This window comes from the organism of the source record quoted next, unplaced genomic scaffold (genome assembly GCF_019419815.1).
Source record: "Pyrus x bretschneideri cultivar Hongxiangsu unplaced genomic scaffold, Pyrus_bretschneideri_v1 Contig41, whole genome shotgun sequence".
Classification (NCBI taxonomy): domain Eukaryota; kingdom Viridiplantae; phylum Streptophyta; class Magnoliopsida; order Rosales; family Rosaceae; genus Pyrus; species Pyrus x bretschneideri.
The window spans coordinates 3,838,298-3,910,386 of NW_025999735.1; the positions used below are offsets into that span (position 1 = coordinate 3,838,298).

Genomic DNA, 72,089 nt, shown 5'->3' on the forward strand with positions numbered 1-72,089 from the left:
CCTGGAAATCCAGTGATTGACGATCATCCGTTGATGATGGAGACCGGGAAGCCGAAGATAGAAGTTGTAGCACTGAAGCTTCCGTTGAGCGTTCGCGGCAACACCTGTAGCAATGTGATGACCAAAAACACCGAATTAAATGTCCACGAAGAATCTTCGCGTGAGGTACGTACGTGATTTGCTATAGAGAAAGTGTGCTGGTACCGTGATATATACTGAACGCGGTTCCATGCAATTCAATGATGTAAATTAGTCATAATTTCATGATGAAATAGTCTAGATGCTTTGTTGTTCAGCAAGCTGGGTACTTACTAATTCTTCTTTCACTTATAGGAGCCTGGGGGAACTCCAAAACTTTTATTGATGTTTGATTGCACCAAGTGCTCGGCCCGGATTGCGGTGAAAACTGACGAAGAACGCAGAACCTTTTGCGTTGCATCTGGTGCTACACGAGCTTTTTGAACCCGGAATGGCATGAATGAGGTACGTACGTAAATGAAAGAATAATGACTCTGCTAGCTATTCGTCATGTTTTTCTGTTTTTACATCGCCTTGTACTGTCCTGTTATCGCATTGCTTATTTACTCAATTCATGCATATATATTGCTTTTCCAGGAGGAATATATTGAGTCATTGTATAAAGAGGCTATGCAAAGGAGATCTCTAGACAACAGTGCTGGTGGCCGATACTTGGGTTTGGTACTGCAGAGGGACATATGGGTTAAAATACTTGTCGATTCTCATGAGGTAGAGGTCTCGGTGCACGGTTATTTTCTGGTTTTTAGATTCCCTTGTACTGCAATCACACTACTCAATGACTCAATTCATATGTATATATGCATACTCATTTCCTTTTACAGGAACAAGGAAAATGCACGGATGGTTTTGTACAGTGTTCAGGAAAGGATTGAAGGTATTGTAACTAGGATCTATGTGCATTTCATATGCGTGTACAAATCCAATAAATGCTTCTTGTATAGTTTTGTGTATATGTGTATCCGTTCACACTCTCCATAATTTAGCAAACAAATTTTGTATGGGAAGAAAGAGAAGCCCTCCTATTTTGAACAGTAGGTAATGCCATTTTTATCGAGGAAAGGAATTACCCTAAATATCTCGAGTAGAATCAATCAATCGACTACGTACTTGATGCAGTTATCTTAATATATCGGATGGTGAAAAGGGAAATTTGATGGAGTGAAGAGCTGTATAGTCTATCAATGTTTCTGCATTCACCTATTGCTTGAGCTTTGGTACCTGTTGAGTCTTAGTTCTCTCGTTTAATTTTGAGCCTACTAAAAATAAGGATAAATGGAATTGATAAAGCACTATTGTTGTATTGATATATGCTATTCGATGTGTTTTTTTATCGAACTGGATTCTCCTTGATCTTAGACCACAACAGAATGTCCCTGTTCTGATTCATTTTTCTTTACTTTGCAACTTTTCCTATTGTTTCTTCCTGGCATGTTTGTTACTGATGCCATTTGTTTCTTAAACACATTTTTGCAGAACTCGATGAAAAGATTCCTTTCGATCAGCTTCCACCTAAGAATAAGTGGGTAAGAGTTCGTCCTATTCTCGACATCCTATAGCTTCATTATACATATACGTATATCTTATTAGGAAAAGTAATTTCCATAGATTAAATGAATAAGATTATACTTAGAGTATTTATACAAGAGCTGCTAAAGCTAACAGAAATCAAAACTTCTAAAACTAAGATTCCTTATCCTCTAAGTAATATCTCTTGTAGGTGTAAGTATATTTTTATCCTTAATATCCCCCCTCAAACGAAACTGTGGAACTTGCAGTTGAAGTTTGTGTCTCAGAAGCAAGAACCTGGACTTAGATAGAGACTTGGTACAAATGTTAGCGATTTGATCCTATGTACAAATGAACTGCACAAAGACTTGATTAGACAGAACCTTTTCATGAATGTAGTGATAATCGATCTCAACATGCTTAGTCCGAGCATGAAAGATAGGATTCTTGGCTAAAGAGATTGCAGATATATTATCACACCATATATAGGGAGAACAATACAGAGTATAAGCAATGTCAACAAGCAGTTTACATAGCCAAGTAATTTCAGCAGCTGTGTTGGCAAGAGATTGATATTTAGCTTTAGTTGATGATCGAGCAACATTTGGTTGCTTCTTAACACTCCAACTAATGAGTGAATTCCCAAGAAATATGCAGTAACCACTAGTAGATCTTCTGTCCAAAGAACACCCTACCCAATAAGCATCTAAAAAAGCATGAAAATAATGAGGTTTGGAGCACTTGGAGAACCATAAACCCAGATCAAGAGAACCCTTAAGACATCGAAGGATGCGTTTAACAGCTTGCATATGTGAAACTCGAGGAGTGTGCATAAACTGGCACACCAAATTAACTACAAAACTGAGATCAGGCCTTGTCCAGGTTAGATATTGAAAAGCTCCAACTAATGATTGATATGCAGAAGGATTTTCAAGAAGATGGGATGAGTGATCAAGCTTGATTGTATTAAAAGGAGTGCTGCAAGGTTTAGCTCCTTCCATGTGTGCTTTTTTTAAGAGATCTAAGATGTATTTGGTTTGAGATATGAAGAAACCTGAGGAAGATCTTTTGACTTCAATGCCAAGAACATAATGAAGTGCCCCAAGATCCTTGATGGGAAAAAAACACTGAGTTGTGCTATTACTTATTGACAAGCTGCAGGAGATGGACCAGTAACCAAGATATCATCAACATACACAAGAATGAATACCAAGGTTGGAGATCTCTTCACAAATAAGGAATGATCATTTTGAGACCCTATGAACCCAAGAGAGTGCAAAACATGATGAAACTTGTCATACCAAGCTCGAGGAGCTTGTTTTAAACCATAAAGAGATCTGTGAAGTTGACAAACATGATGTGGTTTTGCTGGATCTTCAAAGTTAGGTGGCTATTGCATAAACACTGATTCAATAAATGTTCCATGTAAGAAAGCATTACTGACATCTAATTGATTGAGGAACCAATCAAATTGAGCTGCAAGACTAAGAAAGAGTCTAATGGTGACAGGTTTTGCCACTGGACTGAAGGTTTCAGTGTAGTCCAAGCCCTCTTGTTGGTGAAATCCTTTTGCAACCAACAAGGCTTTATACCTGTCAATGGAGCCATCCGGTGTTCTTTTAATCCGAAAAACCCACTTATATCCTACAAGATTGTGGGAGGAAGAAGGGGGTACAAGAGACCAAGTACTAGTATTAAGAAGTGCATTACACTTCTCTTACATTGTTATACGCCAATTAGAATGTTTTGAGGCTTGTAAATAGGTGGTAGGGATATAGTTAACTGCAAGATGAGAAGGAATATGATGTTTAGTTGCAGTTAGGGCTTTAGGTTTGAAAATGCCTGACTCGGATCGTGTCTGCATTGGGTGAATATTAATAGGTAAGGAAGCTTGTGAAGAGGGTGAATGGATTGCAGAAGTTGGCATGGATGAAGAAAGTGAAGAATCTGATGAGGGAATGGAAGCTGATGTAGAGACAGTATTTGAAGGAACTGGTGAAGGTATAGAATTTGAAGGCAAAGTATGAAATGTTAGGGAAGTTGGAATAGGTGAATGGGATAATGGTGAGTTAATAGATGATGATAGTGGAGATTGCAGAGTCTGAAAGGGAAAGGTCAATTCGTCAAAAAGCACATGCCTTAAGATATACAGTCTATGAGTGGCTGGATGTAGACACAAATAGCCTTTGTGATTGAGACTATAACCCAAGAAGACATTGATGCGAGAATTACTTGACACTCAAATTAAACCCTCGTTTGACAATTGTAGTAGAATGGATAAGTGAGGGATCGTTCTAGACCGGGGATTAGGAGGGCTTGCTAAAACCTTCTAAATTGACTTAAAAACATAAAACCACGATATAAAACACTATTTAATGCTCGAAGAAAGAAAAACTAAAAATAAGAAAGATTAAGACTAAGACTTCAACGAAATAGGGGGGAATTGGATTTGGACGAATTTAAACTAAAATGGATACTTGGAAACAAAACAAATTGTAAATATGGATTTGACGGAAATGAATGGATGGGAAGCTAGCTAAGGGTTCTTTCTCCACACATGATATTTATGCATATGAATTAATTTCCAGTTATTCCTTCATTGAATTATGAACGACAATGCCCCAAATTAACCGTGACATCACTAGTTAACCCTCAGATTTTCCTTATATTATTGGATTGGATGGCATCATTCGACAACCCAAAACATTCTCAAAAGTTCCCTACATGTCATCATAATAGAGATACAATCGAAGATCATTAAGAATAATGAAAACCATAAGCATTGACAAAGCATTTGCAACTATGACATCATGTTACTCATGCTAAGAATTAAACTTAACGCGATCGTGACAAGCGACCTTCACTACTTTCAAGTATAAGCTAGTAACGATTATGTGAAACCTTCTTAAACTTTAGCCACATATTCATGCATGCTAATTAAGTGTCGACCCTCAATCAACAAACATAAATAAGTTAATCATCAAATAGTTAAGCCAATTGCATTCACGAATCAAGAGTTCATAACCGGAATTCATCAATTCATATTACATAAATAATCATGGTATTGAAATCACCCCTAGCCAAAAAGGGTTTAGTTCCTCATAACTTTGAAATCAAAGAAACACCTAAACATTCCAACAACTCAAACTTGAATTGTATGAACGTTTAGGCACTCTTCTCTTCCATTCCTCATATTACAAAACAAAGAGAATTGAATTTAAACATTGAAATCAAAGAAACGCGTAAACATTCCAACAACTCAAACGTGAATTGTATGAACGTTTAGGCCCTCTTATCTTCCTCTTTATTGTGGCACAAGGACTAAGGGATGTTGTTGGTGTGTTGAATGGATTGGGGGATTATGGAAATGGAAGAAATGGAGGAGAAATGGAAGGGAAATGGAGAGAAACTCACGGCTAGGGAGAAGATGGAAGTGTTTGTGGTGTGTTGTGTATGAAATGAGATGATCAATGAATGAATGAATGCAAGGGTATTTATAGGAGTAGTGGAGGGAACATATAGGGAGAGAATGGATGGGAGAGCATGTGAATGATAGCTAGGAGAATGATTAAAGTGGTGTGAATGGTTGGAAATGCATGTGGGTGAATTGGTGGTGCAATGATGAAAGAATAAGTGCATGTGTGTGTTTTGTGTTGGAATGAATGTGGATGCATGATGAAAAGTTAATAAATAATGCATGTAGGGTTAGGAAATAAAATCATAATTTAAAGGGGGGATGATTAAAGGATGTGGCTAGGTTGGAAAGGTGTGGAAGATGGATGGAATTAGGGGGAATGTATGGCAATGATGGGGAGTTCTTTGGTGATGAATGCAATGATGAAGAGTGAATAAATAATGCATGTAGGGTTAGCTAGGTTGGCTTTGTTTGGGTGCATGTGAGTTAAAGAGGGAGAATGTGGTGAAATGATGAAGTAGGAAGGTGGAAATGCATGTGAATGCATGTGAGTGCATGTGTGTGTGAATAGGTGTTTCTTGATGGTTTTGGGGTTGTGATGCATGTGAATGCATGTGGCTAAGGCTTGTTGATTGGGCTAGAGGTTTTGCATGGCTCAAAGGATTGTTTGATTGGGCTAGGCCCTTTGTTTTATGTCCAAAGTGCATACAAGGCTTTCAAATTCGTCCAACACTTTGGCTCCAAAAATATGCTATCCATTCCAAGCCCAATTTTGCTCCAAAATGCTCCAAAATGCATCTTTTTGCTTCCTTAGCCATATGAACCTAAAAACACACGAAAATGGCTTAAACTACTAAAACAACTATGAATTAACAACATAGATGCACGAAAACAAGCTAAGTAAGTCGCCTAAATATGCTCCTATCAGACACAAGGCTTGCTTTTGGGATACAATTTTGAAGATGTGTATGGCTTTAACCAAGGGAAACAACTGTAGCCAAAAACTCTGAGAGATTTGTAATCTAGAACTTTCTTGAAAAAAGACTGCTAAGGAGAATATCTGGAAATGGTGGGTAATATGTTGATAAGATAAACTGAGGTGGCAAAAGCCTTAACCCAATAAGCATGAGGCACCTGAGATGCTGCCAAAAGTGTTCGAGCAGTCTCAACGATATGCTTATGCTTACACTCTGCACACCCATTTTGCTCTGGGGTTTGAGGGCAAGTGAGCTGCTGTTGAATTCCATGTGCAATTAAGAACTTAGAGCAAGCAAGATTCACAAATTCACCTCTAGAATCAGACCTTAGTGCAACAATTTTAGTACTCAGAGAATTTTCAACTAGAGATTTCCATTGCATAAAGGTGGAAAATACATCAAATTTACACTTTAAGGGATAAAAACAACAATGTCTGGTATGGTTATCTATGAAAATGACATAATACCGAAAACCATGATGAGAAACTACAGGTGATGGTCCCCAGACATCCGTATGGATAAGTTCTAAAGGCTTGCTTGTAGTACAAGTAGAACTAGAAAATGGAAGTTTAGAACATTTCCCTAGTGCACAATCTGAACAGAAGGTCATATTTGAACCATCAAAAACAGAAATACATGATTGACATGCCAACTTATTTATGATCTTAATAGAAGGGTGGCCCAGTCTTTGGTGCCAGAGATGTCTTGGTGCTTTGACAATGGCAGAGAATGCTAGATGAGACTTAGCATAAGAAGGTGATCAAGAAAAAGGATAGAAGCCATGTTTAACTGGACCTTTAAAAAGCATCATCCCCGAAGTAAGATCCTTCACAGTGAAGTAAAAAGGATAAAGATGCTTAGAACACCAATTGTCAAGGAGAAATTGATTGGCAAATAGAAGATTATGCTCTAAATCAGGGACATGTAAAACGTGTTTCAAATAGAATGTAGTATTAGAAGTATGTAAAGATGATGAACTAGAGTGGAAAATAGGCAAACCTTTGCCATCTCCAATATAAACTTGTTCAGGACCATTGTATGCTTCTGGATTCTGGAGATTTGAATAAGAATTGGTCATATGCGAGCTTGCACTATAATCAACAATCCAGGTGTGTGGAGTATTGGAATTGCTAGCAACCATAGCAGAATGAGATGATTTTCCACTGTAATTCTGGTCTATGCAATGAGAACAGTCACAAGCTTCATGATCGAATTGGCGACAGATCTAGCAAGAAACTTTCTGTTTGAAGTGTATGTATTGTGAGCTCCACGATTGAATCTTTGAGTGTTGTGACGAGAATAGTTGTTCCTGCCATCATTATTGTATCTGTAGTTGCCACGAGATTGAGAGTTACCTCGATTGTGACTCTGATAATTGCGGTTCATAGGACGACCTTGATTGTTGAAATGAAGAATCGGCTAAGCAACAAAGGCTTGAGGATGAAGATTTGCTGGCAAAAGAAGGATACCAACGGAGGAATTATACGCCTGAAAAGGAGCTGCTGAAGCAGTTTTCATACGATTTGTGAGTTGAATCTCTTTGCTGAGAAGCAAGCTGTGTAATTCATCAATAGTTGTGGATCTAATGCAAAACTGAATGGCATCCACAAAAGAGTCATATTTAGAGGGTAAACCATGAAGAGTGACTGAGATGAGTTCTGAATTTGCAACTGGAGCGCCAGCACTAGCAAGTGCATCTGCGATTTCTTCAATTTTCTGGAGATATTGAGCAACAGTTAAGTCACCTTTAACAAGATTACGAAGACTAGATCGAAGCTTATGAATATGAGATTAAGAAGCAGTCGTGAGGCGCGATTCTTGTTTTGCCTAAAGCTCGCTGGCAGATGTCACACCAACCGTGAAAGGGATGAGAGAATCAGAAAGTGTTAAATTTATCAAGATAAGAATGTTTTGATCATTCTCAAACCAAGTAACATAGGCTGGATTGAGAGTTGCAGTTCGATTTCCTAACGAATCAAGAAGAAATTTGGTCGGCACCGCCATAGTGCCGTCGATAAGTCCGGTGAGATTGTAACGCCAGAAGATCGAAGCAAACAAGGCACTCCATGTCAGGTAATCTGTAGTGGTGAGTTTGATTGGAACCATATATCCAATATTCTGGATTGTGATTGAAGCAGCAATTGCAGAATTAAGGTTAGAAATTACATCAGGAATTGGATAAATAGGAGAATCCAATCCCCAAGAAAGAGATGCAGAGGTTGCCATGGCTATAAGAAAAAGAAGGTCTCGCGATCAGGAGCTTGGAGGCGATCGATTGATCAGAGAAGATGAAGAGGTAAGGCGATGAAGCGGTGTAGAAAGGAAGCAGGAAAAGAAAATCGAAGAATTGTCGTGGGACTTTTAGGCGGTTGATACCATATTAGGAAAAGTTTTTTCCATTGATTAAATGAATAAGATTATACTTAGAGTATTTATACAAGAGCTAATAAAGCTAACAAAAATCAAAACTTCCAAAACTAAGATTCCTTATCCTCTAAGTAATATCTCTTGTAAGTGTAATTACATTTTTATCCTTAATATATCTGGTATACTGCAATGTGTATTTCTTTTCTCTGGCGTTGTGAGTGTCAAAGTCTCAATCTAAACATATATGCATTTCCTTTTCAGAGAAATGAGATAATTATGGAGAAGTTCATGTCCGAGCTTGAGGCTTTAGTCAAGGAAAATTACCCAGAGAAATTAAAGGTGACTAAGTATTAACAATGAAGATTTAAGAGGATGACGGAGAAGTGTCTGAGTGAAGACATAAATGCTCATTCTTATAGCAGGGAGTTCTTCAACTTGTGTTTTTATCGTATTTCATCGAGAGAGCAAGGGGATTGTTCTTTGTTTATGGTGACTCTTTTTCTGTAGATTTAGAATTTAGTAGTGGGATGAATATTTTAGGGCATGTGTCCGAGTATTATGCCTGGTATAATAATGACATAAGTTAGAAAATCCAAGAATGTAACATGAGTTAGCAGCAAGAACTCAAATTTAGAGACCAAATTTAATGGACTTTTAGTTCAGGAATCAAAATTTCAATTTGGTGATAATTCAGGAACTATTGCCAATTTCCTCTTTAGGTTAAGACTAGATATGTTGAAGCTTCTGCCTTTCTAGTTTCTACGATGATAAAAATTCCCTTCCTTCGCCCTTAACACGTGGGAGCACCTATGCCAAGAGGTAGTGAAAGGCAAATCCATCAATTTAGTGTTCGACAAAAAAAAAAAAAAAAAAAAAAAAAAAAAGAGAAAAGAAAAAGAGGATTAAGTAGAAAAATGAAGGGCCTTTCCATGAAATCAATGTTAATTAAAAGTGTTTTTAACTCAGTTTGGGTGCCACATCTATCTATAAATTAAGAGAGAAAACCTTGTAATGAAACCATAAATTTATAGAACTGTGTCATTTAAAAACTTTAGCTGCCTAGAGAGAAAAGCAAATAAAATCTTCCCCTGCCTTTTGTCTTGGGGTCTACAGCAACCATTCTTAGTGTCTTTTCTATTCCTACTTTTACTTTCGTGCAAATTGTTGCTGTAAAATGCCGTAGTCATCGAGATAGTAGTTATCTTTTGGCTCACACACACATTCCACACAAGATTTTGGCCCCAGTTGTCACTTTCGATGGAGTTGAAAAACTCATGGCACAATCTCTTGGTTAGTGTCTCACTAACACTCTAGAAGAGCTTAAGAAAACTGTCTCTTACTTGAAAACAGAATATGAGATGAAGGATCTTGGGAAAACCAGTTTATGCCTTGATTTGAAGTTCAAACATTTGTTATCATTAAAGAGGTTGTAGAACCCGAATTTCCATATCTAAGTTCAACTTTGCAGTTTGTTGTACTTACTTCATTGTATTAGACATGACTTATTTGTTGTTGATCGGTTGGTAAAGATACAACACTGTGTTTATACGTCACCACTAAATTGGCAATAAAGACTTTTTTTGTCTACCCTGAAGGTACTACAAATTTGCCCTACACATCCCTAGTGGACCTATTCCCTGATCCTCGGAGTGGTGCTTGCCTTGTTTATTATGTGAATGTATATTACTTATTAAACCCACACAAGGCACATTCTCATAAGGTTATGTCTTTCCTATTAGGGGTACAACAATATTTTTAAGGTCCACAAAATAAACCTTAATTGCAAAATCTTCAAACCATTCCAAGCTCACCACACCTCACTACGACACATGTGAGAGAAATGATGTTGAGATCTTGTTAAGCATATTCGAAGTATCTGTAGCTTTCATCCATCATTGAGTTCCAACGATGATCTATGAGGACAATGTCACATGTATTGACCAGATCAAGATATAATACATCAAAAAAGTTCACACCAAGCATATTGCGTCCTCATCACACCAGTAAAGTATCAGAAGACTAAAGTCAAGCAAACCTGATCCCAAGAGAACCTTGCCAACCTCTTCACGAAGTCATTGTCCAAATCAACCTTCCCGAAGTTTGTCCAAGGAATTGGTATGTGTAACTATCTCTTTTGCAACACTTGTAGTTTTTAAAGGGAGTTTTGTCAAGCACAGGAGAGTATAATGAAGTATATTGACTTGATCTTAATGTATTCTTTTCGTTTAGATCAAGAGCATTTTTCCCACTGAAATTTCGCTAATCTGACGAGGTTTTGACGAGGCCACCACATCAGGATAGTCAAACCCTTGTGTGCGTTTTCTACTACTTACTTCCTAGAGATGTTAAGTATCGACATGTTGCATTAACTCATATTTTCAGCTGAGAATATGAGTTTTTTTTTTTTTTTTTTTTTTTTGTTATTTTGCATTTTACCATAGCCAGGTTTTTGTGAGACTTACTCCTATATGCGATCCCTATTAGAGAATCATGTTTGCTACTTGTGCCAACTAAACAAGACAACTTCATCAACTGCTTCTACATTATCCATGAAGATCTGATGCGTTATCCACTTGTGTATTTACACACTCAAGGGAGATTGTTGTGATATTAATTATATCACATGTGTGACTGTGTAAATCATTAGTAGATTGTATTTAGGATACTAGAAGATCCTATTCATTTATGATTGTATTACTTGGCTGGCAAGAAATCGTATTTTGTTTACTATAAATAAAGGGACAATACATAAGGAATAATACACAAAATTCCTCGAACTTGTATCCATCTCTCTCTGTCTTACTATCTCTCCCTTTAGTAAAATAGGCCACAACAGCTTAATAACTGCTTTCAATTTTCAATCTTTATATTATATAATACATAGAGTTTTTATTTATTTATTATTTATTAAAATAGTGTTAGCTAATTAACCTAACTTGCTATTAAGCTAAATAAATCACTAAGGGCTTGTTTGTTTAGCTTCCCTAAGTTTCATTAGACTGGCTAGGATTCCTAATCTGTGTTTGGTGCAAGTAGGAACTGAGTTTAATGTGACTAAGTGGGACTCGCGGGGACTAAATTCTTCGCAAGGGGGCCTTAGGGAGATCCCCAAAAAGAGAGGATTGCTAATTTCGTCTCCTACATTTGCTTTGCTTCACACTAGACTCGTCTAGGATTCCAGTTTGCTTCACACCATCCTCGTAGCCATCTAACAAGTAGACAATTGATGATGGACCTGTATCACCGCCGATGGTCTTTGTCGAAACCCAAATCCCCAATGGATAGGATCTTTGAAAAAACACAATGATTTCCCATCATGATTATTCCTTTGTCCATGGAACCGCCAGAGGAGCGCCGCTAGAAGTGCAATGACAGTTAGATATGACCCAAAACTCCATTTCAACGACGGTCACTGCAAGCACAAATCTCTACTTCAACGAGCACAAACCCGAAATCGAACAGATCTTGGCTAACCAAGCTTGCCCATTTGGACTTCCATGCACACCCAACAAAAACCCCAACAAGCAAACTTGATTATGCGTTTTGTAGAAAAAGTCTGGCAATTAAACAGAGAAAAAGAGGGAGGGGAGGGAGAGCATGGGATGGAGAGAAAGAGGAAGAAAATGGAGGTTTCGAGAGAGAAGAATCTTTTAGGAAAAAAAAAGGTAGAATTAATAAAAAAAAATATTAATAGATATGAGTTAAATAATATAATATTGTAATTTGTTATTATCTTGTTTCTTAGTCTGTCACTATATTAAACAGTTCACTATTTCAGTCAAGTTTAGTCTATTCTAAGATAGACCAATTTAGTCCACGAAGTTAGCCCAGTTCAAAATAGTCCGGTATAACAAACTTAACATAATAACTTTCTTAACAACTTTTCTAACACTTTAGCAGACTTGGCACTATTTTAGTGGATAATGCTGAGTTGACACTCCTCCAATCTCTCGTTGACAAGCAAGGGAATGTTAGCATATCTATAACTCCCTCAAGACTCTTTAAAATACCAAGGATCCCACGCGCCACCAAGTTTTTTGTAACTATTTATAATACTAGAGAGGTTAAATTTTTTAAATCAAATTTACAAACCAAATAATGTGATTATTGATGATTGAATCATTACTTAAACGTTGATTAACGTGCTTATTTCTTATCGGTGACACATTATTTGGTTTGCAAATTTTGTTTAAAATTTTGGTCTTCCTAGCATTACCCTTCAATGAAGCTACAAGTTTGCTTTCCAACAAATGGCGTTTACGTAAACATAAAAGTGATAAAAGATTGTCCATACGAATGAGGGTTTGAATACCAATTGGCGAGAGAAACTTTTTAATGTGCTAGGAACACAACTCGGTATACTAAATATCATAATACAATTAAGCGAAAAATTATTTTAAGTTTTAACTAATTGTGTTACAACAATTAATGTGCCGAACTATATTTTAGGTACACTAAAAATCTCTCAACGGTACTGCTGTTCTACACGGTTCATGTCTTAACAACCCACTATTTATGGATTGTTTTTGACTTACATGCAGTCGTGGTTGTTAATGAAAAGACTTCAAAGTCTCTAAGTCTTTGCTTCTCCCGCCGAAATCTGCACAGTCCACAGTCCACTGCTCTTTTTCATTATCATTGGTCAAACTGATAATTAAGTTCATCACAATATAACAACGCACTAAACTTCACATCTCTGTCACGAGAGATTCTCTTACAACTGGTGATATACCACATTATCCAAAAAATAAATGTTGTCCTATTTGAATAGATAACATTAAGAATCAAAAATCAGAATCGCTCTTTTTTTAACGATCCAAATCACTTGATCCCCGAGCTTCGCAACTCTAGCTTAACACTCCACTTTATCACTGAAAAGTAACCATATACGATAACATTATGATCATCATGTGGGGCATGTTGCGTCAATATCAACTGAACCGTGTGGATCTAATTTCTCTGATTAATTTAACCACTTGCATTCTGTGAGTGACGAATTACTGATGATAAATGATAATGGCAACAAGAGATATTCGACAATAGTGATCTTTTGCATGTTTACTCTTAAAATACTTGCTTATTTGACACGAAGAAATTGTATACGGTGAAAAAATGTTATTATAAGGGTTGAACATGTACCCATCCATGATGAATGCAAGCATTATCTAACAGGAATGAAAATAATTTGCCATAATGCTGTGCACTAAAGTGCTCGATGGGCCTGGTAAAGATCATCTCTGTTAAAAATAAATTAAAAAATATCGTTTAGTCACACTAACTACAATAAATTGATAGAAGGTTTGTTGGACTTTTATCGATTATGATAATTTATAAATTACTTTTTTCTTAAATTGTATAATTAGTTTAATGACTACACAATCTCGGTATTTTATTAACTTTTCAGAAATCGGTTGGAATTTCTCCTCACGGTTTGAGTAGTTAAGCTGCCTACAAAAAGATAAATAAAAGGGCCTTTACGGGGGTTTTAACTGGGTTTTTCCTTTTTTTCTTTTCTTTTTGGGTGGGAGTGGGGCGGGGACCTTCCAAGAAGATGCTAATAAATCCACGTGACAACATTTACATAAAAATTTCAAACTTGACGGCCGCCTTTCTGCCATTCTTATGGGCTGACGTAAACTTGAATGAGTAACCGTGCTCACAGAACCTACCCTCTCATTTGCTTTTGCATCATTACTAGAGTCCGCAGAGGAAAGACTTGTTCATAGTCCTTTTTGCACTTTTCTTACTATATATGGAGCAAATATATAATATATATAAATACATACCATGATCGACCACCCTTTTACCTTCCAATTTTAAGAGAGTAGCTAACTGGAAGTTGTTTCATGGGAATCTTTGTGGCCAACTTGCCAGAGAAAGATCAAATGAATAATAACCAGGCAAGTCAATCTTCTTCAACCAAAATTGAAAGGAGGGTTGTAGAGAAGAATAGGAGAAATCTCATGAAACTTCTTTACTCCAACCTCTTCTCTCTCCTCCCTAACCAAAATCCTAAGGTATCTCTCTCTCTCTCTCTCTCTCTCTCTCATGATCACATGTTTACGCAGTTACGAAACTAAAATACTCTCTTGTCAGACACTACATTTGTGGGATTGAGAATCCGAGCCATTGATTAGGTTGATTCACAGCTAATGTTGAACATTGTGGTGATGCAGGAGCCATTAACTCTGCCCGAACAAATAGATGAGGCCATCAACTACATAAAAAGCAAAGAGTCGAAGCTGCAGAAATCAAGGGAGAAGAAGGAGAGCTTGGTGGGCACTAGAAAAAGATCACATGCTACATCATTCATAAATGCTGAGAGCATGGAACCAAAAAACTTAAGTATTGAGAGCGTAAGGAGCACAAAAGCACCCCAAATCCAAATCCATGAGACAGGCTCCACAGTAGAGGTAGTACTGACTACTGGCTTAGACAATCATCAGTTCATCTTCTACGAAATTATTCGCATACTTGACGAAGAACAGGCGGACGTCGTGCATGCTGGCTTTTCAACTTTGGGAGACACTGTATTTCATGTAGTACGTGCAGAGGTATGTAAAAGTAACTGAATTTTTCTCTGTTTGTTTCTCAAGGAAATATATTTGAGATGAATCAGTACTTTGGATATTTATTTGGATTATTAATCTGGCTTTCATTTCATGTAGATGCACAAGTCTGTGTTGGATTTTGGGGCTGCAAGAATAACTGAAAAGCTTAATAGATTTGTCAATGGATCCACCAGAGACCAAGAATTACAGCAAGATTGCTTTTGGGACTTCGAATTGGAGCCTGTGGCAATACTATAGGATCAGTTGACAAGTACTCCACGAAACAAATTAATCAATCCTATTTCCCCGATGAACTAACTATGTACATTGAACAAACTGCAAAAATGGGTCGTTTTCCATGCACCGATATTAGGGGATGATCGATTTGACCTAAATCATATGTTATAAAATATATAACATATATATATATATGATGTGACAGCTTAAGTTGGCTATTAATTACTTATAACATTATATAATCTGTATTGTAAGGTTTAGTTGTTGTTGGTTGTTATAACATAAATTTGTATCACATAAGTCTTTCATTTTAACATTAGATAGATTGATATTGCATAACATGGATTTGTATTACATTAATCTTTTCTTTTAACATAACATAGATCTGTATTACATAAGTCTTCCGCTATAACATCGCATGGTTATCACATGCAAAACCAAATGCAACTTCCGCCTGGGCTTGAGTCCGTGTGATACAAGAAACGCCACAATGGGGCCCCCCTATGTGCATAGCCCACCGCCCTTGCAGACGGTTGCCTTGCCCTTGTTGACCGTTGCATTTTCGACGGTCCTTTCATTTGGACCGTTGGATTTCAAAAAAAATTGAAAATTTAAGGTTGTGCCACGTGACACAATCTGGTGTATCTGATTCAGAAAAAAAAAATTAATAAATCAACCTCCTGGATTAATTTGAAGATAAAAAAATCTAAAAAAAAATACAAACATTTTTTTTAACAACACACTTAAAATTATACTAAAAAAACTACACTTAAAATTAAACACAATTAACAGACTTACAAAGTTCAACTGTCTTCTACATTTGCTTTTTATTTTTTATTAATTATGCGTGTTTGTAATAATATGCTTTGATTTTTATTTAAAATTAATTTATAAGAGTTAAATAAGGAGTTTAATTTTCATAGAACAAACTAAGGTACAAGGCATAATACATAAAAAAAAATATTTGTGAAGAATAATCGTCCTTGCCTTTGTCTTTTCTCTTTCTAAACGAATGAACTTGCACAAATACAATTACTCTTTAGAGTGAATAGTAAACTCAATTTCATTGGAAGTGCTCTTAGAAGGGTTGGGGAGATACTTTTCATATGTATAGACTAAACAGTAGTGAACTACATTAACAACGATTAATTCATTCTAAATTTTTTAAAATAGACGTGGCAGATATTGTTTACATTTTAAATTTTTGTGAAACAGAGAGAATTTTGTAATATTAAATATATATTTTCAAATCTTAATAGATTTTTTTTTCAAAATTTTTTTATTTTTATAACGATTTTCTATTAATTTTTAATTTTAAAAGTATAGATCGTTGGATTGAAATTACAGTTCAGATTAGAAGATCAAAAAAGTGCCACATGGCAAAAACCGTTGCATTCACTTTTGAAAAAAGGAGGAGAGGAAGTTAGACCATCTCCAACCAAGGGCTAGCCAGATGACTCATTTTAACTCTCTGACCCTCTAAGATATTAATATTTTAATGAACAGCACAAGGTCATATTTGTCTCCGTCTCCAACCGAGGGCCAAAGGGTCAAACAGAATTTTTTATTTAAATTTAAAAACTACAACAACTTAAATTCAATGAATGGTTTTGGTATTTATAGAAAACAAAATTAGAACTTAAATTTAATGAATGGTTTAGATATTTATAGGAAAAAAAATTATAATTTTTAAGAATTAAAAAAAAAAATTGGCCCAAAAAACCAAAAAAAAAAATTGAATAAATTTTTTTTAAGCAATCTTGTCGGTTATAACCAACAGGATTGCTCTATTTTCTGGCCAGCCTTTTGGCCATTTCAGATTCCATGGGGCCCTTCAGATTCCATGAGCCTTCTGGCCTAACCCTCAGTTGGAGATGGTTTTCGGGCTATTTTCGACTCTCTGGCCCTCTAGACCCTTAGGTTGGAGATGACCTTACTTGATGTCTTTTGAGGAAAAGGAGGACGAAAATATCAATGCCATTACAGTTAAGAAAAACAAAATTACATAGAAACTTCGGGTAATGCTAGAAAAATAAAATTTGTAGATAAAATTTATAAACTAAATTATTCGTCACCAATAAGAATAAACATATTTCTCAGCGCTCGAGTAATAATCTAACCATCAACTTACATGTCATTTAGCTTACAAAATTTTATTTACAAATTCAACTATATAAGAATTAAAAACGTGGAGAAGACCATAAACCGCGTAACAGAAAATCAAACTGCCGCGTATGCATCTATAGACGGCAAACTGGAACAACCCACCCACCCCTATCCGCGTGTCGTGTCCATACCTGAATGTTCGGTAGGCGCCGTAACAATTAAAGGCATGATAATATAATGATCGACGTGCTTAATTTTCTGCTAATATGGCTGATGTAATCTGGATGACGAGTAGTGGAGCACTAGTAGCCGCTGACCCTACTCGGTCCTCCCTAATCAAGCTTTTCCATACGTAAGCTTCTTTTACTGGGCACTCATTGGATTTCTGGTTACGTAGTTGTTTTTATCTTCTTGACGTAGTGAACACGACTCTGGCTTGACAAATAATTTCTGAACAATATTGAGCCTATTACTCCCATTTAATTTAGAGTAACACTAATATACTAAATTTAATACAATTATCATATGTTTTCAGATTTAGATGATTTTATATGATTTTTTAGGAAATATCTAAAAGATAGATGGTGTTGAAATACAATACGTATGGGCACAAAATGTATTTCAAAATGTGTGTTAAATTGGTGTTTCCAAATTCTAATCAAGACACACACACACACACCACACGTATATACATATTTATCAAAAAAAAAAAATTTTTATTTTTTATCACCGCCACCTCTGTTGGCGTCCTAGCCACCTTCACCACCATGTCCATTTTTGTCATTATCAACATGATAATTTGCCAAACAATTTAACCTCGTTTTTCACATTCACATCACTTTATAGATACAGTTTGCTAAACGCTTAGCTGCTTTATTTTACAACTGATTTTTCTTAAAGCACAACATAAAAAATAAATAAATAAATAAATAAAAAAATAAAAAAAAGACAGAGTTAGAAACTGTGGGGGCGACATTAACCTCCAGCTATACTTAAGAAAAAGAAAATTCATGGTAGTAGAATTTATTCTATAATTTCATTGCTTTTCTTTTTCTTCTCAAATTTCATTAAGCCAACTTGTCAACACTTTTTTTTTTTAACAATACTAGCTTATTATACATGTTATTTGAAAATTACAACTAATTAGTTAAACTACACAAATACGATAAATTCAAGTTAAGCATATTTCTACCACACAAATCTTCAATGGGGGCAGCTGCCCCTCGCTGGGCCTTAGATGCCTCCATCCCTGAACATAAACAATTTATTTAAAATGAACAAAAATCTCAAACTAGCCCTTAGTCTTATTACTAAAAACCTTTTATCTAATGTTTGTCAATTGTCAAGTACTGGCTGAAAAATGATTAATCACCACTAGAAGATAATGAAAAAAAGAGAGTAATTTGCCAATTTGTTCCTTGAATTATAAGTGAAACAAAAATTATGTTTCTGACTATTTTTCACAATTGTAGTGAAACCAAGCTGGCCTTAGTCTTATCACTAAAAGGAGCTGCCAATTCCACCTCCCCTACCCCTCTATTGTAAGATTCCAAGCTACTATATCCAGGTTCCGTCGATTTATCTTTGCATTCGAATTTGAATATGTCCTTCATTAATCATACGTTCTTGAAGAATTTACCCATATTCATCGCCATGCTAACACGGTTGTCCGATGAACCACCGAATGTTGCCATTCGTTGAAGAAATCAGAAATAAAGCTTTCAATTCAAGTGAAATAAAAGTTAGAAATAAATAAACCAGCTACATCTTCTAATACAATTTTCCCATCAAGCATAACCTGAAGACTGAAGGCACTTTCAGCTGAAGCATCTACTTCTCTAGGAAATACTCACAACTACCCTCATCTCCAAAATCTTGTGTCCTTAAACCATATTTACAAACACGGATTTAATTGTCTACAGGTATTACAAAAAAGATCGTTTTAACCTTCTACTAACGAATGAAATTTCTCCAGAAATGGTTCCGGTCTTCATTTATTGAACGGGAATGCAGTGGCAATATGCAGAATCTGAAGATGCGTCCAACATTTAAAACGCGTTATCGGTTTTACATTAAAACCTCACATCCTATGCTGGCTCAGTATCTAATTCCACATCCAGCACTGCACGAGTAAAAATTAGTACAAAGATGAATAATTAACATCTGAAATTTCAACGGCATGGCCTGTCAGATGAATCAGCTGATGGATGACTGCCATTCAAGTGTTTCTCCAGCAAACATCGGAACAATGTCTCCAAACGGAAATGAGAAGCACTCCGGTACGTTGAATGAATTCTTGATCAGCTTTATCTTTGACGTGTTTCGAGGAAGCCCATAGAAGTCTGGGCCATTGAAGCTTAAAAAGGCTTCTAGCTTGTCAATAGCACCTGCCTGAAAAATGCAAACCTATTAGCAGTAGCAAATGTAACAAATATCATAGGACTAACGTAAACTTTCTTGAGTATTTATCTGCTGCATTACATTTGATACCGCAGACACGGAGTAATTTCAACAAGTTTCTAATTTACATAAACACAAATGGAATCTCAAATGTACAGGGCCAGCTGCATCTACCTACAACTCTCCTCCTTGTGCCTCTTACTTGCCACCATAATTTGATAATAACAGTCCCCGTTAACCTTAGAACAAATCCACTCTTCTTTATTTTCCTTAATAAACCTTCCTAGCATTTAGAAAAACTGGGATCTCTGCACCAAAGTGCATGTTTTTTGTTCGATTCTTTTTTTTATTATTATTATTATTATTATTCAAGTATACCATCTGAATTAATCTAAATAGCAGGGAGAGGATTCAAACTCATGTGCTAAGGGGGGAGCACATCCGCCCTTAGCCAATGGGCACAGCCACATACAGAGATCAATACAGCTATAAATCCCATTGCTAGAGCAACAACTCCAAAACCAAATGGTAACGGCAATTTCAATACAGGATATACGCTCAACACGCCCCCTAACGTATGCCGACACTTGAGCTAAATATGTGAACAACTTGGATTGGTTCACATGGGAGGACATAGCTTACCATGTGGATTATTCGGTCTGTTATGATACTAGAGTTAGAGCCTAACAAACCAATTTGGTAATGGGTGGAGAGGCCTATTACATGTATTGTGGCCAGGTTTTATCTTCCCAATGTGCAATATACTCTCAACAAGTCCACATTTTCACTAAAAATAGTCAATAATGTAGACGGTTTAATAGATAAGGAGAAAAGGCCCATAGCGAATACTACTGGGTTTGCAGAGGGTAAGGTCCGATGAGAAAAACCTACGAAAATGCACGGAATTAGTTCAAGAGTGCTGACATTCACACCCAGCAATTTACTCATTAAACCCAGGACACTAATCGCCAGTCAGAACATAAATATGAACAGCTAGCATGAAATATGTCTGACTACAACTACATACACAAATATGAGCTATCTGTAACATCTCTGAAACAAATGAAAGCTAAATGGATATATTAATATAAACCTATGTTTCTTTTGTTTCCCTTTAAATTGTCATGACTACTTACATCGCATTCATAGATACAAGATGTTGTTATAGACGATCATGTCTTTGTAGACACCACCAGTAACAAATGACACAAGTTTGCAAGAAAGAAAGCATTTACATAAAAATTTAAGTGAAGGATGGAGTTCTTTTGATCTAATGAGGGCTTCTCTGATCACACTAGAAAGGAAAGGACATGTAAGAGCAAACAAGAAGCGGATCCAAATTTATTACCTCTTCAAAGACCTTGGCATATAATGATAAAGCAACAGGGGCACTGTATATACCAGCACATCCACAAGAACTTTCTTTTCTACGTCTCTCATGAGGAGCACTATCAGTTCCAATGAAAAATCTTTTACTTCCACTAGTAACAGCAGACACAATTGCCTGTCCTATATGAGAAATAATAAATTCTTCTCAAAAACAAATATGAGAAATACTAAATTAGCTCCACGCAAATACTGAGAGAGAGAGAGAGAGAGAGAGAGAGAGCTACACAATGATTTTTTACTTTTATAAATTGTAAGTGAATCATGTGGTTCTACAAGAACCAGCAATTCTGCATGAAGATGTGTAGCTGTTAAATGGAACTTACTGTGAATTTCTCTCTTGAGCACAGGTAAACAGTAATTATGAGGCTGCAATCCTCCTTGGAAAAGAGAGTTTCTATTCAGAAGAAGATGTTGTGGAGTAACAGTTGCTGCTACAGAACCTAGAAAATTCAAACCATATCAACTTAGGATGTCCAATACCAAACTGGAATAATGAGTTATGACAATAAGTGAATATATGTGCTGTCCAAACAACAGGAGGAAAATAAAGGTGTATGCCAGAAGTTGTCATTTAAGTGATTAGGCATACCTTCTTCACAAGCCTCTACAAAGTTAACCGCATCCATGGTAGTGATATGCTCCATCACTACCTTTAGCTGTGGAAGCCTTTGGATTAATGGTCGTAAAACAGTGTCAATGAAGACCCCTTCACGATCAAATACATCAACATCAGGATCTGTAACCTCCCCATGAACCTAAAAGAAAATAGCACATGCAAATCAAAGCTGGAAATTCAAGATGATGTCTTCACATATTGGCACAATACAACTATCAAGGAAAACATCTGTAAAGTTCAACATGTAATCCGTTATAGGTTCACCTTTCCTGCAGCTCACTGTACTATTAAACAATCAATCAATCAATTACCAAGCTGAGACCAGCCTAAACTTTATATGCTGTAAAGTTCGAGCACTGGAAACCTTTTATTTTCTGTCTATTAAGTATTTACACATTTTATTTGGGTACTGAGGTAGCACAAACATGCATGGCTTCTTTTCAAATTTTAAAGAGAGATTGGGAGGGAAGTAGAAAGGAGAGAGGAAAAGATGCAGTGGAAGTTAAGAGAAGAACGAGAGATGGCAGAGAAAGAAGGGGAGAAACATAGACAAAGTAAACCCAACCGTTTATTGATTCTCAGTTCAATATGCCAAATTTCCAAAACCATATCAGTCTACCACAATAAGGCTTACATATAGACAATCCTACAATGACAAGGAAAACCTCAAATAAACCATATCTGCCTATAATTAACATCCTCTGATATAATTATAGAGACGGTCACATTGGCTTGGTGATGTCTGATTTTCACAAAGCTATGGATGATGAGAGAAGACTCTATTTGACTTAATTTTAACTTGCGAAATTAGGGTGAAGGGCTTTCTACAAAACAATCCTAACCAGTCACACAATGAGTGTAAGCAAATAAATGCTTTGATGAATTTCTTTTCATGTCCTTGATTTCGGTTGAAAACACCAGAGAGAGAGAGAGAGAGAGAGAGAGAGAGAGAGAGAGGTAAACAATGCAGGAGCAAGTTCCATAACCACCATTTACATAGGTATGGACAAGGATAAAGAAAGTAATTGAAGTTTTTGAGGCAGCAAGAATACCAGCAGAGGTATATTCTGTTCAGCCATCTCCTCAAGGACAGGTAGGCATCTTCCAAAGAGATCTGTAACCCCATCTTGAGAGTTTGTTGTGGCACCAGCAGGGTACAGCTTCACAGCATAAACAACCCCACTTCTTCCTGTAAATGCAATCAAAATGATCAGGGTACACTATAACCTAGAGAAAGTAAGGGAACGGAAAAGAAATTTTTTTTCAAAAGCAATAACTGCATTCCATCTGGAGAAGAAAAGCTAAGAACAAATGGCCTGCATGCATCTTTACCAGACAAATAAATGAAATTCGTTCTTTGTAAACTTGTCCTGGAGGGAAAATTTCCCTTACATATCCAAAAATGTTACATCACTGGGATATCTAACAACCAACAGACACAGAAACTTATCGAACACTAACAAGGAAGAAAGAGCCCAAAAGAAAAGCTAAAACAGCGAGAGGAGAATGAAAAGCTGATTGTTTAGAATTTATGGCCAATCGATTACATGGTTCTTTTAACATATCTATTAAATTCTTATACTCGAAGAAAACAAATAGTACAAATAGGCAGCAAAACTGCTAACGGGTTGAAGTATGTTATAATCTGAAAAACAAGCATCAAAAGCTGCAATCATATATTGGAGTTGGACTTACTTGCGAGCTTGATCTCGTTAGGTTCTGTGGTATCAGTCAAATAAAGGGTCATAAGTGGTGTGAAGTCACTACCGGCAGGCATTGCTTTCAAGATGGATTCTCGATAAGCCACAGCTGCAGCCGTGGTGGTGATGGGAGGTTTCAGATTAGGCATCACAATTGCTCTTCCAAAATGACTTGCACTGGGGGTGAAATTTACATCAGAATAGTACTACAGCTTGAAGCAGAAAATAAATGCTTGTATTTGCATTATCAAAGAAAGTCAACCTGTGCGGGACTACAGCCTGCAGAAGTTCACCGTCACGAAGGTGAACGTGCCAATCATCAGGGCGCGTTATAGTGAGCTCCATCTTAACTCCTTTGCACCGAAACTTGTTGGATCCTTCGAAATTTGATGAGGGAAACTTCAACGCCTATGTCGCAATTCAAAATTAGGAAATCTCGGCGTACAAAGACAAAAAAATAAAGTATGTGACAATGTTGTTGCTTTGTTTCTTAAGACATATATGGTAAACACACCTTGCAAGGCAAAACCCAACTCTTTATCATTCCAAATGCCAATCCCTCTTGAATTTGAACAATTATGTCTGTTTTCGGAGAGACGAAAAATATTACATAAGACCATATGCTGAGCAAAGTCTTAATCTCCTTGGAGGAAAGTATGTAATAAATGGTTTGAATTCGTGTCTCAGACAATGATACAAACAGTTGGTGTGCATAAAAAAGGGAACACATTGAAGTGCGGAACAATAGCAGCACACAGTTTGGGTGCGTTTTACTTACAGAGTGAGTCCCAATTGGCAGCAAAATTAGATCCAGAGCATTCAGTCAGCCGATATCACTGGAATCAATCAGTTATGGATGTACGCACACCAAATTTTTCCCCAACGGAAGTGGAAAGGAAAGGGAATGGGAAAATCCTTGCTTTTCTTTTATTCTTTTAATTACAGCATATTGCGGCAAAACTACGCCGGAGTATACTCTACGGTGAAAAAGCGCTCAACGGTGGCCTTGTGGCTGTCTATCTCATCTCATCCCACAACAAGGGACCATTTTTGTTATGGTGGTGCTATTCACACAAAAATTTTTACTTCTCAGACAGTTTTTTCAATTTTAGGCCACCAGATTGAAGGAATTGAAGAAAATCAATGAACAAAAATTAACAAATGTGTGTGAAAGGTAAAAAAAGAGAAAAAAAAGAGGAGGGGGGGGGGGGGGAGGTGTGTGTGAATAGAACTATTTTTTTTATGGTAATGTTATCTACGCACCCATTTTTACGTATGACACAGTTTCTTAATTTCGATCGTCAGATCAAATAAAGTGAAATAGATTAATTTCAGTCATCGAATCAAAAGAATTAAATAGATCAATGATAAAAAAAAATTAATAAAAATGTATGAGATAAAAACGAGCATGTGAATAGAAACATCCTTTTTTTAGTAATGACATTTTAGGAGTTATCAATAAAAATACTTAGTTAACCCTTTATGTTTAATTGTATTCAAATTATATATCTAGTTTATTGGTATTCCTTTTCATTTGTGAGAAATTTTAAGTTCGATTTTTGTAAAAGATGAAGACAAACCAAATTACTATGCATGGCTGATTGTGTGGCTTATCACCTTCTTTTGCGTTCCTCCTCCTCCAGCATCCTTCATCCTCCTTATCCAGCACTGCCGTATATATAAAAGAAAATATCGTCTCTGGTTATTGGATTGGATAAGGATTGAGGTTGATTTTGGATGTTGGTTAGATACTTGGGGTCCAAGATGAGAATACCGAGTAATTGCGATAATAAGAGAGATACTGCCCATACCATTATCATACACCTTTAATGCATTGTATGTTTCATAATAGTTCATATTCTTCTACCCTTTCCCGCTATTGTGAAAAAATATGCTAGACGTGCTCAATTGGGTGAGATTTTTGAATTAGATCATGTTACTTTGAAACCCGGTGTTTTTGTAGCAGCCCAATTTGATCATTGATGAGCTGATATTATACTATATATTTTATCCTAATCTTTATTGGTTATTTTGGTAGAATTTTGATACTTTGTATTATATTTCCAATATAGGATATTCGATTTCCTCTTGAGCAAAAAGTATCCAAACGGATGAATTTTAGAGTGATTCCAATCGTAGGATGTTCATTAGTCTTTCAATGTATTTGTGTCAAAGTTTCAAACTTTTATGTCAAGCGGTTTAATTATGGCGATGAAATGAAGGAGGTGTTGTCAAAGTGACATTTTGGGCTTATTTGGGCTTTTTGGTGTCCAAGATGATGTCTTTTGTGTTCGAGGCCTTCTGTAATTATGTTTGGGACATCTCAAGCTTTAATTCTAGCCATTTTGCACCTATTTTGGAGCCCTGAAGAACCAAAAACGTGGGATTCTTTGTGGCTGTGCAGATTTCCCAAAGTTAGAATAGGAATATATTTCCTTGTTATCATATTCTATTGTGTTTCCTAGTTTTTAGAAGACCTTTTCTTATAGTATAAATAAGGCTATTTAGCCATTAGGGAGAAGAGGGGAGACATTATTTTTGGAGAATTTCAGACTTTTTACTTACAAGGTATTTTCAATCATTTTTCTAGTTAATGATATTTTCTTTAGTTTTTATTATGATTGTTCGTAACTAGTCTTTTTGCTAGGATGAAGCCACGATGTAAAACCCCTCCCCAAATTTATGTATTTTATACCAAAGAATTATGAAAGTACATTTTTGCCCCTATCCTTACCCAATCTGGACCCTCTCTTTAGATTCTCCTCATCTCGCTGTTTGCCACGTGGCACCACCCTAACTCACCCCCTCATCTTCTCTCTTCTCCCCAATCTCTCACTTTCTCAGCTCTTTATCTCTCTCACTCTCACAAGACCTCTCCCTCTCCCCTGATTGCACTTAACCACCTACACACCTAAGTGACAAACGAATGGCGACGACGGTGTCATCATCACCACCTGTGTAAACCCTTTTCCTCCTCGTCTCTGTGAAGCACAAGACACCAAGAGTCCACCCAAAACTCCCTAACGAGCCCATGACTTTTGAACCCAGATTTCGGCCATCTCCGGGCACCCGATGACGAATTGAAGGTACCAAATCTCTCTCTCTCTTGTCTCTAGTTTTATTTTGGTACTAAGATCGTACCATAAAGTTGTAAATCGAGTTTGAACAGTGCTTGAAGGAGTTTTCCGGTCAGATTCCGGCTTTCTCTTCCATTGGGTCCAAAAACCCACTAGTGGAGTTGGGCCTTCAGGGCGTTAAGCCTGAGCCCAAAACCTAAAGACAGCCCGACCCAGCAACCCTTTTATTTATTAAATCCCAAAACCCTTTGCTTTGGGCTGAGCCTTTTAAGCCCAAGGCTCGATAGATTCAAAAGCCCAAACCCCTTAGAACCCAAGCTTAAGAACCCAGGTCCAAACTTGGTCTAAACCCAGTAGCCCAACCGTGCATGAACTCGCACATGGCCGGTGTGTGCAGTACACGCGCCACCGTCCACGTACGGCGCGGCCGGTGACTTTTTCGGCCAATTTTCTGGCGCATGGCCACAGATGGTGGCGCATGGGGGTACCCAAGGTTCCCTTTTATGTTTTTCGACGTCCTGAATCTGTTTATAACGTTCGTTTTTCAAAATTCAATCGTTTGAGTATAGTTTTATTAATTGGACCCTTTTATGTGCTTAGGTGCAATCATTAGTGGCGATTTCGTCCTTCCTATTTCGTATGGTTCTTCGACGACGGAGTAACTGCGAGTAGACGCTTTCTAAAATGCATGTTTTAATAGTAGAAATGCATACATGAAAAGCATGATTTAATGCTAACGTTTTATAAGTAAATTGGATTTACATTATATGATTATAATGCTTTGCAGAAAATATTTTGGAATACCATATTTTATCAAACTTATGTTCTTTATAATATATACGATGGATGACTATATACTACTTATGAATATGTTTTTACACTTCTTTATAGTATATATGATGGATGACTATATGCTATGAAGATGTCTTTGAGATATATATATATACACACACACACACACACTTATATTGGAAAGAATATATATTCAATGTTTTTGTGCGTATTTAGTGGTCACTGTTCTGTCGACGGGCGATGATCCATATTTGGCTTCGGTCGGGTGTAGGTTGGTGCCTAAGGGCAATGATACTCATATATTGGCTTCGGCCGGGCGTAGGTTGGTGGCTTCGGCTGGGAGATATTTATATTGGCTTTTGCCGAGAGTAGGTTGGTGGTTTTGGTCGTGAGATACTATTACATGATACCACTATTTAGCACATTTTATGATATATGTTTCATGAGAAGTTTTATGGCATGCTAGGGTTTTCGGAAAACCTATTACATATTATACTATTGAGTTTTCATAAAGTTTGGGGGTTAGTATGTTGAGTAACTGTTTCAGTATTATGTATATATCAACTTGGTCCACTCATATTTGTTTTGCGTCCCCTCAGGACATAGGAATGAGGCTTACAATCCGCGCTACAAGGCATTCCCCTACCAGTGATATCATGCCCTCATCTTTGCTTTGACATCATTGTAGTAGCACATTCCATTGTATTCTGAATTAGATGTATGCTCTGAACATGTCATGCACTATCACTATCTTTATCATTGTTGGCAGTTGAACATTAGTATATTATTTTATGTAGTGCAAACAAAATTTATACGCATGATTTATATGTTATCTGCATATGCATTCATTAAATGGCTTGCATCACCCTTAGGTGTCGGCTAGCACGTGGCCATCCCTTGGACATCGGGATCGGGGCTTGTCACACGAGCCTTAGCTTGAATATGTGATTTTATTAATTTGCTTATGAATGGATTCATGCTTGCTTTGAATTATTAATCACCGCGATTAAACTATCTAATTATCTTAATGATTCGCGACCATTAGGATATTTAGACAAGTAATTTGATGCAATTTCTGTTGGAACATCACCTTGAAATTGAGGAGGGCTTCTTTTGATTAGTAATTGTAAGTTCACTTAAGGCGAATATCACGCTCTTAGGGGTTACATGGTTTTTCAAAGGGTTTTCACAAAACTTAATGAGTCTTGCATGTTTATATTTGATCTGAACATCACAGACAAGTTGCATGTTAGATATACGCTTTCACTTGAACATCACGAGAAAAATATGCATTAGGAAAACCTAATCTTCAAAATATATATGTGGAAATTCATAAGTAATTGATAAAATTGCATAGGATTGTTGGTGGTGACGGCAGAACCCAAGTGTTTAAATTGAAACCGTTTTCTTTTGCTTTCTTTACTTTGTTGAATTATTTAATTGTTTTATTTAACTTCGTTTTTGTTACTTCAGATTCCAAAATCAACTTTTTCGAAACTTTGTTTTAAATAATGAGCTAAGGATTAGTTTAAATGCAAATTATTCATTCAATTCCAGTGAAAAACAACCTTACTTAAACTATTATACTACGATAATCTTGTACTCTTACAAATATTTTTTAAGTTTTTTATCCTTATTTTTGTAAGTGATAAAAATCTTATCAATCATATTTGCGGCTAACAAGTTGTAGCTGCAATGAGCTAATTGGACCCAAGAGTGATAACTTAGGTCCATGAAGTCGGCCCAACTACATTCCTTACTGCGCAACTAGAATGAGTCATGTAATCCTACAACCAATTGCCAAAACCCATACGTTAACCAACCCAAAACGAAAAACAAACAAACCAAGGGAAAACCGAAGGATGCGTCGTAAGCGTCAACGATGTCGCGCGGAAGCGATGATAGATGTTCACTAACGTTGTTGTTAATGTCATCCATATTCGTTTGACACCAATACCTCAATATAGGATTTGATATTCGATCGTGATATCGTTATTCTTGATGTTCAAGTCGTATCGTGTATCGTAATAAGTCAAAACTCGTTTGAAAGTACTTTTAAAATAACTAAAAGTACTTTTGGAGAAAATATTTTTATAACCAATTATAAGTAAAAGAGCACTTGAAGTGCTTTTAAAATCCAAAACTATTTGTTTTGAAGCGCTTTCAACCATTATAAAAACACTTTCAAACGAGCCATCAGTTTCACCCTGCTTGTACTGTACCTTAAATTTAACATGTCAACCATATGATTTTAACCAGACGGCATCTAGAAACCCCCCAAATTAATCAAAGCCATTTCAACTTGTTGCCTCATGATTCCCACTTGTGCAGCTTTCCAATCATTTTAAATGGCGTGGTGTAGTCATCATTGCAGAGGATTCCGATGCTGTCTACGTTACATATACACACACCTGAGCTTTGTCAAAACTCTATAATTTCCAAAACAAGTTTGGTACACTGTCCTTTTCCGCAAATATAAAGTCCACTCCACGTTTTTTTATCAGTTTTCTTTGCATAACACACTATTTCCTATCAAAATACAGTATTTCATAAAATTCATTCATTAGATTTTCCGGAATGCAAAATGTCTGCAGGAAAACAAAAGAGTACGCAGGAACTTTGGACCAAATAAGATTTTAATTGCTTTTTCTTTTCTTCGAGCGATATTCTAATTTAATTAGTGCAAAAAAAGAGAATTATACAACAAGAAAAGTTCGAAACTTTGGATACTATTCCAACGATTTGTAGGTTGTAAAACAAAACTACATGGGAGGATGATACTGCAAATTAGTAGGTTTAAGCTCCAGAGATAGTAGTATTACTAATTACTTGAGCCACGCCTTGAATCCGAAGCAGTGCTGGAAGAAATGTCAAGGTAATGTATGGACTCAAAATGACTCTTCGAAAAGCGGTCCATGAAGTGGGGGGTGGGAGGCATGCCGAGATCTATAACTCCTTCCAAAGCTTGAACAACCTGCCCCATTGTTGGCCTATCCTTCTCGTCATCTTGAATGCACCAACAAGCTACTTTGCATGCTCTCATCACTTCTTCTTTGTTAGCATTGCCTTCTAACCTGCTGTCCAACAAGGTATCGACATCTTCTCCTTTCATTAATACATTTGCAACGCGAGTTGGGAAGTAGTTTTCCAACCCATCATCCAAAAGATCTCGGTTTCTCCTTCCTGATATGATCTCGAAAAACAACATTCCGTAACTAAAGACATCGGCTTTTACTGTGATAGCTTCTCCTGATATCCATTCCGGAGCAATATACCCTCTTGTTCCTTGTATGGTTGTAATTATCCGGCTGAAGTCTCTGCTCATGAGCTTTGCTAGGCCAAAATCTGTTATCTTGGGGGCATATTCTGCATCCAACAAAATGTTTTCGGGTTTGATGTCGCAGTGTATGATGCATTCTCTGCAACTATCATGAAGATATGCAAGTCCTTTTGCAGTGCCAACTGCAATGTGATATCTAGTTTTCCAATCCAAGACGATGGGACTCTTTTGAAACAAAAGCGATTCTAGAGAACCATTTGGCATGTAATCATAAACCAACAATCTTTTTGAATTTTCTGCACAAAATCCACGGAGACGAACAAGATTGATATGTTGGACTTTTCCAAGAGTCCTCACTTCTGTAAGAAATTGATTATCAACTTGCTCTGGACAGTTAAGTCTCTTCACTGCGATGGCAGTAGAATTTTTCAGCGTCCCTCTGAAAACAGAACCAAAGCCTCCTTCCCCAAGTTTTTCAGTAAAGTTCTTGGTTGCTTTTCTTAGAATCCGGTACTTGAACATCATCAAAGAGCCTTCATCTGCCTCAGACCTTTCCCCAGATCCGGAACATTTATTTTTGGCAATTACCACAATAACTAGTAAAACTCCAAGCAGACCACCAAGTACTCCAGTGACAATCCAAAGGGTTTTATTCTCTTTCTTCGCCTTTGGAACTCGAAGATGCAACTCTTTTCCTACGTTAGATGTAAGTTGTTTTACATCGAACAGATCTCCTTTCCAAACCAAACACCTACTGTCATAAGCAAAAGCTGTACACGAGCAATCATTCAAGCACGTCAATCCACATTCATCAATGTTCTTACCTGCTAAAGTCTCCGAATTCTCTGGAAAGCTTAAATCGGGGATCACCACAAACGTGTCATTTCCTCCACTACTGCATCCTAAAGGGGTTTTCCTCACACACCCTTCCCAGAAATCCGCCAATTCCCAATCTTGTGGGGATCGAGGTTCAAACCCTTCCAAGCAAACACAAAGAGGCACTTGTTGCTGATTGCAAATGCTAGAAGCACCGCAGAATCCATAGACCTCACATTGTTCGGAGGGTCGCAGCCAAAATGAAGTCCATTGATTGAAGTCCCTCCCCCACTTGGAGGCCCTTAACTGCCCGGAGATATCAATCATGTACTTAACAAAGATGTCGGGGTAAACTGCATCATAAGAAAAATAACTCCCCAACTCATTGGAAACATAGCTGACATTCGTGATCAAATCATTCAACTGAATTTCCGGAGCTTCCGTAAAAATCTTGCCTGTCCAAGGACCAGTTGTCCAATACATTCTAGTCCCATTATACATCAACAACAAACTCGTCCCGTTTTGTTCAAGCTCTAGAGAGAAAATCCCAGGTGCTGGGTTTTGTGAGCTTCTCCAGGGAGTGAGGGTTAGCTTCTCATTGGTCAGCTTGTTGTATCCAAGCTTCCCGCCCGGCAGCCAAGTATCCGTCGGGTGGTCGAAACTCTGCCATATGACAGCAGACGAATTCAAAACATCTGTTATGACAAAGTTGCCACTGTCAAGAAGTAATGCTGCTACTTGACTTGTAGAATTGGAAGCAATTGAGAGATCACGAGTTGTTGACCAAATGGCAGATTTGGACTGGTCGAAAAGTGCTAAGGTTCCGTTTGGGAAGAGTTGAAGGGATGATAAAAAAGGATCGGAAACAGGGTGGTTTCTGTTGGCCACCCAAACGACGGTTTCCTGTAGTTGTTTGTACCAGATGCCTATGTAGTAGTTGTGGGAGTTACCTGGAGTGAAGAAACCCAGCTCGAATATGCCGCGTGGTGATGAGGTGATTGTTTGGTTGCCGGAAATAGATTGTCCTTGGGATATCATGTTGCTTGACGCCGCCGAGATATCGGCGGCTTTCAAGGTACAGCATAACACAAGAACCACAACCGATGACTTGTAACTGAGTTTGTTTCTGCTGCTATTCATCATATCCATCTCTTCATAAAACTGCAACAACAAGGTAGCTATATTTCCCTTCTTTTTTATAAGTAGAACTCAGCTTACCCCTCTCTCTCTGAAACGTTCTCAGTGTATGTGTGTCTGTATTATATATTTACCAATAGAGAGGGGCTAAAACATGAGGAATGCTTTGCCCTTTAAGAAATGAGTAATGTTATTCATACGATGTTTTTGTACCACATTTTTATACCATCTTAGGTATCATCTAATATGAAGAGCTACATCATTTAAAAAATTTACAAAACCCAAGGAAAAGAATAAGAAAGACTTCTCGTATATCACAATCGTCATTTAATGAATTAGTTTTTCTTAATTATTAATTTATTAAATAATAAATTAAATTTAAAAATCGGATTAATTCAAATGATGTGGCTGTTCACATCAAATGTCATCTAAGGTAGTATGAAAAATGTGGTACAAAAACATGGTATGAATAGTATTACCCTTAAGAAATAGGTTACTCCTCAAAATATTTTGTGTACAAAATTTTATTTTTATAAACGAAATTATTCGTATTATATGAATTTATATCGTTGGATGATATATTTGCAAAATTAGTTAACAATAAGGTCCCTTAATCAATCAAGAATAAAAAATAAATAACAGTTGTAATTTTTTATTGATTTTGACTTATATGAATTTATATTGTTCGATGATAAAAAACCATCATATTTTTCTTTTTATATTTCACATTTTTAGATAATAATTTATAATATTAAAAATTCTAATTCTGTGTACAAATTCTAGAAGGAATCTCCTTCTAGAAACAAACCCCACAAAGTGTTTTGGTAGGAATTGCTCAGAGCATATGACGTGTACCGTGTTGCATTATGGACTAGTTACGAGGTCAACCGTTTTTCAAAGACAATGTTAGGCTACAGTCCTGGATGAAGGGTGGTGATTGATTCCCCCTCCCCATTCTTTTGACAATAACCATGGGAAGAAGACCCTGCAAAATTTCCTCAACAACCATTGCTAATTACTTGATTCATGGTAGGAGACCAATTAATACTTGATTCACGGTAATAGGTCAATTAATACTTGTTAAAAAAAAAAACCATTCCTAATTACTTGATTCACGGTAAGAGACCAATTAATACTTTAACGTTGAGTATGAGTTCATAAATTAGAAAGCGGGAAATGCTATGGAGATTCTCAAAGTGAGACTTATCATGAGTTTCCGACACCTCATGGTTTTAACACGATGTTTTATAATATTAATACGGAAATTGTGCTAAAATATGAGGTGATCGAAAGATCATTGAGATTGGAAAGTTCCACTTTTGAGAGTTTCTTTAAAATTTCTCAAAGAAAGAAGACAAATGATAATAAGTTCTTCTAAAAGCAAGACTTTCTATGGATTCTTGTTCACCTCATCTTTTCACATAATTTTTATGACAACATTATAAAATATTATACCAAAAAGATGAGTTAACAGACAATGTCTTACTTTGAGAGTCTCCTTAGCATTTCTCAAAGAAAGAATGGGAAAACATAATTAAAAGACCAAAATAAAATATCTTTGCCGTTGCCGACAAACCATCTCAAACCTTTCAAAAGGAGATCTCTGGAGCTCAAAATACCTTTCCAAGCTGAAGAAGTATTTGACTTAATTTTGGCCAAAAAGAAATGAACTCGACGCAAGTACTTGGCTTTAATCAACTCGACGCAAGTACAAAAAGTTTATGTGAAAAATTTGTCGAAAATTAAATAGGATTTCTTCTCAACAAAAAAAATAAGGATTTGTATTAAGTGAATTATATCGATTTTTTTTTTTATCACAGTAGATATTTTGCACTTATATATAGTGAGGGGATCAGATTGTTTTGAATTTGGAATGTAGAGAGTAAAATAGCAATTTCCTAACCATCAAAGTAATTCACAAATTGCAATGATAATTTTTTGTTAAAAAAAAAAAAAAAAACCTCTCACACCTACAGTGTTTGACCATACCATTCGAATTTATTTTGTTTAGATCTCAAGTCAATAAACAGCTTATATTGTATCTGCCTCATTTTTACATCGATCTTGTTAAATTTAGTAAATAACTTCAACAAGTATTTGATTATTAGTCCCCTTTCTCCTTCTCTTCGAATTTTAATTATGGGTTAATAATCAAAACACAACTCGGCCCTTGTTGTATTTTACCATTAGACAACCATGCATCTACGGTTCTTTATGCACATGGAGTTTCAACGCAAGGAATTAGGATTTACCCTAATATTTAACAACAAAATATATAAGAAAAAGAAATTTACTCAATAAAACAAAAAGCTACGTCAACTAATCTGAATTAAAAATCATCAATATTTTATATGATATCTTATAATAGTTGAATCTTTGTCGCCTCCTTGCTAGTTGTCACATCCCAGCCTAATCTGAATTAAAAATCATCAATATTTTATATGATATCTTATAATAGTTAAATCTTTGTCGCCTGCTTGCTAATTGTCACATCTTGGTTCAGGCCCCTACCACATCCCAGGTTCGACTCCTGTTGAGAAGTCAATGATATCATCCCTGATATCTTGGCTTAGTTTTAGGAAACTATTTTATAAATTGTTTATAATTGATTTGTGAATATCTGTAAAACCTAGAATGTAGGATAGGTTCCCTATTTGGTTAGATCTCTCTTTGTATAAAGACTATCAGAAGCAATAGAAGAAATTATTTATTCTGCAAAATATTTGTAGTACGATTTTACATGGTATCAAGAGCTAGGCTGAAACCCTAGTTCTTTCCGCTGCCCTTTGTTCTTTGCTATTTTCACATAGCTTTTTTCCGTCGACCTCCATGGCTACCGACGCAAGTTCTGGAAGCAAATTCAATGCTAAGGCTGATGCTTCCAATCCTCTTTTCATTCATCATTCTGACCATCCAGCCATGATGCTGGTTTCAAAACCCTTGAATGGGGATAACTATTCAACCTGGTCTCGTGCTATGAAGATCTCGCTGAGTGCCAAAAATAAACTTGGCTTTGTTGATGGCACTGTCCTGCAACCTTCTGTCAAGACCCAGCCGGACGATCACGCTTCGTGGCAGAGATGCAACGACATGATCGTTGCGTGGATTATTAATTCTATTGACTCGGATATTGCTGATAGTATCCTATATATGACTGATGCTCATGCGATCTGGGAGGAATTGCGTGAGCGATATTGTCAAAGTAATGCTCCCCGAATTTTCCAAATACAACGGGACATTGCTTCACTTACACAAGATCAACTTTCCATTGCCGCGTATTACACGAAGATGAAAAGTTTGTGGGATGAATTGTCGTCCTACAGTGAATCTGTTTCTTGCACCTGTGGAGCACAGAATGAGAGGAACAAGTTGATGCAATTTCTTATGGGACTCAATGACTCCTATAGTGCTGTTCGAGGACAGCTCCTGTTGATGAATCCTTTACCTACGGTTCGTCAAGCCTATGCATCTATTTCCCAGGAGGAGAAGCAACGAAGCCTTGCTTCTTCTCGAGTTACTACAGACGTAGCAGCTATGGCAGTACGTCGACCTAGTTCGAAGTCTTCTAATCGCAAACCTTTGCATTGCACTCATTGCGATCAAGACTACCATACCATTGATACCTGTTATCAGCTTCATGGATATCCACCAGGACACCGTTTGCATAAAGTTAAATCACAGAAAGGAAACCAGCGACCAAAAACAGATCGGGGATCTTCCTCGGCGAATCTTGTCTCGGAAAATGTAGCCACCAAAGAGGAGTTGCAGTCCGTCATGTCTGGACTTTCTGATGCCCAGTTTCAACAGATTCTACAAATCCTGAATGGTCAGAGCCGTGAGGAACAGCCACAGGCTAATGTCGCTAAGACAGGTTTGTCGAACTCTCCCTTGCATCTCCGTCGATGGATAATCGATAGTGGTGCAACGGATCATATCACTTCTTCACCAGAATTGCTTACTGATGGTGTTAAAAATAAGAATATGTCTCCTGTTTTGTTACCTAGTGGAGAGCAAGCCCGCATACTTTCCATTGGCCATGTCCCCCTGAGTTCTACTTTTAAATTGCAAGATGTGTTGTGTGTGCCTACTTTTAAAGTAGATTTGATGTCAGTAAGTCGTATTACGAGTGGCTTACATTGTTCCGTAACTTTTTTTCCTTCCTGGTGTATTGTGCAGGACCTAACGACTAGGACGGTGATTGGTTTGGGTAAGCAAAAAAGTGGGCTATACTACTTGGTGGCCTTGGCTCCTGATCAGTCTAAGTTTCCTCGACGGTTCTGCAACCTTGTGCTTTCACCAACGGAGCTCTGGCATCGGCGTTTGGGTCACTTGTCATCCTCTCGTCTAGATTTCATGTCCAAACAGTTGTTACATTTCCCTTTTGCATCTAATAATGCTTGTGATATTTGCCCTTTAGCCAAGCAACATCGATTACCTTTTACTGTTAGTTCAATTTCATCTAATCAACCTTTTGTTTTGATTCATTGTGACATCTGGGGACCTTTTAAAGTTGCGTCTACTTCTCGAGCCAAATATTTTTTAACTATAGTCGACGATTATTCTCGCTTTACATGGATTTTTCTTATGCAACACAAACATGACACACAATCTCTTCTCAAGGATTTCTTTTCTTTTGTTAAAACCCAATTTAATACTTCTATTCGTAATATTCGTGTTGACAATGGTGGGGAATTTTTTTCCCTTCGTGATTTCTTTAAAGATCATGGAGTGATTTACCAACACTCTTGCGTTTATACGCCTCAACAAAATGGGGTCGTCGAACGCAAGCATCGTCATATACTTGAAACTGCTCGTGCCTTGCGTTTTCAAGCTAATCTTCCCCTCCAATTTTGGGGTGAATGTGTGCTCACAGCTGTTCATCTCATTAACCGTCTTCCTACACCCATTCTTTCCAAGCAAACACCATTTGAACGTTTGTATTCTAAACCTCCTACCTTTTCACACCTTAGGGTCTTTGGTTGCCTCGCTTATGCCACTGATGTCAATGTCACTCACAAATTTTCTCCTCGTGCCCACAAATGTATTTTTTTGGGATATCCCATTGGTCAGAAAGCCTACAAGTTATATAACCTCACCACTCGCCAAATTTTTACCAGTCGTGATGTTGTCTTCCATGAAAATATTTTTCCTTTTCACACATTCCCTTCTTCCTCTTCCCCTCAACCTGTGTCTTTCTCCAACCCACTTCTTGAACCTCCTTCACCTGATCCCGTGTTACCCTCGGTCCTCCCTCCCTCTGACCCTATGCTCTCTGTTGAGCCGACCTCTTTCGCTGATGCCGAGTCTCCCGCGCCTCCTTCTCCTGCACCGCCACCTGCATCTGCTGTTCCTGACCTCACGCTGTCCGTGTCTGAGCCTGCACCTGCTCCGGCCCCGGTGCTCCGTCGTTCCAGCCGCCATTCTTCTCCGCCACCCAAGTTACGAGATTATGATTGTCCTACTCTCAAGCTTACCCAACCCCATCCTCCATCGTCTTCGTCGTCTGGTCGCACTCCAGGTACACGGTATCCACTCGCTAATTACCTTACTTACCATCGTTTCTCACCCACACAACAATCTTTCCTTGCACATATTACTCAACAGGTTGAACCTCGGAGTTATGAGGAAGCAGCTCGTTTTCCTCATTGGCAAGCTGCCATGGCTTCCGAATTAGCGGCATTGGAAGCCAACTGCACTTGGTCTCTTACTCCCCTTCCCCGTGGCAAAACTCCCATTGGTTGTCGTTGGGTTTACAAGATTAAGCATCGTTCTGATGGCTCCATTGAGCGTTATAAAGCACGTTTAGTTGCCAAGGGATATACCCAGCTTGAGGGTGTTGATTTCCATGACACGTTTTCTCCCACTGCCAAAATGGTCACTGTTCGCTGTTTGTTGGCTCTTGCTGCTTCTCGGTAGTGGTCTCTTCATCAGTTAGACGTTCACAACGCTTTTCTTCATGGTGACCTTCATGAAGAAATTTATATGACTCTTCCTCCCGGTCTTCGGCGACAGGGGGAGAACTTGGTTTGTCGCCTTAGTAAGTCTTTATATGGGTTGAAACAAGCCTCTCGTCAATGGTTTGCGAAGTTTTCTGAGGCCATTCAATCCGCTGGTTATGTACAATCCAAGTCCGACTACTCTTTATTTACTCGGAAACAAGGCAAGTCTTTTACAGCTCTCTTGATTTATGTTGATGACATTTTGATTACGGGAAATGATTCGAGTACTATTGATGCCCTTAAACAATTCCTTAATGGTCGTTTTAAAATCAAGGATCTTGGTGATTTGAAGTACTTTCTTGGAATTGAAGTATCACGTTCTAAGAAAGGGATCTTTATTTCCCAACGGAAATATGCTTTAGAAATATTGAAAGATGGTGGTTTTCTGGGAGCTCGCCCCGTCGACTTTCCCATGGAACAGAATCTTAAATTATCAGACAATGGAGCAATCCTCAAAGACCCGGCAAAATATAGAAGATTAGTGGGGCGTCTGATATACCTAACAATCACTAGGCCGGATATAACCTATTCCGTGCATGTGTTGAGTAGGTTTATGCATGAGCCTCGCACACCACACATGGAAGCAGCTCTTCGGATTTTGAAATATATCAAAAATACACCTGGACAAGGTTTGTTCTTCTCTGCCGAAAATGATTTAGTCTTAAATGCATATTGTGACTCGGACTGGGCAAGTTGTCCAACAACACGAAGATCAACTACGGGGTATTGTATTCTTTTGGGCGCTTCATTGGTTTCTTGGAAGTCAAAGAGACAAAAGACTGTGTCTTTGTCATCAGCAGAGGCCGAGTATCGAGCCATGGCTGGAGCTTGTTGTGAATTATCATGGTTACGATGTTTACTGAAGGACCTAGGTATACTACATCAAAGACCGGCTCTGCTCCATTGCGACAATAAAGCAGCTCTTTACATTGCTGCTAACCCAGTTTTTCATGAGCGAACCAGGCATATAGAAATGGACTGTCACTTCATCCGGGACAAGATACAAGATGGTTCAGTCGTCACGAGATTTGTTCCTTCCTCCAATCAACTTGCAGATGTACTCACGAAGCCATTAGGAAAGGATACTTTCTCAAAGATCATTCACAAGTTGGGAGTTCTCAATATCCACTCTCCAACTTGAGGGGGAGTGTTGAGAAGTCAATGATATCATCCCTGATATCTTGGCTTAGTTTTAGGAAACTATTTTATAAATTGTTTATAATTGATTTGTGAATATCTGTAAAACCTAGAATGTAGGATAGGTTCCCTATTTGGTTAGATCTCTCTTTGTATAAAGACTATCAGAAGCAATAGAAGAAATTATTTATTCTGCAAAATATTTGTAGTACGATTTTACAACTCCGCCGTAGTACGATATTATTCATTTTGGGCCCTAACCACGCCCTCATTGTTTTGTTTCTAGGAACTCACGAACAACCTCCTAGGGGGTCACCCATCCTAAGATTGCTCTCGCGCGCTACTCGCTTAACTTCGGAGTTCCCATGGAACCCAAAATCAGTGAGCTCCTAAAAGGCCTCGTGTTAGGTAGAGATGAGAATATACATATAAGGCTTACATGATCTATTTCCCTGGGCGATATGGGATGTAACAATCCACCCCCCTTAGGGCCCGACGTCCTCATCGGCACACTTCCGGCTAAGGATTGATTATGATACCAAATTGACACATCCCAACCGAAATCAAGGCGTGCTGGCCATCACTCTCATGTGACGGCTAGCACGCCTTGATTTCGGTCGGGGTGTGTCATAGTGCTACTAGTGCATGTCTTTTTTAAACGGGAAAGGATCCTCGCCGGATCTTTTCCTAGGGATCATAAGGATCCCGTGTTCTCATCCGTTCATTGTATATCGTGCGGTCAGAAATTATTTCTAAATTTAAAATTTAAAATTAAATATGAATAGTACCTAACGAAAACTGACCGCACGATATACCAGATCTTTTTCCTTTTAAACTAGAAGGTCATTGAGTATTCTTTCGGCTGGTTCTCAGATAAATCATTTCCACAATGAGTTGTGTGTACCAGATATACCACGTTAGCAGTGTATTCAACCACTTAAATCTTGACATTTGTTGATTTTTTTTTTCGTAGCTAAACTGCGACTAGGCATATCACCTTACAACAATTGAGAAATTATTTTGTGTAATTATTGTGTATATAGGATACATCAAGATCACTTAAATATTGACATTTGTTAAATTTTTTACAACTAAAATGCCTCATGTAGACATTTCTTGCTAACTTTTTTATGTTTTATTTCCTGAAGACCTTAATTTTAGCACATTATTATACCAGACACCGTACCACCCCATTCATGCCTGCCTTTTCCTTTTTCTAATACAGCCCCACGCCTTCTTCTTGTCAATAGAATCAACATTCAACATGTTCACCTTTAAATATTAGCGAAATGTCACTCTCTTAAAAGTGAAAATTTTTGTAGATTTTTTATTATCTCACAGTTTAATATTAATTTTCATGTCAATATTATAAAATATTATATTAAAAATATAAAATGACAGAAAATTCATAAGTAAACTCATTTTTAAAATAATCTCATTAGCATCTCTTATTCCTCAGTGTATATGACATTATGGACTAGTTTCGTGGTCAACGGTTTTTCAAAGACAACGTTAAGCTACAGTCCAGGATGAAGGGTGGTGATTGATTTCCCCTCCCCATTCTTTTGACAATATCCATGGGAAGAACACCCTGCAAAATTTCCTTATTCCAACAACCATTGCTAATTACTTGATAAACGGTAAGAGACCAATTAAAATACTTCAACGTTGAGTATCAGTTAATAAATTAGAAAGAGATAAATGCTCAGGAGACTCTTAAAATGAGACTTTTTATGGACTCTCTGACAATTCATGTTTTTGACACAATATTTTATAACGTTGACACCGAAATCGTGCCAAAATATGAGATGACGGAGAGTTCATGGGGAGTCTCACTTTCGATAGTCTCCTTAACATTTCTCAAAGAAATAAGAAAAATGCTAAGGAGACTTTCTTAAAAGTGTGACTCTCAGGGGAATCGCCACCATCTCATCTTTTTAACACAATTATTGTGACAACATTATAAAATATTGTGCCAAAAAGTTGAGGTGGTGGAGAGTACACGGAGAGCCTTCTTAGCATTTCTCAAGAAATAATGGGAAAACATAATTAAGGGACCAAAATAAAATGTCTTGACCTTGCCAACGAACCATCTCAAACCTTTCAAAAGGAGATCTCTAGAGCTCAAAATTCATCTCCAAGCTGAAGAAACATTTGACTTAATTTTGGCCAAAAAGAAAACTCGACGTAAGTACTTGGCTTTAATCAACTCGAAGCAAGCACAAGAAGTTTATGTAAAAAATTTGGCGAAAATTAAATAGGATTTGTATTAATTGAATTATATCGATATCTTTTTATCACAATCTATATTCTATATTTTGCACTAATATATAGTAAAGGGATGAAAATGTTTTGAATTTGGAATGTAGAGATTAAAATAAGAATGTCTTAATTACCGGAGTAATTCACAAATTCTACTGATTATTTTTTGTAAAAAAAAACTTTCACACCTACTGTGTTTGCCTTATAGTTCGAATTTATTTTGTTTAGGTCTCAAGTCAATAAACAACTCATATTATATCGGCCTTATTTTTGCTTCAACCTCAACAAATTTAGTAAATAATTTCAACAACAATTTAATTCTTAGTCCTCCTTCTCCTCGAATTCTAATTATGGATTAATAAGCAAAATACAACTCGGCCCTCGTTGCATTTTACCTTAGACAAGCAGGCATCTACGGTTCTTAATGCACATGGAGTTTCAATGCAAGGAATCGGATTTAAATAAAAAAGAAAAAGGAATTTACTTAATAAAACAAAAGGCTACGTTAGCTAATCTGAATTAAAAAATCATCAATATTTTATGATATCTTATAATAGTTGAATCTTTGTCGCCTGCTTGCTAGTGCTACTCGTGCATGCCTTTTTTAAACTAAAAGGTCATTTTCTTTCTGCTGGTTCTCAGATAAACCATTTCATCAGTGCGTTGTGTGTATCAGATATACCACGTTAGCAATATATTCGACCACTTAAATCTTGGTATTTGTTGATTTTTTTGTAACTAATATAGGTAGTACATTACATGTTTTTATATAAGTGGTGGAAAATTTTATTTTTTAAGTTATTAACTTTTTAACACACATATTTTACCATTTGTATAATGACACGTGATGTACAAAACTGTGTACCGATTACACTAAAAAATATCTTTAGCCATATCACCTTACAACAATTGAGAAATTATTTTGTGTAATGATTGTGTATATCGGATACAGCACGATCACTTAAATATTGACATTTGTTAAATTTTTTACAACTAAAATGCCTCATGTAGACATTTCTGGTACTTGCTTAACCTTTTATCTTTTGTTTTCTAAATACGTTAATTTTAGCACATTACTACACCAAACACAGTACCACCCAATTCATGGATGCCCTTTTCTTTTTCTAATACAGCCCCACGCCGAGTCAATGGATTTTCATCTTTAAATATTAGTGAAATGATAAGATCATCTTTAAAAGTGATATCAAATTATAAATGATGACTGATGTGACAATCTAAAGTTTCATGTCAAATTTTGTATTTCTATAACCGAATTGTCAAATGTTATTTTATTATTTAAATGAAGTTTTAAATGGTTGTAATTATTAAAAAAATGTTGAAATAAAATTTTTATTGGTTGAAATGTTAGTGGAATAAGAAATCCACCATTAAAATGAATTAAAAATAAATTTGACATTGATGTCAAATTTGACTCCAAATCACAAGGCCTTTAAATCCAGTTAGCAAATAACACTTTGGTTTGAAAAACTTTTGATGTCAAAGATGCACAGTGACATTCCACCTAAGATTTTGACACCTCATTTGGAGATGCTCTAAGGTCACTCGCTTGAAAGTGAGTTTTTTTATAAATTTTCTGTCAGATCACAGTGTAATGTCAATTTCGTGTTAACATTACAAAATATTACATGAAAAATACGAGATGGCAGAAAATTCACAAAAAATCTCACTTATGAGAGAATATCCTTAACATTTCTATATGATGTGCGCTGCACTACATTATGGGCTAGCTGCGTGATCAACGGTTTTTCATAGAAAAGTTTCTAGGCTACTTTCAGAATGAAGGCTGACCTATTTCGGTGGTCTTCTCTTCTAACGCGAATAGGAGTAAGGTGGACAATGTTGATGTAAAACAGTAAAAGGCTCCTAATTAGCGGAGCAGCTCATGTTACTGTTCAATTCATCTTAACTTTAGTGGATACTTTTATATTTTGTGTTCCTTCCAATATAATCTGGACTTTTCTTGTCAAGATAACACCTTTTTGGTGGGGTGGGGTGGGGTGGGGTTGGGATGAGGATCTTCTTGGATCTTATTTGTTCATCATATATTATATGATCAGTTTTTATTAGGTACTGTTTATGTTTAATTTTAAATAATAAAAATTTGAAATGATTTATAATAGCACGATGTACATTGAACGGATAGGATGTGAAGATCTCTAAGATCTGCATAAAGAGTATCCAGATGAGATCCAAATGTGTGGGGTTGGGATTGAAAGATACGTTGGAGAGTACACGATAACAAGGTCGTTAGATTTCCCTTCTTCTTATGAGTAGAAATCAAGCTTACCCCTCTTTCTCTCTCTATCTGAAATATTGTCGGCCACCTGTTCGTTGAAAGAGCTCACTAGAGTAATATATATACACAAGCCCGTTGTGCAAAGAGATTTTTTTTTTTTTTTTTTCAAAAAATGGGGACTAGGTGTGGTGTCCACCACACATCGAACTTCAACGATTTAAATTATCTATTTTGTAAGTCTCGATTCATAGGTCATCCTTACAAAAATTCAATTTAATCCAAAATCATTTGCCTATTTAATTATAAACATAAAATTTCATTATTTCTTCGATAACAAAGTATTCGTTTTTTTTTTTTTAACCTAATTAGATGTCTTAAATATTTCCATTTGACTAATATTTTGCAAGGATGATATATGAGGTGCAACTTGAAAGATAGACGGTTTAGATCGTTAAAGTTCGGTATAGTTTGAACTCCACAACTATTCCCTGTTTTTATAAAAAAGTAGAGATATCTTCCCTTAAAGGATAATATGTAATATTATATATACACACACACAGGGGCGAATGCATATTAAGACCAATGTAGTCCCAGATCATTCGAAGTCTGAAAAATATATAAGTGAAGGTATTTGGAGGATCTTCCTAATGTTTGATACGAGTCTCTTTTATACTTATCAAGTCCCGAAAGGTTGTGTCAACAACACTCTATGAATTCTCTCAATATTACTCATCGTATTGTTTCAACATATATTGATATCTATTGACATGTGTTAAACATGGTTTAGATGACAACGACAAGCCCATTAAGTGTTCGATGAAATACCTCAGTGAATAAGCTGCAATTTTTTTTTTTTTTTTTTTGCACATCACACTTTTTTTCTATCTAAAAAATTTAATATTGGAATCCCTCAAGATTCGAATCGTGAATCCACTGATATATCTACGTGTGTGTATTTTATATTTGGATTTTTATCACAAATTGTCCCTGAAAATGCGTATTGCAAATCAATACAGTTATTCTGTCACAATTATGTCAAAAATCTGTTATGTACTGATGTGGAACATAAAAAAAATCCCTTCTATTTTACCATTAAAGTGGAGCTAAAATATGAGGAATGTTTGGCTTTTAAGAACGCAAAATTATTCCTTAAACTATTTTTTGACTGATATACAAAAGTTCATGTGTATGGTTTGAAACATTCAAATTATAAATTATCATATAATGATTTGTTCTAAAAAATTACTTAAAAATAAGGTTCTAAAAAACGCTAGTCGGGCGGCGAGTTAGGGTCTAGCGCCTAGGCGGGTAGGCGGGCACTTAGGCGAACTAGGCGGATTTAGCTAATTCCATTATATTTCATGTAAATAAGTGTATGCTTATACTTAAAATATATATAATTTTATCATAAACTACAAAATAGAATGACACATATATTATGAAGCATTGGAATATAATAAAAACATGGGGAACAAACATATAATGTGTGCTCATTTAAGTATTCGACAAGTCTCTTACAATTTATTGAAGAAAAAAAATACAAAATGAAAGTTATTTATTTTCTGCCCAAGTGAGTCAATGCCTAGGCGGGTCTGGGCGGGTGCCTTAGTAGGTCTGTGTTGGAAATATGCCCTGAAAGTCAATCTTTGGAAGAAACCTTTCAGGACAATGAATTGATGTATATATGACTCTTATACATCGGAAGGCAAAGATACTAATTGGGACTATCTCAATGAACGAAATATGTCCTAAATAGTGAATCCATGGACAATGGATCGATGGAAGAAGTAACCTAATGATGTTAGGTTACAGAGACCTTCTTCTCATAACCATCATGTCCAAAAAGGTTCCTGGTCATAAGGATTGTCGGAGGGATACTGACAATCCATAGACTGGTACATACTATGTCCGCTTCAATTGGAAGGATGGAAAGTCTCATCCCATTCGTGTAGCGACACTAAGACAAGCATGTAGGTGCTCATTAAGGGAATGAGTTCACTGAACACAATCGAACGAGAGTACTTGCATGGAGGTCTACTCACATGTCAAGCAAGTAACTCTAATGGTTGGAATAATGTAAGTAATCCTTTGACCTGAGGCATCTCGTTGTCTTGTGGTTAAGTACTTAATCTTTGATTATGTTAAAGTCATTCCATTCGAGAGTGTCCAAGGCATCGTTGGGGTTAAGCCACTTAGCCATGAAGGCAAGTGAATGCGCAACAAGGAATCTCTAATCCTCGATAAGAGAGGATGAATACTCTAAGATATGATTCGGGAATCTTCGGCCGAAGTATCGAGCGTAATAAAGGAAAGCGTTCCTATACGTCTCAAATGAATCGTATAAGAAGGAATAATCACATTAGGGGTTTGACATTATAAATCCATACCCTAGTAATGTGATTGAGAGTATTGTTTTAGAGAAGGATCGAATTACATTGTAATTCCAACTGAATAGGTTCTCCGAATAACTTCTACATTAGCTTGGGTAGCCATGATATATGATTAGATGTCACTCATGGCTTGTGAGTTCTTCTAGATGATTAAATGTAGTCATTAAAAGGAAGGTGAATTAAAAGTAAGTTTTAAATCACTAAGTGATTGGATAATCAATTGGATTGGTGCCAATCACCTCACTGCCTTGCTAATTAGAACCTAAAAGATTGTTCACCGATACACTCTTGTAGTGAGTAACTAATGGATGAAGGAAATAATTAATTGGATTAATTAAGTGTTTTGATTAATTTAGAAAGTCTAAAGAAATCATAAAAGTGATAAAGATCGTTTTGGGCTTAAAGAAACGTTCGGGTTTAATCGGGCCCATTGGGCCAAAACCCATTGGGCTTTTATTCAAGCATTGGATGACTTGAAATAATTAAAAGCCCAAAGCCCAAATTAAACACAATAGGCCGGCCAAATGAGAAGGGAGAGAGAGTGAGTCAATTGTTGACTTGTTTCTTTAAGAAATAAAAGGAACATAATAATGAAAGGGTGTGTGAGTGTGTTAGGTAATTCATAACATACACAAAAGAAAACAAAATTATTCTCTCTCAAACTTCAAAGGGCCGGCCACCAAAGGGAATTCTAGCTAATCATCTTGTCATCCTTTTGGTTATTCCTTCATCTTTCTCATTACAAAGTGGGTGAGGATCTTTAGAGGTTTTCATATCTTTGGAAACTTGAAGAGGACCTAGGAGCACTCATTCTCAACAAAGTGGAGGAGGCAAGGAGGGAGGCTAGGCTCAAGGAGTTCAAGGAGCAAAGAGCTTGGAGGTGGTCAATCCTTGGTCTTAGATCTAGATCAAGAGGTACAAAACTACTCCTAAACTTTGTTCTTCAATAAATTGTTTTTGATGCATCATATATAAACCTATGCATCTTGAAGGGGATTTGCATGACTATAGCTTTGATAAAATGTATGACATGCTTCCGTTGCTTTCGTATATAAATTTTGAATTGTATATGCATGCTAGTCACTAGAAATCCCACATAAATCTCATATTTTCCCTTCAGTCTGTGGGCCCTTTCTTAATTTTCAAATGTCCAGGTATTAATCAGGATGGTGACCAGGCGCCTAGCGCCTAGGTGGGGATTTTTAGAACAGTGTTTGAAAATAAGCTCACTTAATTAAATAAAAATAACAAATAGATAAACAGTTCATAAACTATTATTGATTTTGACCACATAAATTTGTATCGCTAGATGACTAAATAATTTTATTTTTTTTATATTTTAATTTTTATATAATAGTTTATAATATTAACGATTCTAATCATAAGCACGAAATTCTGGGTGAAAAAGTATTTTGATAAGAATTCCTCAGAGTACATGACAGAGTGCGATGCTACATTATGGACTAGTTTTGTTGTCAACGGTTTTTCAAAGACAAGATCCCATATTCCCAGTTTTAGGCTAGTGTCCACGATGTAGGGTGGTAGTTTATTCCCCCTCCCCCTTTTTTTGACAATATGCATGGGAAGAGGACCCTGCAGAATTTCCTTATCCCAACAACCATCAGCAACTACTTGGAAGTTGAGTACCAGTGAATAAATTAGAAAGATGATCAGAATAATAACTGAGGACATCAAATTACTTCTTTTGAGTTAGTTGTGCGGAATCATGTCTAGAAAAACAAACTTCACAGCTGATGTTCAGCACATCAAATTACTTCTTTTGAGTTAGTTGTGCGGAATCATGTCTAGAAAAACAAACTTCACAGCTGATGTTATCGCGTTTTTAGGACATAATGCTAGTAGTTTGTGTATTTGGATGGGATAGCAGTTTGTGTAATACTTTGTTGTTTGATTTTATGCGTCTCAGATGTTTCTGAGGCTTCTCTTTGAATTAAGCATATTTGATTCTAAAAAAAACTCATATTGTAACGATCTCGTTTTTGCTTTTTGACTTCAAAAAATTTAGTAAACAACTTCATTAAGAATTAATTTGATTCTTAGTTCTCTCAATTCCTCGAATTCTAAATACGAATTATGCATATAAAACACAGTATTAACTCTAATCGTGAACCGTCAGCATCCGCTCAGCGGCAAGAGACTGTAGATCGACCCTCGTTGTATTTTACCTTATACAGCCCTGGATCTACAGTTCTTTATGCGCATGGAGTTCCAATGCAAGGAAAAAAAACAGGATTCTACCTAATACAACAAAAGCTACATCAACTAATCTGAATTAATAATCATCATTATTTTGTATGATATCTTATAATAGTTGAATCTTTGTCGCCTGCTAGCTAGTGCTAGTAGTGGATGTCTTTTTTAACTAAAAAGTCATTCAATATACGTTTCTGCTGGATCTCAGATGAGCCATTTCCACAATGAGTTGTGTGTACCAGATACACCACGTTAATAGTGTATTCGACCACTTAAATCTTGACATTTGTTGACTTTTTGCAACTAAACTGCAACTAGGCATACCACCTTACAACAATCAAGAAATTGTATTACTAATGTATGTATCAAATACACCAAGTTGGCTTAACTCTTGACATTTGTGCAAATATAAGTACGTTGAATTGGTACTAGACTATACGGACACAAATACTCGAAAGTGATAAGTGTCTTGATTGTAAATGTGGTTCGGTTGTCTGAATGCCAAACTTTAAAATGTACTTGCGAATATCCAATCCTAAAATAAACTTGGCTTTCAATGTGCCGAGCCTAGTAACACTTCATTCTGCCGAGAATGCTGATGAGATGACCTCTTCCAACAAGGACTCGAAAATCCTCGTTGACAGAGACTTGGATAAATAACCAATCGGTCTCGAAGCAGTGTTATTTATCCAAACTGAAAGTGCTTCTTGGTCGGCAGATTCTACAGCTTCAGTGCTGGTTATCCACACTTAAGATGTTGCCAGTTGCCTCCATAATATTGTTTATCCAAACTGAAAATGTGTTGGCAAGAAAAAGGAAAATAAAAATCTCAAGGTGTTTGAGAGGTTGTTTTCGCAGGGCAGTTGTGTGTTGAATTGGAGAGGCCTTGAATGATGCACCCCCTTCTATTTATAGTAGTGATTTCCCCACTAACCGAACTAGAATTTTACTCGGACTGGAATTTGTTGGAAGTATGCTCACAAAGCCACTCATTTGATGTAATAGCTTTTGGAATACTTATTGTGTTAAACTATTATATGTTTAATAAAGGGCAAAGTTTATTGTTAATCACTATTTATTGTATTATGTGTTTAAGCAATAAGGGAATCCAAGGAATGTATTTAATCTAAGAGAGAAGTGATCTAAGTAAGTTAGATTAACGAGACCTTTCTCTTATGTTCATTCCTAAAACGTTCCTAGCCATAGGATTACCAATTGGGCATTGACAATCAGCTAAGTTAGTATCTGTTAAGTTAACTCAAGCGTGAGTATGACTAGTCTCAAGTCATTTAGAGTTGGACACTGAAAAAAACACATAGGTGCTCAAAAGGTAATCGAGTACATTGAACAACAATCAAAAGATCGAACGTATATATCATGTAAGAACTCGTAAGTTGCAATATGCAAAGTAGTCCTTTGATCTGAGGCATCATAAATGTCTAATGGTTAGGTCCTTGATCTTTGATCATGTCAAAGGCATTCCTTTAAGAGTGTCCACGTCATTGTTGGGGTCAAGCTATCTAGTCATGTAGGTATATGAATGCACAACAAAGGATCTCTAACCTTCCATGGTGGAGGGAGAATACTATGAGATATGATTCGGGAGTCTTTGGCCAAAGCATATGAACATGACTTAGGAAGTTTGTTCCAAATCATATTCAAATGAATCATATAGAGAAGTATCACATTGGATAGTAGACATGAAACAAACTATCACTCAAACAATGTGATTAAGAGTATTGTATTAGAGAAGGACCGTATTGCATTGTAATTGTAACTAGATTGGTTCTCCAACCACTTCTACTTAGCTTGGGTAGCCATGACATACTGCTAGGTGTCACTCATGGTTTGTGGAAACCCTGAATATTAGCAAACACTAATCTTCATCAAAGGGAGAATTGAAATTTAGTTTCAATTCACAATCGATTGTTACGAGTAACAATCGCCCACTGCCTCGTTAATTGGAACCTAATGGATCGTACACCGAGTAAGGATGAAAGTGAAGAAATATAAATGAGATGGATAAGCAATTAAATAGTTTAATTGAGAATGGTCAAGATTGATTAATTAGTTAATTAATCTTAAGAAAGGTTCGTATTGGGCTTTTAAGTTGGTTTTGGGTTTCAAGGCCCGAAAGGGGTTTTTTGGTCCTCAAGGCTCATTGAGTTTTGGTTGTATGACAACTAAAACTAAATGGAAATTAGCCCAATAACTAAGTCAAAACCGGCCATAGGGTGAGTGGATGCAAACTTGGCTTAATTGCAAGTTTGCCACTCACATGTGAGGAGGTATAAAGGCAACTTTATAGACATTCTCTCACTAGGGTTTTCTTGAGGCAAAGAAAAGAAACACTTTGTCGCTTTTTCTCTATAGAGGTTGGCCACTTATGGAGACTTTCACTAGCATCAAAAGTCTCTCTAAGTCATCCATCTTCTCTTCACACTACATCTTTGTTGTGGAGACTTAGAGGTACCAAACCTTTGGTGCTTTTGGAGTTCCTTTCCTCACATCCTCAAGGAGCAAAGGTGTTAGACAAATAAGGAATATGGTTGGAGTCCTTGTGTAATTGTATATAATATTATTATTGGAAGAATAAGCCATCCTACAGCCGTCAAGCCGTCCTACAGCCGTCCTACCTTGTCCTACATACACACTAGCCGTCCTACAGCCGTCCTACAGCCGTCCTACCTTGTCCTACCTACACACTAGGACGGCTACCTTGTCCTCTACAGCCGTCCTACCTTGTCCTACCTACACACTAGGACGACTACCTTGTCCTACCTACACATTTGTATCAGGTATATATATCCTTGTAATCTTGTAGAGAAAGATAATGAAAAAAATAAGCATTCTCTTCCATAAGCATTCTCTTCCATTTTTCCACATTCATGTATCAATAACAAATATAATTTTTATCCTACATACCTTTTTCTACATGGTATACAGAGCAGGTTTATAACCCTAGCCCTAATTTTTTTTTTCGGCAGCTTTCTCTGCCGTTCCCATGGCTGTTCGTGGCCAGTCCCGTCCCTCCTCTGCTCGTCCTCCCCTCCACTGCACCTACTGCAATTTTGATTATCATACCCGAGACACCTGCCATAAAGTTCATGGATATCCCGTTGGCCATCCCCTCTATGGCCAACCGTGGCGACCACCGCGCCGTGCCACTGCTTCCAGTTCTTCCCGTAGCCATGCACCTTCCAGTCCTCCCCAGCAGCCACGGTTTTCTGCTTCCCGGCCCCATAATTTCACCCAGGCCCATCACGTGCAAGGCACCCAGGCCCCCGCCTCCTCTTCTACTCCAGCGACCCACCAAGTGCACGAGACCCAGCCCACTTTGCATGACTTGCAGCTTGCCATGCCTGACCTCTCTACCGAGCAGCACTCCCGTGTTCTAGCTGCTCTATGTGACACCGCCACCCCTCCTCAGGCCAATGCCGTGCTTACTACTGATTTTGCCCAAGGTTTGTTACCTGTCACCTCTCGTCATGGTCAATGGATTCTTGACAGTGGTGCTACGGATCATATTACTTCTTCCGCTTCATGTTTGGTTAATCGTTCTCCTTCACATTTGCCGCCTGTTTCTTTGCCTAGTGGTGCTTCCGCTCCCATTACTTTTACCGGCACTCTTCCTTTAAATTCCTCAGTTACTTTGAAGGATGTTTTATGTGTCCATAATTTCCGAGTGGACCTTTTATCGGTTGGTAAACTTACAGATGGATTATCGTGTTCCATAACCTTCTTTCCTTCTTGGTGTGTTTTGCAGGACTTGGTTTCGAAGGCGATGATTGGTATGGGTAAGCGACGTGGCGATCTGTATTACCTTGTGGCCCTTACCTCTTCTCTCCCCACCCGTCAACCTCTCTGCAATATCATTACCATCCCCTCCTCCCTCTGGCATAGGCGTCTTGGTCACCCCTCCTCCACTCGTTTGCAAGCTTTAGCATCTAGCTCTCTTAATTGCACTTTTGATTCTAGTCATATTTGTGATGTTTGTCCGTTGGCAAAACAAACTCGTCAACCTTTTCCTTTGAGTTCAATTTCATCAACTTTCCCTTTTGCTTTAATTCATTGTGATATTTGGGGCCCGAATCGTCAATCTTCTCTTTCTGGTGCTAATTATTTCTTAACCATTGTGGATGATTTTTCTCGCTTTACGTGGGTCTTCCTCATGAAACATAAGTCCAACACTCAACAATTAATTAAGGATTTTTTTGTTTATGTCACTACCCAATTCCGCACTACCATCCAATGCATTCGTACTGACAATGGTGGTGAATTTTTATCTCTTCGTAGTTTTTTCTCTGATCATGGGGTGCTTTTACAAACTTCTTGTGTTTATACCCCCCAACAAAATGGCGTTGTTGAAAGAAAACATCGTCATCTTCTTAAAACCGCTCGCGTCCTTCGTTTTCAATCCCATCTTCCTATCAAGTTTTGGGGGGAATGTGTTCTTACCGCTACTTATCTCATCAATCGTCTCCCTACACGTCTTCTCCATCATAAATCCCCATTTGAGGTTCTCTTTTCGAAAACCCCATCTTATGACCACTTCCGCGTCTTTGGTTGTCTGGCATATGCCACCTCTATCACTCCCACCACCAAATTTTCCCCTCGGGCTCATCGTTGCATTTTTCTCGGTTATCCTCATGGACAAAAGGCCTATACCCTTTACGATCTCGACAATCACCGCATTTTCACTAGTCGAGACGTCATCTTTCACGAAAGTACTTTCCCTTATGCCGTTTCTCACCCTCCTATCCCATCCTCTACCCTACCCATCCCACCCCCTCTGGACTTTACATATAACCCACCCCTTCCTGCCCCGACGCTTCACCCTCCTCCACCTTCCTCCCCTTCCACGCCTCCCACAGATTCCCTTGCTGCCCCATTACCCGTTCCTCCCCATGCCCCTGCCCTCTCGGCATCCCCTCCTTCCCCACCCCACCCCCCCCCCCCCCCCCCCCCGCTACTTCCTTACCTTTCACCCTTTTACCCACTGACATCCCTACCCCCCCCACTACCTACCAATCCTCCCCTTCCCCGCACCTCTTCCCGTGCCCATAAACCTCCATCCTATTTAAAAGACTACGTTTGCTCGCAGGTGATTCTGCCATCCCACCCATCTTCGACTTCGCAACCCGGTTCTACACAAGGTATGCGATATCCACTTTGTAATTTTCTCTCTTATCACCGTTACTCTCCCAGACATTTTTCTTACATTAACTCTGTTAGTCGGACTGTGGAGCCTTCCTCCTTTGCCGAGGCTGCCACTGACCCCAATTGGCAACGTGCTATGACTGAGGAGCTTCAAGCTTTACATGCTAATGGTACTTGGACTTTAACTTCCTTGCCCCCTGGCAAAATTCCCATTGGTTGTAAGTGGGTGTACAAACTCAAGCACAATTCCGACGGCTCTATTGACCGCTACAAAGCTCGTTTGGTTGCTAAAGGCTTCACTCAGGCTGAAGGTATTGATTATCATGACACTTTTTCTCCTACTGCTAAGATGATTACGGTGCGTTGTCTTCTTGCTCTTGCTGCTAGTCAGTCTTGGTCTCTTCATCAGCTTGATGTTAATAATGCTTTCTTACATGGTGACTTACATGAAGAAATCTATATGTCTCCTCCTCCTGGTCTTCGGCGACAGGGGGAGAATCTTGTGTGTCGCCTTCACAAGTCACTTTATGGTCTTAAGCAGGCTTCTCGCCAATGGTTTGCCAAATTCACTAGTGCCATCATTTCTGCCGGTTTTCAACAATCCAAAGCTGACTATTCATTGTTCACTAAAAAGTCTGGTATTTCTTTCATAGCTTTGCTCATTTATGTGGATGATATTGTGATTACAGGCAATGATGCTAGTGCCATTAATTCTCTGAAATCTTTTCTCCGTGATCATTTTCGGATAAAAGACCTTGGTGATTTAAAATATTTTTTGGGTATTGAGGTTTCTCGTTCCAAACAAGGGATTTATATTTCTCAACGCAAGTATGCATTAGAGATTCTCAAGGACTATGGTTTTTTGGGAGCATGACCCATTGCTTTTCCTATGGATGACACAAAATTATCTGATAAAGGAGAACTTCTCAAGGATCCTGAAAAGTATCGACGATTAGTAGGTCGGTTAATATATCTCACTATCACTCGGCCGGATATCACCTATTCTGTGCATGTTCTAAGCCGTTTTATGCACGAGCCAAGGATATCTCATATGGATGTTGCGCTTCGTATTGTTCGTTATTTGAAGGCTACTCCAGGTCAAGGTTTATTATTTCGTTCTGACAACCAGACCAAGTTAACTGCGTTTTGTGATTCTGATTGGGCAGGTTGCCCTATCACTCTCCGTTCGACTACTGGGTATTGTGTATTCTTGGGCGATTCTTTGATTTCTTGGCGGACGAAACGACAGAAAACCGTTTCGCTCTCTTCAGCAGAGGCGGAATATAGGGCCATGGCAGGTGCTTGTTGCGAGATAGTTTGGCTTCGTTTTTTGTTGAAGGATTTGAACATTCCTTTGGATGGTCCTTCCATTTTATTTTGTGATAATCAAGCAGCGTTACATATAGCTGCCAATCCTGTTTTTCATGAACGAACTCGTCACATTGAGATGGATTGTCACTTTATACGAGATAAGATTGTAGATGGCATAATAGAGACCAAGCATGTGGGTACGGCACAACAGTTGGCAGACTTGTTTACCAAACCTCTTGGGAAAGAAAAATTTTCGAGTATGTTACGCAAGTTGGGAGTTCTTGACATCCACTCTCTAACTTGAGGGGGAGTGTTAGACAAATAAGGAATATGGTTGGAGTCCTTGTGTAATTGTATATAATATTATTATTGGAAGAATAAGCCGTCCTACAGCCATCAAGCCGTCCTACAGCCGTCCTACCTACACACTAGGACGGCTACCTTGTCCTCTACAGCCGTCCTACCTTGTCCTACCTACACACTAGGACGGCTACCTTGTCCTACCTACACATTTGTATCATGTATATATATCCTTGTAATCTTGTAGAGAAAGATAATGAAAAAAATAAGCATTCTCTTCCATTTGCATTCTCTTCCATTTTTCCACATTCATGTATCAATAACAAATATAATTTTTAGCCTACATACCTTTTTCTACAAAAGGAAATCTCAAAACCTTTCTTCTCTTTAATTTTGTTAAAGAGTCTTGTGTTTCACCATTCACAAGGCTTTGAAAGTCATGGGTTTTAGAATTGTTTTTGAATGCATGCCTACTTTAAATTGTTAATAGTTAGCCTATGTGTTCAGATGTTCTCACATGTTCTTAGCTAGGACAAATTTTTTCCTTCAAGTGGTATCAAAGCCTAGGTCTAGTGTGTGGTGAATCCTTTTGGGTTTTGTGTTTTCATGGTTTTTGATTTAAATGTTGTATATGTTACAAGCTTTGTTCTTACTTTTTGAATATAAATTTTGCTTGAAAATTTAGCATCTCAAATGTTGTAGATGTAGTTCATTTAAGCATGCATATTGGAACTAAAATTTGGTGCCATGTATGTGGGGAAATTCGGCCAAATCCAAAGGGTGGATTTTTTTGTTCATATTTGTCTTATTAAAAATGTTTTAAAGTGACTTTTGGAACCCCTAAGTACCCTAGAATGTTAACCCTCTTTTGAGTAGTGAAAATTTGAGTTTTATTGAGTGAAAATTTTTTATTGAGTGAAAACATTCATGGAGCTCTTATGAGTTTTCATGTGTGTTCTTCAATGTTCTTGTTGTTCTTATCAAGAACAAAAAGTTTTGGTGTTTTGATTCAATGTGTTTGTTGTTTTTCATAAAGTTTTGGTTTGTTATTGATTGGTGATGGATGATTTGTGTCTTTATTGTTTTTCTTACAACCCATACCAATCAACCTTTTCAAATATGCCAATCAACTATTCAACCCATACCTTTCACTTTTTCAACACACTCTAAAATTTTGAATTTTCACCAAAAACCAAAACCCCTTTTTGCACTACCAAAACCGGCCACCCCTTCGTGGGGGTACTTTCGGGCTTTTTATTCAATTACATAAAGTTTTGATACTTTTGTGTATTTGCACTTTGACCCAAAAGTTTACGTTTTTACGTAAATTGTTTTGCTCCTTTAATGAAGTTTATGTAATGGTTGAAAAATTTTGGGTTCTAGTTGTAATTACATGAAGTTGTGGACTCTTGTGTTTTTACAAAGTGACCCCAAAAATTTTGTATTTTGTTTAGTGGCCCAATAGTTGAGGTCATTGCTTTTTCAGCCCAAAATATGATGAGAACAAAATGGTTTTGTCTCTTTAATGAAAATTGGATTTTCATTTCATTTAGTTCCATTTAAATCAATTCTATGAATCTGAAAACCAATTGTTTAAGTTGTTTTCTTAGTTAATGTGATTGATTAAGAAAAGGGTGATTATGAACCAAAGGCCTCGATAATTGGGCTATGTGATTGGCCGCTTTAAATTATAAATGTTTGGATTAAGTAGTTTAGATTTGAATGTAATTTAATTAGTTTAAATGTGTTGTAAATGCGCATAAATCCATCAAATGTGTTGTAAAAGGGCATAAGCCCTTCTCTTTATTTCAAGTATTCCTTTTTGTTTATTTGCATGCAAATTGCAATAGTTGGGTTCAATGCCTAATAGGAAATAAAGGTTTAATTAGATTAAACGCGTAACTAAAATCAACAACTACCTACCTTAGACCCAAGGTCCAACACAAGGCTCGTGTTGGATCAAATCAAACGGTTCATAATCATCCTAAGACCTAAAATGACTATATAGTCCATATGAGGATGCAATGCATTCGTTAGTAGTTCCATATAGTCTCGCTTGTTTCATTGAAATAGTGGGAGTATTATGTACTATTAATTCATATAAACTTGGACCAATTGTTCTGATAGGCCCAAGTTTTTTTAATAAGATTAAAATGAAATTGTTGTAGCCCATCACTACTCCCTCAACAAAATGAATATTAAGTTGATAAGCGAGAGATGCTTTGAACATCTCTTCATAGGCTTTCCACCGTGGTGGGCTCCAATTGTTTATGACTCGTACATCGGCTTCACCCTATCAAGGGGAAGTTCAAAGTATGTGCTTACATTCAGGAGGAACCCATATGTACATACATGATGTGGTGAGGTAAGCAATGAGGATGGCCAACATCATATCATTGTGAGGCTATGCTTGAACCCCTACACGAGCTAGCATGGTGAGGATAACTTAACTAAGTGCAATGATGCCGACATCATATCATTGTGAGGCATCATTCTCTAGAGGCTAAACTAGATGGGTAATTACAAGAGTTGTAAATGACTGAAGCATTATTCTCTCATCATTATTGTTGCTAACCAACATCATATCATTGTGAGGTAGCCTTGGTAATGGTGAGCCTCCTATACCCTGCTAAGAGTTCAACATAACTCTCGGATTCCATTGAGGGATGTGGAATTTGCCAAAAATAGTGGGTGGTACTATTTGATTTAAGACCCAATCAAGTAGTTTTAAAATCAACAATCTAATACAATTTCTGTTATGTTATGTAGTTAACGACATGCCTAAAATTTCACCTACCATTATACTTGACAAAAAAGGCCTTAGGGGCCAACATTTCCTTGCTTGGTATCATCACGTTGAGAATGTCTCAAAGATGAAAGACATATCATATGTGCTCAAGCAATCCCCTCCTCATGTACCTCTTACGAAACTAGCTTCAAGGGAAGAGTGTCAAAATTATACAAGACACTATGATGATGACTTACAAGCCAAATGCTTAATCCTCACTTCAATTAGTGAGGAGCTTAAGAAGCTACATGAGCACATGGACACTTCTTGTGCCATGGTTTATAGTTTGCATAAGATGCATGACATTGAGACAAGTAATGTACGATTCTCAAATGTTTGTAGTCTATTGAATGCCAAAATGGCAAAGGGGACATCGGTCCAAAAATATGGACAAAAGATGAAAGGATCTTTCAAGATCTTGAGAGTTTAGGAACTTCCATCGATGGGAAAATGGCCCAAGACTTTTTCCTTTCATCTCTCTCAGATGATTTCACTAAGTTTATAGTAAACCATAAAGTGAATAGATTCGATCGTACTCTTTCTGAGGTGATTGACATGTGCTGTAAGTTTGAACAAGGTTTCAAAAAGGACAGTGGGAGTGAGAATGCAATCATAAGGAAAATGTTGCATAAGAAGAAGGCAAGAAAATCCAAAGGAACATGCTTTCATTGTGGAAATGATGAATGTTGGAAGAAGAAATACAAGGTGCACATTGCGAGCCTTATGACACGAACTTTTGAAGGGACTATTTCTGTCATAGAAAGTGCTTTTACAATAAGTTCTAATTCCTGGATATTTGATTCAGGAGCTAGTCAACATATTTGTAATACGTTGTAGGGACTAATAGGGAGTAGGACACTGTGCAATGGGGAGACAATTGTGCGAGTTGGGAACGACACTAAGATCTCTGCAAAAACAGTAGGCACCTACATGCTTAAAGTACCCTCTGGGGAAGTATTGGAACTTAAAAATTGTTTATATTTTCCTTCATGTATAAAGAATTTGATTTCCATCTCTATGCTTTTACGAGATGGGCACTCAGTGTTGTTTGACAAAATGAGTTGGACTTTCTACTTGAACAGTGGTATTATCTCTCATGGTAATATGATAAAGAGATTTTTTCACCTAGAGACAAGTAGTGGAATGCACTGTATTGAAAGCGGGAATACCTCAAAACCCAAAAGGGCTAGAAAAGAAGTTTAACCAAGAAAAGATGTGGCATCTTAAACTTGGACATGTGAACCTTGATAAGATTCGCAAAATGTCAAAAGACAGATATTTCCGCCCATTAGGTAATGACCAAATGGGTACTTATGAATGTTACTTGAAAATGAAGATGACCAAATGTCCATTCACTGGGAAAGGAGAGCGTGCCACTGAAATTCTAAGGTTAATCCACACTGACGTATGTGGACCAATGTCTACTACGTCGAGAGGAGGCTTCTCCTACTATATCAGATTCACTGACGATCACCCTCGGTTTGTCTATGTGTATCTTATGAAGTACAAGTCAGAATCCTTTGAAAAGTTCAGAGAATTCAAGAATGAAGTTGAGAAGCAAACTGGGAAACAGATAAAGATCCTAAGATCAGATTGAGGGGGAGAGTATCTAAATAACGAGTTCCTAGATTATCTCAAAGTTTGTGGAATAATATCACAATGGACTCCACCGGGAACTCCACAACTTAATGAAGTTTATGAAAGGAGAAATCGAACCTTGATGAACATGGTTCGTTCTATGATGAGTTCTGCTGATCTACCAGTAACATTCTAGGGATATGCTTTATATACAGCAGCTTACTTGCTTAATAGAGTACCTTGCAAGTCAGTTTCACAGACGCCCTATGAGATATGGCATGGCAGAAAGCCAAGTCTTAATCATATTAAGATTTGGGATTGTGAAGCATATGTCAAGAAGCTTGAAGCCACTAAGGTTGAAACGAGATCAGTTAGATGCTATTTTGTGGGATATCCTAGAGAAACTATGGGATATGAGTTCTACCATCCTAATGACTATAAAGTCTTTGTCGCCAGAACTGCTAAGTTTCTAGAGGACGGATTTGTTCTCAAATGAACTACAAGTAAAACAGTGGAAATTAATGAGATTAATGATGAACCACAAACAAGCACTCGACAAGTTGACAACCTTGTTCCTGAACCCCTAGCTCTATGTAGATCTAAACGGGTTAGCAAGCCACCTAAGAGGTACGGCTTGGATAATGACTTTGGGGAATTGCACCTTTTAGGTGACAATGACACAAAGGAGGACCCTAGAGACTACGCTAAAGCAATGTCCGACATTGATTCAAGGAAATGGCAAGAGGCCATGAAATCCGAGATGGATTCCATGTATCAAAATCAGGTCTGGGTCTTCAAGAGGAAGTTATGCGCTGATGGGAACATGGAGACTTATAAGGCTAGACTAGTAGCCAAGGGTTACATGCAACGAGAAGGGATTGACTATGAAGAAACCTTCTCATGTAGCCATGATTAAGTCCATTCGAATTTTGTTTGATATGGCTGCGTACCATGATTATGAGATATGGCAAATGGATGTGAAAAAATCCTTTTTGAACGGCTACCTAGAGGAAGAGCTCTATGTGACTCAACACGAAGGTTTTGTGTCCAAGTTTGAAAAGACTAAGGTATGCAAGCTTCAGAGGTCTATTTATGGACTTAAGCAAGACTCCAGAAGCTGGAACATTTGTTTTGATACTGAAATCAAATCGTTTGGTTTTATTCAAAATGAAGATGACAATTGTGTTTATCAAAAGGTCGTTGGAGATGCAGTTGTATTTCTAGTGTTATGTGTAGATGATATATTACTATTCGGGAATGACACTGCAGTACTTTCTTTTATAAAAGTATGGTTGTCCAAAACCTTCCATATGAAAGATTTGGGAGATGCATCTTATGTATTGGGGATAAAGCTCTATCGTGATAGATCTAGAAAATTAATTGGATTATCTCAATCTATGTACATAGATAAGGCGCTAAGTAGGTTCCAAATGGAACAATCTAAGAAAGTTTTTCTTCTTGTGAGACATGGAATTCACTTTTCTAAATCCATAGGACCGAAAACTCCTGAAGAGATACGGCAGATGAGTAGGATTCCTTATGCTTCCGTCATAGGAAGTCTCATGTATGCCATGATATGCACAAGGCCTGATATCGCATATGTTATGAGCATTACTAATCGATATCAATCTAACCTAGGATCAGAACATTGGGCAACTTTCAAGACCATCCTTAAGTACTTAAGAAGAACTAAAGACATGTTCCTCATTTATGGAAGAGCAACAGAGTTCTAACTCCATATATGTATTCACTCTGAATGGTGAGGTTGTCAGCTGGATAAGCAAGAAACAAGATGTAATTGCTGATTCCACAACGAAGGTAGGATATGTCGTTGTAGCTGAAGCCGGCAAAGAAACGTTCTGGATGAAGAAGTTCGTTACTAAACTTGGAGTGGTTCCAACCATTACTTCACCAGTAACTTTGTACTATGATAATAGTAAGGCAATAACTCTAGCCAAGGAACCCAGGGCTCATTAAAAGAACAAGAATTTTGACAGATGCTTTAATATCATTAGAAGATATGTTGCCAAGGGAAAGTCAGCATCTTCAAGGTTGCCTCAGCCGATAATGTAGCAGATCCATTGACGAAGCCAATATCTCAAATCTAACTTGATCGCCATATGGAAAAGATGGGTATTAGATGAAGGAAAATTTGTGAAAAACATGTTCATTTAAGCAACATCAATAGCATGCAATTAACAATTAAAGGCGGAATCATGCTTGTATGCACTTAAAACAAAACATTTACCCATGAAATTCAAAGCCTAGTAGATAGGTGAATCAAGACTCAACTCAAAACAAAGTGAATTGAGAAATCAATACCTTTGTAGATTCCTCTTTGCATAAGCAAAGGCTAATCACCCAAAGAGAGGGCCTTCATTCCTTGCATCTTGGATCCATGGATTTGGATGGATGAAAAGGTTTCTCCAAGTTCCCAAAATTGAGAACCTCTAAGTCTCCACACCAAGGTATATTGTAGAAGAAATGAGTGACCTAGAGGAAGTAAGATTGCTAGCTATTCCCCTCTAGATTGGCCAAAATTTTAGAGAGAAAGGAGAGCTTGTGTTCTCATCCTTTCCCCCAAAAATAACCCTTAGTAAATTTTAGGCTATAAAGTCCTTTATATAGTCCCTTCAAATAAGTGACCTAATGGACCAAAAGCCCTATTCTTTTACACATGGCTAGCCTATAGGTTTATTGGGCTTTCAAGCCCTTTGTTTTATTCAAGTTGTCATACAACTTGAGTTAATGGGCTTGACATTCAAATCCCATTGGACCTTGCGGCCCAAAACTAACCCGAGGTCTTTTAACGAACTTATTCGTTTGATTAATAATCATATTAATTAATCCTTGCCATAAATAATTAAACCATTTAATTATTCTTACTCATCTCCGTTGAATCTTCAATCTCTACCTTACACGGTGTATGATCCATTAGGTTCCTTTTAGCGAGGCAGTGGGCGATTCAAACTCTTTCAAATCGATTGTGAATTGAAACTTACTTTCAATTCTCCCGTTAGTGATAATACACTTTTAGGGCTTCCACAAACCATGAGTGACACCTAGCAGCATATCATGGTTATCCAAGCTAATCAGAAGAGGTGGAGAACCTATTCAGTTTAGGATTACAAATGCAATACGGTCTTTCTCTAATACAATACTCTTGACCACATTGTTTGGTTTGATAGTTTATTCATGTCTACTATCCAATGTGAATCTTGTACTTATATGATTACCTTGAATGTGATCTGGAACGCATTCCAACATCTCATTCATACTCTGGCCAGAGATTCTAAATCATATCATAGAGTATTCTCCCTCAAACAGTTTTAAGGTTAGAGATCCCTTGTTGCGCATTCACTTGCCTCCATGGCTAAGTGGCTTAACCCCAACGATGCCGTGGACACCCTGATAGAGTGACTTTGACATAATCAAAGATTAAGGACCTAACCACAAGACAACTGTGATGCCTCAGGTCAAAAGACTAATTTGCATTATCCCAACCATGAGTTCTCATGTGACATGAATATGAGAACTCTTCGTTGATCGTGTTCAGTGAACTCATTCTCTATTGAGCACCTACGTACTTGTCTTGATGTCACACACACCAATGACTCGAGACTAGTCACTCTCCCTGAGAGAAGACATAGCACGTACTGATCTTAACAGACTGTCAATGCCCAATTGACAATCCTATGATCAGGAACGTTTAGGATGTGTCAACGAAAGAATGGTCTCATGAATCTAACTTCTTTAGATCGCATTCTTCCAATCACATATTCCTTGGACTTTATCGTTTAAGCATATAACATTTATATGAGACGGCTCAAACAATAATGTTTGCCCTTTACATTTAAACTACATTAGTTTGAAATGAACTACATTAGTTTGAAATGTCCGTAAAGTATCATCATATGATTGGTTTTAGGGCACATTTCCAACATTAGATACATGGGAAGGTGGCTTTGGGTGCAAGTTCAAGATTGTTGGAAGTATGCCCACAAAGCCACTCATTTGATGTAATAGCTTTTGGAATACTTATTGTGTTAAACTATTATATGTTTAATAAAGGGCAAGGCTTATTGTTTATCATTATTTACTGTATTATGTGTTTAAGTAATAAGGGAATCCAAGGAATGTATTTAATCTAAGAGAGAAGTGATCTAAGTAAGTTAGATTAACGAGACCCTTCTCTTATGTTCATTCCTAAAACGTTCCTAGCCATAGGATTGCCAATTGGGCATTGACAATCCGCTAAAGTTAGTATGTGTTATGTTAACTCAAAAGTGAGTATGACTAGTCTCAAGTCATTTAGAGTTGGACACTGAAAAAAACACATAGGTGCTCAAAAGGGAATCGAGTACATTGAACAACGATCAAAAGAGAGTTCGAACATACATGTCATGTAAGGACTCGTAAGTTGCAATATGCAAAGTAGTCATTTGATCTGAGGCATCATAGATGTCTAATGGTTAGGTCCTTGATCTTTGATCATGTCAAAGACATTCCATCAAGAGTGTCCATGGCATTGTTAGGGTCAAGCTATCTAGTCATGTAGGTATATGAATGCACAACAAAGGATCTTTAACCTTCCATGGTGGAGGGAGAACACTCTGAGATATGATTTGGGAGTCTTTGGCCAAAGCATATGAATATGACTTAGGAAGTTTGTTCCAAATCATATTCAAATGAATCATATAGAGACGTATCACATTGGATAGTAGACATGAAACAAACTATCACTCAAATAATGTGATTAAGAGTATTATATTAGAGAAGGATCATATTGCATTGTAATTGTGACTGGATAGGTTCTCCAACCACTTCTACTTAGCTTGGGTAGCCATGACATACTGCTAAGTGTCACTCATGGTTTGTGGAAGCCCTGAAGATTAGCCAACACTAATCTTCATCAAAGGGAGAATTGAAATGTAGTTTCAATTCACAATCGATTGTTAAATGAGTAAGGATGAAAGTGAAGAAATATAAATGAGATGGATAGGCAATTAAATAGTTTAATTGGATAGGCAATTACTTAATTAATCTTACAAAATGTTGATATTGGGCTTTTAAGTTGGTTTTGGGTTTCGGGGCCCAAAAGGTGTTTTTGGTCCTCAAGGCTCACTGAGTTTAGGTTGAATAACAACTCAAACTAAATGGACATTAGCCCAATAACTAAGTCAAAACCGGCTATAGGATGAGTGGAAGAAAACTTGGCTTAATAGCAAGTTTGCCACTCACATGTGAGGAGGTATAAAGGCAACTTTATAGACATTATCTCACTAGGGTTTTCTTGAGGCAAAGAAGAGAAACTCTTTCTCTCTTTTTCTTTATAGAGGCCGGCCACTTAAGGAGACCTTCACTAGCATCAAAAGTCTCTCTAAGTCATCCATCTTCTTTTCACACTACATCTTTGGTGTGGAGACTTAGAGGTACCAAACCTTTGGTTCTTTTGGAGTTCTTTTCCTCAAATCCTCAAGGAGTAAATGAGATTCAAAAGGAAGAAAAATCACAAGGAAGATTCAAGGAGCTAGGAGGTGACTTGAAGGCCCTCCAGTTGGGTGAATCCCTTGTGTAAACAAGGATGAGCTTCAAGGGTAATGAATCTCAAAAACCTTTCTTCTTTTTAATGTTAAGAGTCTTGTGTTTCATCATTCACTAGGGTTTGAAAGTCATGGGTTTTAGAAATGTTTTTGAATGCATGCCTACTTTAAAGTGTTAATAGTTTGCCTATGTGTTCAAATGTTCTCACATGTTCTTAGTTAGGAAAAAAAATTTCCCTCAGAATTCTCCATCCCAATCTGATCTAGCCTCGGCCAATCGTAACTCCTATAGGATTTTGAACCAAGCTCTTTAATCATTTAGATTTAACCCTTGACTTTCGGCATTTTTCTGATTCAGAAGCATTTAGCCTATGAAGAATCCCTATTGTATTATGATTCGACCATTTCACCTTTATTCAGGCAGAAATCACATTCTGATAGGACTCGACCGAACTCTTCTAGGCTCGGCCTATGGTAGAAAATATTCTCGATACTCCTTATTAGACCGAGAGCAACTCTAGGCTCGGCCCAAAGTGTTATTTTGGGCCCAAACAACATTGAATAAAATATACATTAAAAATTGAAACAAAAATAGAATACAAATATGAATAATAGCACACATCAAAGGACTAGAATCAATCTTTTATCTAACACCAAGTTTTAATTAAATTTCAATCTCCTTCAAGGAATAAAGTTCAAAAAACCTCTATAAAATTCCCATATAAGCAATGCAAAGGCATGTAAAATTGTATCTGGGATTTGTAAATGACACTTTCTATGTAGTCATTTGAAAATCCTTCGCTTATGTCTTTGTAGTGCTAATATGAGAATTTTCCAATTCATTCGATCAATAATTTATAATCTAATTTTTAGTAGCTTGACATCACATCCTTTTTTTTAAAGTACTATATTCAATAAGCAAATCAGACTACGAACAAACTGAGGATAGTGTGCATGAAGAGCCTTAATAAAAATCTTGTTAGAGATTTCAACCCGGTCGAAGAAAAAAAGAGTGTCCCGCACAACAAAGAAACATATCCTCAAATGAACAATAATGCAACAATTAAAAACAATCGTCAATTAATACATCCCTATTCACATCAGGAGGCTCCTCAAACCACAAAAATTCTTGGTCATTGATGACTCCCATGCGAGCAAGTCGATGGGCTGCTGTGTTACTTTCACGAAACGTGTGTGCAGTCTGCGCCTTTGTGAATAACTTGGGCAAATGTTGAAGGTCATTTATGACAGGTCCCAATAACGAGTAATCAACATCATTCCCTTTCATGGCTGCCATCACCATCTTTAGAATTTGAAAATCCATCGTTCAAAGTTGTACTAGGAGGGTCTATTTGGGCTGGTTGAGATAGGTTGTGACCAATTAAAATAGACTTGAGTCAATCATTTATTTGTTATGTCAAAATGTGAAATGAACAAGACTGGCCATGATAGGTTATTAATCCACAATAAAGTGGTTTATCTAACTTATTCTTATACATGGGTTACAAGTCATGTGTTACCTGTCTTTGCCAATCCAATTATATCCTTAGGACCCAATCTCATCCTACCCACCAAACGAGTCGTTACTAGACCCTAATAAAATCATTGTTACTATAAGCCACCGACAATAGTCTTTGTTGGTATTTAACTAGATTGGTAATAAAAATTAATAAAAGATTTTTCTATATTGGTCTACTAAAAACATAGTGTTTACATAGGCCTAAACTTATCGATTTATTATTTGATCTTGAGTGGTGCCTTGAGTTTAAAATTAGGGAAATTAGCTTAATTGATTCATTTTTGACATTCGATTGCTGAAATAATTATTTTTAACATGTTGTCGTCAATATATGATTAATATGTTGTCGATATATTTTTAATATGTCAATAATATTTAATTTTGATTATTTCAACAAATATATCATTTTAGCTAATTACCCTGAAAACTATGATTTTGATTGTATTTAGGTCCATAAATAAAACCTCATAAGGTTATTAGCACTTGCCCAACTTCTTTTGATTAAAGAAGAGATTTTAAGGAAATCCCAAATCCCAAATGACAACATGTAAATTGATAATTTAAATTAAATAAAACTTAAAATTGTGAAGTTAGTAGCCAAACAAGGGTGCATTTTGCACCATCATAACTATAGTGTACACTTACTATACACCTAATCATTTGTCAAGTGTCCTTTCACCTAATTCTAATTAATTTTAACATTAAATGTTACTTTTTTTAATTTTGAAAAAAATTAGCTAAGGTTTAATGAAATAACGCGTGCCAGATGATTAGGTGTATAATAAGCATACATCAAAGTTTAGTGTGGTAAGCAAAAATGTTCCTACTAGACAATGCATAATGGGTATTGTTAATGGGATATTATTTAGGTACTTACTAGTGAGTATTTTATATACTTATTTTTTAATTTAGTCAATGTAATGTGTCTTGTTTTTAAAGCTCAAGAAAGATTGAATAACATATTTAGTATATGTATTATAGTATCACTGGACAAAATTCAAAAATAAGTATTCACTAGTGAGTACTCAAATATTATCTCCGTGAATATGCTAAAAGTGCCAACATTCCTTGTTCTTCTTTAGAGTGTGGAAAGAAAGGAACTGTGACATCCTACATCACCCAGGGAAGTGATCCTTATATGTATATTCCCATCCCTACCTAGCACGAGGCCTTTTGGGAGCTCACTGGCTTCGGGTTCCATACGAACTCCGAAGTTAAGCGAGAAGGAGGCTAGAGCAATCTCATGATGGGTGACCCACTGGAAAGTTGCTCGTGAGTTCCCAAAAACAAAACCGTGAGGGAATGGTAAACCCAAAGCGGACAATATCGTGCTACGGTGGTAGAGCGGGCCCGGGAAGTGATCCGCCCCGGGCCAGGATGTGACAATTTGGTATCAGAGCCTAACCCTGGCCGTGCTGTGCCGACGAGGACGTCGGGCCCCTAAGGAGGGTGGATTGTGACATCCCACATCACCCAGGGGAGTGATCCTTATATGTATATTCTCATCCCTACCTAGCACGAGGCCTTTTGGGAGCTCACTGGCTTCGGGTTCCGTAGGAACTCCGAAGTTAAGCGAGAAGGAGGCTAGAGCAATCCCATGATGGGTGACCCATTGGGAAGTTGCTCGTGAGTTCCCAAAAACAAAACCGTGAGGGAATGGTAAGCCCAAAGTGGACAATATCGTGCTACGGTGGTGGAGTGGGTCCGGGAAGTGATCTGCCCCGGGCCGGGATGTGACAATTTGGTATCAGAGCCTAACCTTGGCCGTGCTGTGCCGACGAGGTCGTCGGGCCCCTAAGGGGGGTGGATTGTAACATCCCACATCACCCAGAGGAGTGATGCTTATATGTATATTCACATCCCTACCTAGCACGAGACCTTTTGAGAGCTCACTAACTTCGGGTTCCGTAGGAACTCCGAAGTTAAGCGAGAAGGAGGCTAGAGCAATCCCATGATGGGTGACCCACTGGGAAGTTGCTCGTGAGTTCCCAAAAACAAAACCGTGAGGGAATGGTAAGCCTAAAGTGGACAATATCGTGCTACGGTGGTGGAGCGGGCCCGGGAAGTGATCCGCCCCGGGATGTGACAGGAACTCTTCTTTGTGGCAAGGAAAGACATTCGAATTGACGGAACTAATTTGTCGGGCAATTAGTTGGATGAAAGAATTCCAACATTGGCATGGGAAAAATGAAAAATGCAGCTGTAAAGTTTCTCAAAAATGGACAAAGCCAGAAGAAGGATGGTCCAAATGTAATTTTGATGTGGCTTAGGATGAACACAGAAGTATTAGTGGTATTGGGGTGGTGATTCAAAACGATAGGGGTGATTTTGTGGCGGCCTTGGCAAAGAGGCATGCTACTATTCCTTCCCCTTTGTTGGCCGAGACTATGGTAGCTAGGGATGCTGCTTGGTTGGTCAAGTAGAAGCAATTACAAGCCTTGGTTTTCGAAGGGGATGCATTACTTGTGTTGGTAACTCTTCAACAGGATAGTCAAGAGGATTACTCGCCATTTGGAAATATTCTACATGATACTCGCTCAATGGTTCAGCCATTGTCCCAATGGAAAATTGGTTTTAGCAGAAGGGAGACAAATAAAGTGGCACACAGATTAGCACGAATGAGTTTGAGTACTAATAATTCTATTCTTTGGTTTGAAGAACTTCATGATGTAATTGTGGGTCGTCTTTTTGAGGATAGTAATTCCTAATTTGTTTGGTGCAGACACTCTTTTTCCTTTCGACCGGGTTGAAATCGCCAACAAGATTTGTATCGAGGCCCACATACATACTATCCTCATTGATTGTATGTATTCATATCATTAATGAACATCATACATTTTCTCAAAAAAAAAAAATGGCAACATTCCTCAGCATTTCAACGAAGCCAACTCAAAATGGCTTTAAAGTTTAAACAATTATGCTACCACAAAATGGGGAAGTCGGTTATCAGCAGGATTTTAAAAAACACCCTAGGCAGCCGCCTAGGCACTAGGCACCTTGGAAACAAGGCGATTTTGTGCAAAACAGCTAAAAAAATCAGGGTAGCTCTAGGCAGGCTAGGCGGTTGGGTGATTTTTTTTTTTTTTTTTTGGTGAAATTTGTTTATAGTCTAAGTTCTAATTATACCTTGAAATTTTGTTAATTTTATAAAATAGGTGTGTTGTGTATCAACTTAAATTCCGAGATGCTAAAGATAAGTATCTTACATTACTAAATTTCCTTATTTTCCTCCTATTTTCCATTTTATGTTGTTTTAAATTGTGAACTTGTTGTACATGTGTCATCCTACAATACTCCTCACTATGGTTATATGGCATATATGCTTAATGTGTTTTTAAATTTTGGACTTGTTGGATACTCTTTTTGCATCTTATCATTCTTTTATTATCTTATTCATGGATTTCTGTTTGGACCCCAAATTACATCATCGGCCCGTGTAACCAAGGCCGTTGAGTAAGCATAACTCCCAACTGTCGGATCGAAGAGTGAAGATCGTTTTGTTATTATTGAAGGATAAGATTATGATTTTTATCATAATTATCTTTTAATAATAATTAAGATCAGATATGTATCTCCAAGCTGGAAACACGGTAGCACAATTTAAGTTGATTTTGTATGTTTGGCGTGTGAATGTGTGGGTGTGATCAGTTTGGTTGACTGACATATTCAAGTGGTATGTTGCAAATTGATTATTATCCATTTAAAATATGGTGATAATTAATAAACAAATGAATTTGGAGTTCACTTAGACGACTGAAGGTTATTGTGCATGCATGGATAAAATTATAAAGTGATGGTGCAATAAAGAGCACCCCCGAATATCCCTGATAGGATGCCAAGAATCCAGTCGGACAAATTGCATCAAATTGGAACTCGTGGGCTTTGAAAGGATGGGAAAGATGGGCTCAAGTTTGAACTTTTTTATCTTGCATGATTGCACCTGGTCATATTTGGTGGAAAGATGAGTGGATTGCCATGATGCTTTGGTTTGAAATACATGGCTAAGAGATAAATTTGCATGCTAATTATTTGCATGCCTTAGTTCCAGCACAAGGAGATCATTAAATACTTGGATAATGATGGATAAAATAAGGAGAAAAAGAGATAATGATGGAGATTTTAAATTGGTTGGATAATTGCATGACAACTCCATGCATTTGGTTGAGTCTGATCCATGCCAAAAATCTTGTGCAATATTCAAGGAATAAGTCAGCGCGTCACTATAAATACAAAGGTAGTGGCAATGAGAAGAGCCTCTCCAATTCAACATACAAATTGCCCTGCACAATCCTCTTAAAAATCTTGAGATTTTTTTATTTTCTTTTTCCGCCAACACACATTTAGTTTGGATAAACAACACCATTGTCATAGAATCAATTGTTCCCGGAGCACCTTCAGTTTGGATAAACAGCACTACGTCGAGGTCGACTGGTTATCTATACAAGTCTCGATCGAGAAGGATTTTCGAATCCTTATTGGCAGAGGTCATCTCATTAGCCATGTTGGCGAAGTGAGGTGTTACAGGTTGCTACATCCGGCACATTGAAAGTCGAATTTGATATTGAACTTCATAGAACTAGCAGCCTTGTCTTCAGGCTCTAGAACCCGAAGGCCAAGGCGTGTTCCTTCCTTGGCCATAGTCGCAAGATCAAGAAGTTAGCAGCATACTCAATGCAACATCAACACATTTTACTCATCGGCCGAGCTTGGCCGACGAGTTGGCACGCCCCGCATACAATTGAAGGACATAGTTAGCTTATTAATTACTCGGCCTGCGCGCCACGTAGTCTTGGTAGTTTTTAGGGTCAACAATTTCATACAAGTATAATTTTTTGTAAGTGTCAATATGTACTTATTTACAAGATATACAAGAAATTCACCTAAATCCGACTAGGCCACCTAGGCGCTAGGTGCTAGCTCGCCACCCAACTAGCGTCTTGCGTTTTTTAGAACCTTAGTTATCAGCACTAGAATGGAGATATTTTATGGAATTGACTTGGCTGTTGAGAGAACGTAGAGGAGTTCTTCCACAAAATATTTCGTGACTAGTTTTGGAATTTAGTGCTATAATCGGAACTACTAATATTATAAATCACTCTTTAAAAATCGTTTCTGCAAAACAATCAATTAAAATTAAGGTTGTTTAGTCAATCATCAACTATAACAAATAGATAAGTAGTTCATAATGTCTACAAAAAAAAAAAAAAAAAAAAAAGATATGAGATC

General features: G+C 37.4%; 3 protein-coding genes and 1 long non-coding RNA gene across 5 annotated transcripts; 2 read left to right on the top strand and 2 right to left on the bottom strand.

Annotated features, from left to right (window-relative positions):
- The first annotated feature begins 275 nt into the window (after positions 1 to 275).
- LOC125469208 lies at positions 276 to 9,607 on the top strand. Its single transcript, XR_007251565.1, has 5 exons — positions 276 to 483; positions 616 to 747; positions 861 to 913; positions 1,513 to 1,562; positions 8,566 to 9,607. It is a non-coding gene; the product is annotated as an uncharacterized LOC125469208 (long non-coding RNA).
- Positions 9,608 to 13,829: 4,222 nt separating this feature from the next.
- Positions 13,830 to 15,387, top strand: LOC125469299 (transcription factor bHLH162-like). The gene is made up of 3 exons (XM_048566488.1): positions 13,830 to 14,321; positions 14,481 to 14,858; positions 14,973 to 15,387. The coding sequence occupies exons 1-3, from the start codon at positions 14,151 to 14,153 to the stop codon at positions 15,111 to 15,113; spliced, it is 690 nt and encodes a 229-aa protein (XP_048422445.1). The 5' UTR covers positions 13,830 to 14,150; the 3' UTR covers positions 15,114 to 15,387.
- Positions 15,388 to 18,895: 3,508 nt separating this feature from the next.
- LOC125469213 (dihydroorotase, mitochondrial) lies at positions 18,896 to 24,364 on the bottom strand. 2 transcript variants are annotated; one of them, XM_048566291.1, is made up of 9 exons: positions 24,082 to 24,364; positions 23,818 to 23,885; positions 23,566 to 23,711; positions 23,299 to 23,480; positions 22,656 to 22,792; positions 21,577 to 21,742; positions 21,311 to 21,427; positions 20,947 to 21,107; positions 18,896 to 19,589 (listed from the first exon to the last, which is right to left on the bottom strand). In XM_048566291.1, exons 2-9 carry the CDS (start codon positions 23,845 to 23,847, stop codon positions 19,395 to 19,397), a joined length of 1,134 nt encoding a protein of 377 aa, XP_048422248.1. In that variant the 5' UTR covers positions 23,848 to 23,885; positions 24,082 to 24,364; the 3' UTR covers positions 18,896 to 19,394. The 2 variants fall into 2 exon arrangements, with proteins under 2 accessions (XP_048422248.1, XP_048422249.1); XM_048566292.1 differs by lacking the exon at positions 23,818 to 23,885.
- Positions 24,365 to 29,807: 5,443 nt separating this feature from the next.
- On the bottom strand, positions 29,808 to 32,497 carry LOC103928841 (G-type lectin S-receptor-like serine/threonine-protein kinase At2g19130). Its single transcript, XM_009337940.3, has one exon. It carries the CDS (start codon positions 32,415 to 32,417, stop codon positions 29,994 to 29,996), a length of 2,424 nt encoding a protein of 807 aa, XP_009336215.2. The 5' UTR covers positions 32,418 to 32,497; the 3' UTR covers positions 29,808 to 29,993.
- Between the last annotated feature and the right edge of the window lie 39,592 nt (positions 32,498 to 72,089).

Bases quoted from the DNA above. Each gene is read 5' to 3' on its own strand.
- LOC125469299 (XM_048566488.1), top strand. From the start codon at position 14,151: ATGGGAATCTTTGTGGCCAACTTGCCAGAGAAAGATCAAATGAATAAT. The intron at 14,322-14,480 runs GTATCTCTCTCT...GTGGTGATGCAG, and splicing joins TCCCTAACCAAAATCCTAAG to GAGCCATTAACTCTGCCCGA. The intron at 14,859-14,972 runs GTATGTAAAAGT...CATTTCATGTAG, and splicing joins TTCATGTAGTACGTGCAGAG to ATGCACAAGTCTGTGTTGGA.
- LOC125469213 (XM_048566291.1), bottom strand. From the start codon at position 23,847: ATGATAAAGAGTTGGGTTTTGCCTTGCAAG. The intron at 23,481-23,565 runs GTTGACTTTCTT...TTTCACCCCCAG, and splicing joins CAGGCTGTAGTCCCGCACAG to TGCAAGTCATTTTGGAAGAG. The intron at 21,108-21,310 runs GTAAGTTCCATT...TTTCTCATATAG, and splicing joins GCTCAAGAGAGAAATTCACA to GACAGGCAATTGTGTCTGCT.
- LOC103928841 (XM_009337940.3), bottom strand. From the start codon at position 32,417: ATGGATATGATGAATAGCAGCAGAAACAAACTCAGTTACAAGTCATCG.